The 71,109-nt window shown below is 50.2% G+C and overlaps 2 protein-coding genes across 18 annotated transcripts in view; both read left to right on the top strand.

Annotated features, from left to right (window-relative positions):
- Window positions 1–14,411: 14,411 nt before the first annotated feature.
- ITPRIPL2 (ITPRIP like 2) lies at window positions 14,412–23,602 on the top strand. Its single transcript, XM_046666755.1, has one exon. It carries the CDS (start codon window positions 17,173–17,175, stop codon window positions 18,769–18,771), a length of 1,599 nt encoding a protein of 532 aa, XP_046522711.1. The 5' UTR covers window positions 14,412–17,172; the 3' UTR covers window positions 18,772–23,602.
- A 42,472-nt stretch (window positions 23,603–66,074) lies between these two features.
- SYT17 (synaptotagmin 17) overlaps window positions 66,075–71,109 on the top strand; it is a 105,658-nt gene continuing 100,623 nt past the window's right edge. For 2 of the 17 annotated variants that reach the window (XM_046668467.1, XM_046668464.1), the window contains exons 1-2: window positions 66,077–66,583; window positions 70,627–70,644. Coding sequence is in view for 9 of the 17 variants with exons in the window: in XM_046668452.1 (XP_046524408.1) it covers window positions 66,400–66,583; window positions 70,622–70,644 (207 nt within the window). In the remaining 8 variants the exon portion in view is untranslated. Of the gene's footprint in view, window positions 67,099–69,029; window positions 70,474–70,621; window positions 70,645–71,109 lie in introns of those variants that run through there. The other 15 variants (XM_046668465.1, XM_046668457.1, XM_046668454.1 and 12 more) reach the window with 14 other exon arrangements.

Here is a 71,109-nt window from a genome sequence, read left to right as displayed (position 1 = left end):
GAAGTTCTTGGGTGGGACTTCCAGGAAACCTCCTTAGGGATGGGGCAGACAGTTGGAGCTGGCCCTTTTTGCCTTCCTCCAACTCTTGCTTCCAGCCTGGGATGTGGATATGATGGCTGGAACTCCAGCAGCTATATGAAACCATGAGGCATCTTTGAGGAGGAAAGCCCTATGCCAAGGATGGCAATGCAGAAAGACAGGAAGATTCCAGGTCCCTGGTGACCATGACACTGCCACACCATCCCTGGACTGCCCACTTTCTGACCTGAAACTCTTACTGTGTTTAAGCCACTGTTAGTTTTGGCGTTTGTTAATAGCACCCGAAAGGTATCAACCCTAATTGATACTTTTAGTGCATGATTTCAAGTCTTAGGGGAGACTCCATTTCCCTAGGAAGCCTTCTTTCATCTCCCACTCTCCTATACGAATTCTCTTCTAGCGGCCCCCATACGCCTCCTGTGTCCCGTGCCATAGCCCTTATCACATTGCACGTTAATTACCTGTTTGCTTGTCTCCGTGACCCACCAGCCTGTAGCCTCCCCAAACAATGGCCCTTGTCCCTCCTGTTTATCACTGTGGTCCCAGTGCCAGCACAGCATATGACCCATTGTGGGTGCTTCATCAATACATGTTAAATGAATGAATGAACGAATAAACGAATGAGTCAGGCGGTGTTGACTAAGACAGTCTCTGCCCCCAGGAAGCTCACAGCTTAGATTTCTGCTTTCGATGGGGTAGCTGTGAAGAAATTATTCCAAGATCAAGAAGGCAGAGTGGATAGCAGTGCCACTGTCCCAGTGTGCCATTTTCTTCATTCATTAACTCCAAGAGTGACCTTTATCTGGAGGTCAACCACGGCATTCGGGGCTTATCTGCACAGATGGCCAGAGCTGAGCATGGGACCAAGGAAGGGTCTAGAGGCCTTGCCCGTTTGTCTCCACACGGCCTCTTCAGAGGAGTCTGGTTTCCTGCAGCATGCCGTAGGTGCTGGGTGCCCCAAGTCCCCGCCTAGAGGTCTCTTCTGCACGTACAGTTCGACGTGAGCCAAATGACACGTGCACAAGGGTATTTGCTGGGGGATTGCTTGTGATAGAAAAGATTGTAACCGACCTCAACACCTGCCAGGAGGGGACCAGCCACACCACCTACGATTCAGCCCTTCCAGTCATCGCTCTGCAGCCGTTAAGAATGAGGTGGCTCTGTTTCCTGTAATATGGAAAAATCTCCAAGAGATGCTGTAGTGGGGGAAGCGAGGCGCAGAACTGTGCGAATAAGTGCAGCTCAAATGCCAGCTGCCCCACTTCCCCATGGTGACCTGGGGCCAGCTCTTACATCCCCAGGTCAGGGGTCAGCAAACTCTGGCCCCGGAGCCAAATCCAGCTGCTGTTGTGAAGAAAGATTTACTGGGGCACAGCCACACCCTTCGTCGACACGTCTGTGGCTGCTTTCCCGCTACAACGGCAGCTTGAGTAGTTGCAACAGAATCCGTAGGACCTCAAAACCTAAAGTCTTCACTCTCTGACCCTTTACAGAAAACATTTGCCGACCTCTGATGCAGGCCGTCCTCTCCTCACCCTTAAGATGGGTCAACGAAAACGCAACTTGCTGCATAGAGACTGTAAGGATTATGGAACAGAATGAACATAAAAACGGCTTCGCATTTACAGTAAACTCTCGATAAATGTAGTAGTTATTATGATTTTCCCCTGATTATATTCTCCTTTTCTTCCAGTAGAAATTGTCCTGGAGCTATTTAACCAAAATCAGTTTTCTGCAAATCCAAGTAGGTTGCTTTAGCTATTAAAGAGTAGCTTCCAAATCTAGCAAATGTGTGTGTGAGTGAGTGTGTGAGTGTGTGTGTAGGTGTGTGTGTTGGGGGTGGGGTCGGCATTGAGTTGAGGGACGGAAGACCCACATTTGTTAAGCCCCTATGTGCCAGGCGTGGGACAGTTGCTTTCCGTGCGTTACTTAATCCTGATCACCCAGGAACTAGAAGATCAGAAGGAAGCTGATGTCACCGTTCGTAAGTCTCAGACCCAGCACTGTGTACCTCCAAACCACACGCTCTTTCTGCTAGAGAAGCACCTAACTCCTGAGCTGGGCCCACCACAAGGAAGCCCCTGGACCACCTCACACCTCCCCTGTGGTTTGTCCAGGGCAGCCCTGGTCAATGCCTGTTGTCCGACTTAATTATCCACGGTCACCATTTTCCCTCTCAAGGGTGTCTGAGTTTGAACGATAAATTCTGTGGTCCCCACTGTAACGCATGAGGCTTTAGACATCAGCTCAGTGAGGGGTGAGATCTTTGTTCTGTTCACTGAGTGTATCCCAAGCACCTAGAACAGAGTGTGGCACATAGTAGGTGGTCGAGAAGTATGTGTTGAATCAGTGAACATTGAGCGAATTATCGGTAATCCACACAGCTGCCTGTCAGGTGAACAGAAGCCGCAGAGTGAGATAAGGACGGTTCTGTGAACATAACTCTGAACATGTGTGGGTGCCTGGCTGCTGGCCCCTCCCTGTGGTTGCAGCGAGCACAGCTTGTTTGGGTCTGGGGATTTTACTCATGCAAATGGAACACCTGCTGCATCCCGGGTCTGGTCTGGGTTGGGCATCCCCCATGAATGAGGTGGGTATTGCTCAAGGCCTCCTAAAGGATGGGGGTGCTGGCAGGTCCCTCACGCAGGGTCAGAAACTAAATACATCAAATCAACACCAAAGAAAAGTGAGGTAGATTATGTGCCCAGCGCAGCCCCGACAGGCAGAGCTGACAGTGCATCCCTTTTATGCACAAAGTGTCATGGGCCACTTTCAGCCGCAGAAGAAAGCCCGAGCTCTGAGGAGGGCTATAAAAAGACAGCCGAATCCACTCTTTCTCTCCTCACAGTGTGCCTTAAACAAAGGAGGAAAAGCGAAGGGCCTCTCTGTCCAAGGGAAAGGTACGCAATGGCAGCTGGGCATCTTGTCAAGCTGATGGGCAGAGCATCGAGCAACAAGTAAGTTGCCGCTAGGCTGGGGCAGCCCGATGTGGTCAGGCGAGAGCCCGCCAGTGTGGCTGTCAGCAGAGGGGGCGTCCCATCCTGCCAGCCCTCGGGCCCAGCAGGCGGGGGCCGGGGAGGGGCTGTGGGGAGGCTGCTCAAGAGCTGCAGAGCGAGGAGTCTGAGATCATTGGCGATACCAGCTCTCAAGGACTCAAAAATCACTTCTCCATTTGTGACGGGTTCAAATGGGTCAGAGGAAGGGCGTCATATCCTCCAGCGAGAGTGTTCGAAACTGCAATCGATGAGAGTTGTGGCAGGTTTCAGAGACAATAAGCATCCTTTTCAGCGCAGGGATGCGAAGGGGAAGGTTCCAGAGTCAACAAGCATGGTGAAAATCACGTATTGTCAAAGATACCCTGGAAAGAATTTCTTAAATTCCCAGCAAACACAGCATGTCCTACCTCCCAGCATCTCCGTACACCTAGTTAATTTTTCCAGGGTGGGAACCCGTCGCTGTGTTTCTCTGGTTGAGCTCTATAAGAAATTGTTTCTTAGGATCATGTTGAAGAGAAATTGCAATCTAAATATTAGTTGCCCCCAACAGATGGGAACTGGATGGAGAGAGGGGACAACAGCCGATTTCCAGCTCCCTTCTCACACTCATCGCCAAGTGTGTGCTCACCAGACTCGTGGTAGATGGGTGGTTCCCCGGCAACGTTTATGCTGTGACTATAATATTCTCTCTCTCCATCTCTCTCTCCAGTCCCTGCTCCCTCCTTTCTGCCCTATTTTTATGGTTGAATTCACATAAATTAAAAGTGTTCCTACTATACTCCAGACCTCCACAATTTCCATCCATTTCCATATGTTTAAACTTCATTTCCAAGAGTGTTCTTCTGAGCCGTCTTAGAGGCACAAATGAATTGGACACATTGTGGGGCTCAGTGTAGGGAGGGGCTTCTCTGTGCATAGACATTTGGGTGCCCGTGGAGAGATTAGGGTACCACCCAAAAAAGTGACCAATATTAAAAAACAGGCACTTTTTCCAGGTCATGGGGTTTCAACAGACCCGCTCATCATTCAGTTAGCTTGTTACAACATTCCTGGCATCTTTACTGAAAATCCTGGCAGCCGTATCCTGTCTCTGTTGAGGTCAAAGCAAACACTGGTGTGAAACCCACCAGGGCTGTCCTCTTTACCAACTGTCCCTCACGCCCGTCTCCGTGGAAATCAGTTATTCAGTAGAAGGAAAGCAAAAGGCCAGGAGCTCAAATAGGATCCAAGGGACAGTGCTATAGGCTGTGGGTGTCCCCTCTAAATTCATGTGTCAAACTCTGACGCCCAAGGTGATGGAACTAGGAAGTGGGGCTTTGGTGAGGTGGTTAAGTCACGAGGGTGGGGACCTCCCAAATGGGATTAGCGTCCTCATAAAAGAAACCCCAGAGAAACCCCTCGCCCCTTCTGCCATATGGGGACACAGCAAGAAGATGACCATCTACTGATCTAACTGAGGACCATTAGTCCTCACGAGACTGGCTGGCACTTGATCTCGGCGTCCTAGCCTCCAGAACTGTGAGAATTAGATTTCTATTGTTTATAAGACACCTAGTCCTTGGTGTTGTGTCATGGTAGCCTGGACGGACTAAGACAGACAGCATCCAATGACGGAGAGCAGCTGTTGCCACCACTCCAGAGATGAGCTGTGGGAATCTGAAGAAGGGATTTGGAAAGAAGGAAACCTACCTTGCTCTCGCTTCCAATCCCTTAGAAGAGAGACTCAAAGCGACCTAACTATAAAAAGTCTAACATCAAGCATGGCTGGATCCGGGAGCTCAAATTAAGCCATCAGGAATTTCCCTCTCTGTGCTCTGTGGTCCTTTCCTCTCCAGCCAGCCTTTCCCCTTGGTGGTAAGATGCCGGCCAGCATCCTCAGGCTACATGATCCGGCCTCATAGATCAGCAACTCTGATGGAAAAAGCGCTTCTCTTTGAATCTCTTTGAATGATGCTGCCACGAACAAGGCCGGAGTAGCCTCCTGGAGAATGAGCAATGACGTGCAGCACACAGGCAGTTCCAGCCCACCAACCACTGCCCATGCGAGTCAGGCCATCCCAGACCATTCAGTTCCAGCCAAGCCACCAAGAGCCCACAGAGATCAGCTGAGCTGGCCCAGACCAAAGAACCACTCTGCCAACCAACAGAACTGTGAAAAATAACAAATGTTTCTTATCGAAGCCTTTAAGGTCTGGGATATTTGTTATGTACCAAAAGCTAACTGATACTTACAGATCAACTTGGAGCACCTTCTCGCCCTGAGTCACGGAGGGAGCAGGGGAATACTGGATTCTCAACGGACAGGCCTGGGTCACGTGTCTGCTCCTGGAGTTGGGGGGTGTGGCCAGTGCCACCCAAATCAAGAGAACTGAGATCTAGGGGAAGAGGTGAGGTCCCCCACAAAAATCAGAGTCTTGTCACCAGAAGGGAGAATGGATGCCAAGGAGGCCGAAACAAGAGACACCCACTGGAGCATTCTACCCCAGACTAGAATCTCTGGCAGCCAGCGTTTGTGGCCTCAGTTCTGGTTCTCATTTGCAGCAGAGTCCCAAGGATACCACTGCCTCTGACATTCAGTTCACAGAGTTGTCGTGGTGGACTGGCAAGGGCACTGGTGTGGGAGTCGGGTGGAACTGAGTCAAATGTTGGTCCTCTCTGCTCTTGGCTGGATGGCCTTGTACAGGTTTGTAATCCCTCTGAATTTCACTTTCCTCATCTGGAAAATGGGTGATGATATGAATACCCACCTTAAATGTTGGCCTTGAGCGTGCGTGAAAATACACATGGAAAGCACGGTGTTGACACATAGCAAGGGCTCAGGAACGTGGACAATCGTGGGTTTGTGGATGCACCCAGGTGCCAAAAATCCAGGTCCCCTGAGCACATGGCAGAATTTCCCACCGTGCCCACCCAGAGTGCAGGGAAATATGCTCCCATGGGGGTCCTGGGGGTCCTCTCTGCTGTGTTTCCCTGAGAAGTCTCTTTTCTTCCTCCTCCACCAGAGAGATGCAAATCCCAAGGGATCCTTTAGTGGTGTCAATACACACAGGGTCCTCTTGGTTTTTGAGGTACATAAAAGAGCGATACTTTCCCTCCTTGGGGGAAAAATGTCCCAAGTGGAATGGATGGAGTGTAAGTTACGTGGAGGGGATCTGGCCAGGCCGTGGCTCTCTTCACGACACCTGTGTCTTCAGATGATCACAGGATGGCTGTGTGGGGCTGGGCCCCAGCGCAGGCACATCTAACAATCCATGGGGTCAGTAACGACTGCTCGAATCTTGGTGCAGGCTTTTTTCTCCCCAACCCTTTAGATTTCAGAGGCCGGCAAACTGAACTCAACAAATATTTATTGAGTGACTCCAGTGCCAGGCCCTGGGGAGAAAATGGGGCACAAAGCAGATAAAAGCCCCACCCACATTCGAGGGGCAGAGCTAAGTGATTTGGGAGACAGGCTTAGGATCGCCAACTTTTCGTTTTGCAAAGTTAGCACTTAAGGAAAGAAACCAGCCTCCCATGAGTATCATTACCATCAGTTTCTCCTTAGAAGGAAATGTCTATTTTAACATCCAATAGAGTGAAGGGCATTCTCTTAAAGGACAGATTTTTTTAAATGACTATATTAGAACTTATCATATGCAAATTGAAGTTGTTGGGAGTCAGCTACATAAACAAAAATGCTTTGGAGTATGGAAGAGAACACTTTAAATACTGTGGACAATCTGCCTCATCGCTTTACTTAGAGAGCCGGTCTCACGTTGTCACCCATTGTCGGGGTCTTACAATGGCTCGCTTGCCACGCTGAGGGCTTAAAGAGAAGTACGATTCATACAACTTGGCCCATAAACTCAAACCAGCTCCTTCGTCAGGTGTTGGACCAATGAAACTTTGGTATCAATGCTGGAGAAAAAGCTGACCGCCATAGCCAATGAGAGACAGAATATGTTTCTAAAATAGCAACTTGCTAACAGATTTTTATTTTTTTCTCTCAACGTTATATTAAAAAAATTTTTTCAAGCATACAGAGAAATCGAAAGAATTGTACAGCGAACACCCAGATAGCCACCACTTAGATTCTCCAGTTAGCGCTGAGCCTGACTTGCTTTCTCGCGCGTCTATCCGTTTATCCATCCTTCGCTGCACCCATCAACCCATCTTATTTTCTGATCCATTTCAAAGCAATTGCTGAGGGCAGTACCTGTCACCCCTGAACACTTCAGCGTGCAGATCACTCACTAGAATCCAATATGTGTTTATGATTTTTTGAGGTGAAATTTAGATGCAGTGAAATGCACAAGTCTGAAGCGGACCGTTTGAAGAGTTTTGACAAATGTGTGATCCAAACCCGTATGCTGATCTTTCAAGGATAATTTGGACAAAATACAGTTTTCTTTTGCTATGTGCTGACTTTGAAATGTCCCTACTCTGTAAGAAGAGACTCCACTGTAAATTGAGCTTTATGAAAAATTCCCTTCATCTGCCTTATTTTTTCTCTTTGGCCCCAGATCCTGGAAAACATCATCAGATGCCCATTTGGAAAGGACTCACTCAAGGCAGTTTGCCCGGTGGTTAAAGGCATCAGCGTGGGAGGCATGGGTTCGAATCCCAGCTCTGCCACTTTCTGGCTGGATGACCTGGGGCAAAGCATGTTCCCTGGCCATGCCTCAGTTTCCCCATCTACAAAATGGAGATAAAGATAGAAGCTACCTCATAAGGTGGCTCTGTGCGGTGAGGGCTGCATGAGTTACATCATGTATGGTGCTTAACTAGAACATTCGTCCCGGTGGTAAACATGCAGGACCTGCTGACCCTTATCTCCTCCCTGACAGCAGAAGATGGAAGAGGGGCCCCGCATCTGGCTCGTCGACTTTGTAGACAGTGGCTTTCTGCACTCACGGACTTTGATGTTCCACTCAGTTCTGAGTCTCTTTGGCCCCATTGGCCCTCCAGCCAGAAATTTAATGACTGTCAAAATTCTCGCCATGACATCACCAGACAGTGTCGGTGGGAAGTCTGCGGCCATAAAATGACTCAAATTAGAAGCACTGGATCAGGCGGGAAATTGGGCTCTTGCTCTCTAATTGCATTGGGTTTAGAGTGTAAATCTGGTGGCCTTGAACTTCATATCGCACCATTTTATTGGCACCAAATTGCATTACGGACTGCTTAGCTCTGTCTTGGTCCTTCATCTCTGCTGGGCCAAAGCTGCCCTTTCACCGATGTTGGTTTCATTATTCATGACTCTTATATGAACAGTGGCTTTGAAAACAGAGAGCAGGGAACAATATTTGCTCGTGAAAATCTCCTTATCGATCTAGGACTCCTTTGTGGGACTTCTGAAATAAGATTCCTTCTTTCTTTCATTCATTCAGTCATTCAACAATTAGCAATTGAGCGTAGACAAGACAGATATGGTCCCTGCTTGCAAAAACATTTACAATATATGTCGAAATACAAACATTGAATTACTCATCACACCAATAATGAATCACAGTTAGGACAAAACTCATCCAACAGCAGCCCGTGGAGCAGATACGTTGGTCGCCTGCTACGGCAAAGGCTGAGGATTGGCCCCTAACATTTATTGTCTTTCTTTTCCATAGTAATAAAACACTTATTTTTAGCAGGATACATGCTCTCTAGGATAATGAGTACATTTCCCAGCCTCCTTTGCTGTGACATGTGGCCATTTATAATTCTGGGACCAATTCCAGCATGTGTAGGGGCTTTCCCACACTGCCAAGCCGTTCTCCAAGGCCAGCTGGGTATCCTACAATTCAACTCAATTCTAACACCATCTACCTGCAGATGGCATCAGATCCCACTGGTTAGGGGCTCAGTCCCACCAGGCTGTCCCCTGTCTCGCCCCTCACTTGGGATTCACTTCATTACGTAGGCATGCTTGGTTAACTCATTGGCCATTGGCCATTGGATTCACTCTCCAGCCCCTCTCCCCTCCCCAGAGGTGAGGGGGTGGCACTGAAAGTTCCAGACCTCTAATCACATGGTTGGTTTGCCTGGCACCCAGCCCCAACCCTTAATTGTAGTCCAAGCATCACCTCATTCCAATAACAAAAGACACCTTTTGCACTCTCATCTCTTAGGAAATTCCAAGGGTTTTAGGAGCTCTGTGCCAGAAACGGGTCAAAGACCAAAAATATATTTCTTATTATAAATCACAGTATCACACCATGTGACTAAGTTCAGGCCAATGTAAGATATACAAATGGAATGTGTGATTCCATGTCATGCCCTTAAAAGGAAAGAGCGTGCCCTTCCTTTGTCTTTTTATTCCATCCTGCAGGCTGGAATGCAGGGGCAATGGTGCACCATCTTTGCAGCATAGCATCAGGGCAGCAGAAAGTGATGGCGGAGCAACAAGATGGAAGGAGCCCGGGTTCCTGACACCGTAACTGTTTCATGAGCGGCAAATTGTTATTTTGTTTCAGCTGCTGTAATTTCAGGTTTCTGTAAGAGCAGAACCTACATCTTAATTAATACATCCACCCATCACCTAGTCCCCTTCTTCCTTATTACAGGAACCCCAAAATTATTCAGGTCTCAACTCTTAACAAAGGTGATGTACCCCTAGCCCAGAGGTAAATCCTGATTATTATAAGCCAAATAGGGCAACTCCATTCCTCTTGCCAGTGATTGGCTTGGGCCTGGACATGACGCAATTCTAGGCCATGAAACTTGCAGAAAGTTCTGCTGGGAGATTTCTGTGAAATATTTCCTTGCTCTAAAATAGAGATCCAAAGGAGACAGCCTCTTCTATAAAGTACTAGGCATAGTGCTAGTTCCATCTTCTGGTAGATGTTGCTGTATCTGGATGCGATGCCTGGAACGATGGCAGCCATTTTGAAACCAGGAGGAGAGCTAGTCTATAGATGGTAGGAACCTGATGGCAGGGTTGAGCCATTGAATTAAGCGAGCCTGGAGCCACTCCACCTCCAGACTTCCAGTTTGTGAGGCTGTGACATGTCCTTGTTGTTTACATCAGCTGAATTGGAATCTTCTGCTACTAGTAACCAAGAGCATTCTAAACAAACAGCAAGATATACAGGGTTGTGACCAGCCCTCCAGTCTCATCTCTCAACATTTCTCCCCTTAGCCCCAAACTTCGGACCTACTGAAATCTGACTCGTGCTCTTTCAGGTCTCCAGGATTCCATACACGAAGGGACTTCTGCACGGTTTGCCCTTTTTCACTGCCTGCATCTGGCGATGATCAATTCATCCTCCAGAATCAGCTTAGCTCAAACCCCTGCTGGAGAGCCTTCTGCACCAGACCCAGTTCCTGGGCCACCCCAGATCCACTGAGCCCTGTCTGCACAGTGGCCTGCTCTCTTGCCTTGTTTCTTGCCCAGAGCGGCCCTAGCGATTACTCACTCCGTTTTCACAGTTGGAAGGCGCCAGCCACTGCCACTGACCGAGGACTTCCTCAGCCCGGAGCCAGCACAGAGGGAGAAGGAGAGACTGCCCGCATGTGCACAAACCAGCCTGCAGGGACGCTGGCTTCTCCATCAGCCTGATGGCACGGCCGGGGAACTGCGGGCAGTGAGTGCCCTGTGGGCATACTCTGACAGTGGGGAAGGAGGTGGGGAGGCGCCATCCATTGACTTGGTTGCCCTGTTTCTCCCTGGCTGTTTAGAGATGAAGCGGCTCTGTGCGGTGTCACTGGAGACTCTGGTGACAGGAGCCAGCTATGTTTGCCGCAAAGCTGTGGCCAGCTCAGGAACGTGCCACCTTGTATGTGCCCTCCTTCCTTCCCTGCTTCACTTCCCCTCTGCCTCACTTTTTTTTCGTTTCTTGAGGAAGATTAGCCCTGAGCTAACATCCGTGCCCATCTCCCTCTATTTTATATGTGGGATGCCTGCCACAGCACAGCTTGATGAACCGTGCGTAGGTCCACCCCCGGGATCCGAACCAGCGAACCCAGGGCCACGGATACTGAACATGCAAACTTAACCGCTATGCCACTGGGCCGGCCCCTCTGCCTCACTCTTGTTCCCCTGGGCTTGCACTTCCAATAACACATTCATATGCAAGCTGCACCCTCAGGTTCTGTTCTCTAGGGAACCAGGCTAATTGCCACCCCCACTGGCCCCCTCCCCTGAGTCCGAGTTGCAAGGAAGTGACCTCAGACCCCAGTGAGGATTGTGAGAAGGATCCACAGGGACCCGAGGCAGCAGCTGCTCAGACAGGGTGGGATCTGGAATGTCATCCAGCACACGGCAGCTTTAGTGCTCAGCATCACCTCTGCCACCACCACTCCTGGATCAGCTGCTGGCTCTCCCCGCTTCCTCCTCCCCTCCCCTCCCCCATCCTGCCAAGGTTTCCGTTTCCTCAAAGCCTTTGCCTAGTCCATGGCTTCTGTTTCATTCTGAATTCTGCTTCCTCATGGCTTCTGTGTCCCATCGAGACTCCACAAGAGAGAAAGAAGATAGCTTTGGGTCAATTGGTCACCATCTAGTATTGGGTGGCACCGTTGGCAAAGCTGTGTGTCAGGCCCCCTTGTTTACGGGCTGCCCTGGTCCAGTCCCTTGAGAGTACAGTGTTTAGAAATATCTGCATCAACTTGACATTGCTGGGGCCGCCCCAGTGGAGCAGCGGTTCAGTTCACACGTTCCACTTCAGTGGCCCAGGGTCGGATCCTGGGTGCAGACCTACACACCGCTCATCAAGCCATGCTGTGGCAGGCCTCTCACATATAAAGTAGAGGAAGATGGGCATGGATGTTAGCTCAGGGCCAGTCTTCCTCAGCAAAATGAGGAGGATTGGCAACAGATGTTAGCTCAGGGCTAATCCTCCTCAAAAAACAAACAAACAAAACAGAGGAAGACTAGCACAGATGTTAGCTCAGGGTCAATCTTCCTCACAAAAAGAAAACCAAAAAAGAAAAAACCTTGACATTGCTATGACATCCTCAAAAGTGTGATTGAGCTTCTGTCTCTGAACGGAGGCTGGACCAGCGTGAATGTTCTGAGTTGCCCAGGTCGTAAGCTGGGCAACAGTCACACATAGTACAACCAAGAGGAAGATTTTAAAGAAACGGCAACAGATCATTTATCACAGAGTGTGAGAAGCACTGGGAAGCGGCAGGAAAGGACTCTGAGCGCAATTTCCAGAAAAGACCACTCGGCCACACAGCAGAACTAGGCTGTCCAGGGAGCTGCTGCCTCAGCCCCAACGAGGGAGCTGCCCAAGGAATCAGGGCCCAGTTGTGGGTTTCAGAAGTGCTCCACCTCTGCCACCCGCAGCCCTGGCAAAGCAGGTGTCTTGGGCAGCACCTGTCCCTGTGCCAGGGAGTGGGGGAGTGTCTTTAGCTTTCCAGCCCCAGTTGCAGAGAAGGCTGCATGGGTCGGCCAGGGAACGCCAGTGTCCATTCACAGACTCCAGGCTTCTGCAACGACAGGACCAACATCCTCTGCCCCCCACACTGTCACATGCTCCTGACCTCTGTGCACTGGCACATTTTGTTTCCTTTACCTGGACTGGCCTCCCTGAATTTCTGCTGGTCAAAATCCTATTGATGCATGCATGCATGCATTCATTCAACAAACCTCTGTGACGTTCCCAGCATGATACTGGGTGTTGGGGTTACAAAGGTGACTATGGCAAAGTCCTGGCTTCCCAGAACCTCGTCACCTGGCAGGGAGACAGATACAAACAGAAATTCACCTGCCTTCCCAGAATGCGCTCTTTCTGTGCCATAAAACCATTTACCGTGTGAAAGGGAAGGAAGCACAGAGGTTAAGAGCCCAGCACTGGAGTCAGCCCTGCCAGCTGTGTGACTTTGAGTAAGTTGCTGACCCTCTCTCAGCCTCACTTTTCCCATATGTGAAATGGCATTAACTATAGCACCTACCTCACTGGGCTTGTCCTGAGCATTTAAGAAGACACCGAGGGGAAGGGCCGTGCCAGCTATCAAATGTACCGTCCTTTCCCATCCCTCAAAGCCTGGTCACAGGTCCCCTCCCCGAGAGCCCGCCTTGAGGCCTCCTGTGGGCAAGGCGTCTCCTCCTGCTTCTCTTCCCCTCTCATCAAAGTTGTCATTCTTCCACTACGGGACACACCTCTGGGATAACAAATATCTAGAGGGCTGCGCGTATATGAGCCATAAAAAAAACAACAAAAAAAAGCCAGGAGTGGCCTTTGTCAAATATTAAACATTAAAGGAGATTTTTAATGAAATAATTATCAGTGGCAGTTTTCTGAACCCGCCCATCCCCTGTGGCGTTTTCATTCGTAAGCTCAGAGCGCCTGAGTGTTTTCCTTCACGTTGCCCGCTGCCTGGCACAGTAGGAACCCACAAAGGTGGGTAATAAATTGATGCATACATGAATTTGTATTTGCTCTGACACATACAGTAGATTGTTTGAGTGCAAAGTTCCCAGGTTGTCCTTTAAAGTCTTTGGAGGAAATGTGCTATGGAAACACATTAGAGGCAGGAAAGACAGCAACAGTGACACATCATCTACTCGGCATAGTGGGGTACTCACGTGGTCCCCGGGATATAATAGAAAAAATACATGGATAGGTCTCTGCCCCCCATTCCCAGCATAGGGCTCCTAAAACTCATAATGTCCTAGGTGATAAGAGCACCAGGAGTATCTTCTGTTCTAGGGAGGTGACGCTGGTGGGTGGCTCCTGCATGGGGCTGGTCGCCAGAAAGACCAAGCCGTGATTAGAGGCTTGGAATTTTCAGCCCCATGCCCCCATTCTCCGAAGAGGGGAGAGTGGCTGGAAATGGAGTTAACAATTGATCATGATACATGAGGAAGCCTCCAGAAGGTCCCCAGTGTATGGGGTTCGGGGAGCTTCCAGGTTGGTGAACGCATCCATGTACCAGGAGGGTGACGTGCCCCAACTCTGTGGGGACAGAAGCATCTTTACCATCTCTTTTGATTAACTGGTAAATGTGTTTCCCTGAGTTCTGGGAGGCGCTCTAGTAAATTATTGAACCCAAGGATGGGGTCATGGGAACCTCTGATTCGTTGCCAAACTGGACAAAAGTTGTGGGTAAGCTGGGGCCCTACTACTTGTGACTGGCAACTGAAGTGGGGTGAGGGGCGGTCTGGGGTGAGGGGTGGTCTTGCGGGTGGATAGCGTCAGAATTAAGTTAAAATGTAGGACTCCCAGCTGGTGCACAGAGAATTGCTTGTTGTGGGCACAGACCTCCACATTTGGTGACCAGAAGCGTCAGAAGTGAAGTTTCTGTGTGAGGAGTGAAAGAGACACATAGGAAAGAAAACTGAGGTTTTCCCAACACACCCCCAAAAGATATGTCTGTGCCCTACCCCTTGGAACCTGTAAATGTGACCTTATTTGGAAAAATGTTTGCACACGTAATTAAATTAAGGATCTCCAGATGAGACCATTCTGGATTACCCAGGTGGGCCCTAAATCCAATGACAGGTGTCCTTATAGCAGACAGAAGAGGAGAAGACGCACACAGAGCAGAAGGTCACGTGAAGACGCAGGCCGAGGTCAGAGCGATGCAGCCACAAGCCACGGAAGGCCCAGAGCCACGGGAAGCTGAAAGAGACGACCGAGTACTCTCCCCTGGAGCCTTCGGAGGGAGCACAGCCCTGCTGCCTTCGAGAACTGCGAGAGAATAAACTCCTTTTATTAGCCACCCAGTTTGTGGCACTTTGTGATGGCAGCCCCAGAAACGAGTCCGGGCGACAGCAGCAGACCGAGGAGCCATAGCAGAGACGGTGAGGCCCTGCAAACCTCAAACATTTACTCTCTGGCCCTGGACAAAAACGTTTGCTGACCTCTGACCTAGAGCACTGCCCTTCTTTGCATGGTTGAAGGTAGCACCCATGCACCATATCTACCAGGAAAAAAGAACAAGTCACCCTGGGAGCGGCACCCCCACTGTCTAGGCGGGGAGTTTGAAGCAAAGTGAGACCAAGAGATTTATCCAAACCTGGGGGCCGCCTGTTGTTTATGAATGCCAAAACACCCCGCCCCTCCTTCCAGCACAGCACCCCAACTTTCCTTGGGGGACACCCTCTCATGGTTTGGGCAGGACTCACCCCACCTCCCGGTTCAGCGCTGGGTATCCAACGTATTAGTCCGCTTGGGCCGCGTATTCCAAATACTGTAGGCTCGTAGGCTTAAACAACTGACATTTATTTCTCCCAGTCTGGAGGCCAGAAGTCCAAGATCAAGGTCTGGCAGGGTCCAGCTTCCGGGGAGGGCTCTCTTCCCGGCCTGCAGATGGTCACCTTCAGGCTGTGTCCTCATAAAGACTTCCCTCGGTGCATGCGCATGGAGATCTCTCTCTCCCTTCCTCTTCTTCTAAGGACACTTAGCGCCTGGGTTGCTGCTCCTGGATCCTGCTGTAGGATCCCCTGGCCGGCTCCGCTAACATGAGACACCTTCTTTCTGTGCTGTGTTTCTGGTCTCTGAGCTGATGGTGACAGAGACGGGATCTGAGAGCAGGTCTGCTGAGCTCTGAGAGGCCCAACCCGGGACTTCCTGGGTGTAATCTCAGTGCTTAACCCAGGAGCATCCTCTGAGTCCTGATTCCCAGATGCCAGCTGGGTTCGACACATTTAATGCCTTCACCCTTGCTCTCCTTAACCGGCTGTGGGGGAAGGGAAGGTGCACTGGGAGTAAATAAATAATTACTTAAATCAATCCAGATAATTAAATACGCCCAGATTATTTCAGGGAGTGCTCCCTGTTATGAAATAAAGCAAGCTTCCCCTGACTGAGGTCCCAGTGTAGGTCCCCACAAAGGACACAGGCGAATTCCCAGCAGTTGAGGAAGGGACTTCCTGGTCCCCATCCCCCAGTCCTGCCCTCTGGCTTCTCTGGAGCTGGATGCCTGCGGTCAAGTCGCAGCTCTGTTAAAGCTGTGTCACCTCGGGCAAGTGGCTGAACTTGCCTGGGCCCAGTTTCCACATCGGAAAAACGGGGAAAATAACAGCATCCATTTCAGAGGACTGACATGAGGAGTGAGCGAATCTGTGTAACGTGGGGAGCACAGTCCTGGCACACTGTGAGTCCTGTATCACTATTCTTCTTCCCAAGGCTGGGTCCTCCTCATTCAGATCTCAGACCACGGTCCCCCAAAGGCAGCCTCCAGCTCCCACGGCAGCCCCACCTGCTCACTTCCTCAGACCACCTTTGTGTCTTCCTGAGCATTCTCTGCTATGGGATCCTTTCTGTTTGGTTTCCTCTTTTTAAAAAAGGCTGCAAGCTTTCCGAAGGGCAGAAACCTTGTCTGTTTTCTCGGCTGCTATTCCCCAGCACCGAGCTTCCTGCTCGGCACACAGTAGGTGCCCAGGAAGCAGTGGTTTGAGTGAAGGACGGCGGTACCCCGGCAGGGGCCTGCTTCGTCCCAAGGCCTGCCACGCCACCACCACCAGCCACCACGACTTGCTGGGGGGGCGGGGGAGCAGGCTCGGGGCGAGCTGTCTTCCCCTTCTTTCACCTTCCCAGCGTCACTTTATGGGCGCACAACTCCAGAACCTTCCCGGCCCAGGCCACCGCCCCACAATCAGGGCCTTCCCGGTTCTGCCTTCGGGGAGAGAGGATGGGGGTGGCCCGCGGAGGCCAGTTTCAAGCGCGTCCTGAAGTCCCTCCCGCCGCCCCGCGTCGCTTTAAGGCGGAGGCCCGGGAGGGGGCCGGCCCGCGCGCCGCTCCAGCCTTCGGCATTTCCTCCTCGCCAGCTGGCGCGGCCTCGCCTCCCCTCGGAAGAGGAAACTCCCGGCGCCCGAGTAACGGGAACCGGCGCGCAGGGGAGCGGCGGGCGACCCCGCGGGCCAGGAGAGCCGGCCAGGGTAGGAGGCGAGCCGGATCGGGCCAGCAGCTGGGCGCGGGCCGCGCGCCGGGGCGCCGGGCGGGGAGGGCCGCCGGGCAGGACACAGCGCGCGGCGGGCTAGGGCGCGGCCCCGGGCCCGGGAGGGCAAGGCGCGCCGCCGCTGCAAGGAACCCTTGAGCCGGGAGAAGAGGCCGAGCTGGAGGGCGGCTTCCCCCAGCCCTGCGAGGGGGGAGCCGCCGCGGAGGCGCAGGCGAGCGGGCCAGCGGGGCTGCCCGGGCGCTGCGCGCATGCCGGTCCGGGGGCGCCGCCGGGGCTCGCGCCCTGGGCTTCTCGGCCGCCGCGGCCCCAGGCACCCGGCATGTCGGTGCACTACACCCTCAATCTGCGCGTCTTCTGGCCCCTGGTGACCGGCCTGTGCACCGCCCTCGTGTGCCTCTACCATGTCCTGCGGGGAAGCGGGGGCGCCCGGGCCGAGCCCCTCGACGGCGCCGACGGCGGCTTCCCGCTGCTCAAGGTGGCGATCCTACTCCTCCTCGGCTACATCCTCCTGCGCTGTCGCCACGCTGTCCGGCAGCGCTTCCTGCCCGGGTCTCCGCGCCTGGGGAGGCACACCGCCTTCTCTCCGAGACACTTCCGAGAGCCGAGCCTCGCCATCTTGCTGGAGAGTTACTACGAGCACGAAGTGCGCCTGTCTCCGCACGTGCTGGGCCACAGCAAGGCGCACGTAAGCCGGATCGTGGGCGAGCTGGTGCGGGCTGGTCGCGCCCGAGGGTCCCCAGGTCCCATCCCCGGAGGAGCGCTGGCCCTGGCTTTCCGCGGAGACTTCATCCAGGTGGGCAGCGCCTACGAGCAGCATAAAATCCGCCGGCCCGACGGCTTCGACGTGCTGGTGCCGCTGCGCCTCCCGCCGCTGGTGGCGCTGGAGCCGCGGGGCCTGGGCGCCGAGCCCGGGCTGTCCCCAGGCTTCCACGGCTGCTTCGTGTGCGCACTCAAGGCGCCGCCGGGGGCGTCGGGGGCCCACTGGCTCCGGGACTGCAAACCCTTCGCCGACGGCTTCTGCGTGGACGTGCGTGGGCGGCGCCACCTCTCGGCCGCGCTGGTGCTGCGCTGGTTCCAGTCGCACTTGCAGCGCTCCCTGGCCACCGTGCGCTACAGCCTGGAGGAGCGTTGTCGCGTCAGCCTGACCCCGGGTGGCCTGGAACAGCCTCCCACCCTGCATATCCTACCCTGCCGCACCGATTACGGCTGCTGCCGCCTTTCCATGGCCGTGCGTCTCATCCCCGCTGTCCATTTGGGCGACAGTGTCTTCCTCGTGGCACCACCACCACCACCCTCGCCCTTCGGGCCCCTTTCGGAGCTCCCAGGAGGCCTGCGTGCCGAGGCACTGTGGGGCGTGAACACAGCGCGCCAGGAGCAGAAGCTGCTGAGCTGGCTGCAGGAACGGGCCCCTCCAGGTGCCTGCTACCTCAAGTGCCTGCAGTTACTTAAAGCTCTGCGCGACCTAGGCGCCCGTGGCCTGGACCCCATGGCTGCCACCCAGTGGGGACGCATCCTCTCCTCTTACGTGCTCAAGACAGCGCTGCTGGCGGTGCTGCTGCGCAAGGGGGCTGCGGCGCAAGGCTGGGACGAGGCGCACCTGGTTGAGCGCCTGGAAGAGTTGGTGCAGTTCCTTAGGGACTGCCTGCTGCGACGCCATACACTCTTCCACTGCGTCCTGGGCCCTGGCGGGGCGGCCGTGGAGGTGGGCCCACTGCCCAAGGTCCTGCGTGAAGCAGCCCCAGTTGACCTCCTGGCTGTTTTCGACAGGCACGCCCGGGAGCTCGCAGCGGCACGCTTGCTGTCCACGTGGCGAAGGCTGCCCCAGCTTCTCCGGGCCTATGGGGGTCCCCGCTACCTTGCCAGGTGCCCCCCACCAGGGAGTCAGCGTACCCAGGGGTTCCCTGAAGACGAACCATAAACCGTGACAGCGCCCCCACCTGGCCTAATGTCCTAAAGCTTCTCCCACCGGGTGGGGGTGGGGATGGCAATGAAGCCAGTTGAATGCAAGGAAGATAAACTGCAGGTGTTGGAAAATTCAGAAGATGGTATTTGGTGCTTAAATGGCACCCTGGCTCCACAATTCAATATAGTTATGGCGTCTTCTTCACGCCCACCAGGGGGTCCTGGGCAGGCTACAGAAAAACAGCCAAGGGCAGCAGCTAAGAGTTGGTCCAAATGTTGGTTTGTGTAGAATGATTCTGGATTCTGCTTTTAGGGAAGTCCAGTAAAGGAAGCAAGAACTAGCTGCAGAGAAAGTGCCCCATGTCGGTTTTTAAGACACAGATCTCGCTGGCCCCAAATCTGAAGAAGGGAATGTGTTTTCAGGTAACTTCTTGCTAGGTCCTGGGTTCCTGATGGTCTTTACAAAAATCTGAATCTTAATCTACAACTGGAATTGAAGTTCTATTCTGGGGGCGAATGATCTGAGAAACACAGTTTCCATTATTCAAATTAACATTAATTCACTGGAGTCGTTGGAATTTTTAAATGGTGCAATCACGGGGGTTTGACAGGTCCCCGAAGAATTAAATCACATGTGTGGAGAGGCAGTCAAGAGTCAGTTAGAGAAACTTCCAGAGCAGATAGCACCTTGTTTTGACCAATTCTTTTGTATTGTGATAATTGCTAGTGCCAAATGTTGCATCTGAAAGGGAGGCTGGGTACATTTCCTATTAGGAAATGTGCAGTGAAAAATAGGCTGGCTTAACATCCCCGCAGGCGCACGCCGGGCCGTGTACCAGTCAACGCCCGTTCATTGAGCACCTCCTGTGAGCCAGGCGCAGCGCAGAGCAGCAATAGATACCTAAGACAACACTGGTGAGGGCCTAAAACATGTCGGGTCTGGAGAAAGATGTGTTTCAGTCTTTGCCGATCAAGGGGTCTCGCCAGGGCTGGCTGTGGCTGGAGACAGAAACCCTTTTTGTTTTAAGGCTTTTTAGCAAACTCCTTCGCATGGAGATTTCTTTCTGAGTTGAAGGAGATAATGGAAAGGAGCTACTGCTGCTGTGCCTAGCATGTCGTTGGCTCTCTCAGTCAATGCTCAGTGATGGTTAGTTTTTCTCCCATTGCCCAAGCGGCCTGCAAGTGGTCCTCAGGCCAGCTTTGAGGAGCGGTTGATTTGGCACAGGACTTGCAAAGCATTTCACTTAGAGTTCAGCGGCTTGGGCTCTGTGCCTGAATATCAGTTACTCCCCAATCGAGGGAGATGGCCCTTGGCAGCGGTCTGCTCTTTTTTCTCTTTGGGCATAAATATGACCAGGTTGGGTGTATTTAGCACCTGGAAGGAGCCCATCCTGAAATCCACTCCTTGTCCTCCCAAATTTCTAACAGCCCTCCTTTGCATCAGTTGACTTAAAACTCAGTTTAGGTTTATAAAGGTCCACCATCTGCTGGCCTAATAGAAAATGCAGCCATCCCAGTGTTATCCTTCGGAATTTTTTTTTTTTTTTTTTTTTGGTGAGGAAGATGGGCCCTGAGCTAGTATCTGTGCCAATCCTCCTCTATTTTGTATGTGGGATGTCACCACAGCAGGGCTTGATGAGTGGTATGTAGATCTGCTCCTGGGATCTGAACTCCCAAACCCTGGGCTGCAGAAGTGGGGCGTCCGAACTTAACCACTCCGCCACCAGGCCAGCCCCTGGGATTTTTGTCTTTCTTAATAAAGACATGCACTTCCTTAGGCTCTTAAAGGTAAAACTTGGAAGACAGAAGTAGCCACCTGAATAGGGCCATTGTTTCATTTCTGAGCTCTTTAGAGGGAACTCTTCCAACCCTTTTTAGGGGACCAACTTGGCCACTGCAGGAAATCACTGTAAATAAACGATTTCTAGAGAATCCTTCTCATTGGGGCTGCAAAGACTTTTTCTACCCCTCGCAACCTTGGACTGTAAGAAACAGTTGCAAATGTCATACTGTCTCTTTGAGGTTGTTTTGGGGCCAGTTCCCCTGGATACCACAAAGGTCGCTCTAAGCTTTGCAGGTCAGTGAGGTCATAGGTACTGCTTTTAGCAAAGGATTAGTCTAGCAGCTTCCTGCAAAGACAGAAACTGCACAGTGTTTTTAAAAATTACCTTTTAAAATAAATGCCACAACTAAGTAGTCTTTATATATATATATATATACATATTTATAATGTTTTCATGCTCAGCCACAATTTCTCCTGTAGTCCTTAATTCTCCTGGATCAGGGGAGTTAAAAGCTAAGTGTTCCAGATATTTCTAGCCGAGTTGATAGGTTCCTTCTCTTTTGTATCTTACTAGCATTTTGAAGTTTAAATCTGGTAACATACTGTTCTTGTAGTTTTTTTTGTTGTGTATTTCTTTCAGGTTAATTACCCAAAGCCTCATCCATCCTCAAGATTTTTAAATTTTATTATTATTTTTTAAAGTAACGGGGCATTGTGTTTGTGAGTTTTTAAAATATTCATGTTTTATTTAAATGCCATGCTGAGCAATTGTTCTCTGTCCATGGTAACCAAATCAGAGCTTTCGATCAATTTTGATCAATGTTTAATAATCCCAGACATGTACTGTGTACAAATGCAATAATAGGCCTTATTAGCCAGGTGTGATGGTTGCCCGAGGCACTTAATTACACTCACTTCTGTGTTTTATTAGGGCTCCGTCATGTCCTTGATCTGAAACGTACACGTTTTTGGTGTGTATTTGGTACTGGAGATTCATATATGCAAATATTCTCATACAAGAAGGTTCAAAATTGATCATGTTAAAAAAAAAAAGATTAATTGTCCAGCCAGTGTCCAAAGGATATGTGTTGGCGGACAGGACTCAGCCATTTTGCCACGAGACACCGTTCGGGGTCTGACCAGTCCTAGGAGCCATCCTGGAATGCTGGAGGGGCTGGGAGAAGGGGTTATTTCTTTGCAAAATGAAACTGAAGCTGAGAGAAGGGAGAATTCAAGCGAACCAAGAGAAAGCAGAAGAATTCAGGAAGAAGGACTTAAGTGAAAGGAAGAGATGGGGAGAAGGGGAGACGGGTTGGAAATCATGTGAGGGTGTGAGAGAGGTTTGGGTGAGGAAACACACTTTTAGGTATGTGCTATTCTAAACCAGGGGTCGCAAACTCAGCAGCCTGCAGAAGCAAGTTAGGAAGATAAATAAGGGAAGGGGGGTGGGGGGGGGGTAGTGGAGACTACGCCTTTTATAAGGGGCGGCCGTCACGGCTCAGCTCCATGCAGGGAAAAATGGGTAGAGAGGGGCTGGAAATCATGATTTTTTTTTAAAAAAGTGAAACTTCCTTATTTTTAAACAGAATAACTTAAAACTGTCCAAAACACCATGTGGGCCAAAGAAAACATTTGGTTGAGCCTGGGGGCCACCAGTTTGCGACCCCTGCCTTACACAGTTAAGCCCCCAAGTATGGATAAGGTTCTGTTTATCATTATGGGTATGATGTTATACTTCGTTGGGGGTGTGATATTTCAAGTCTATCTCTCAGAGCTAAGCTTTATTATAGAAACAAACCAAAAAAAAATTAACATGGCCACAGATAACACTTAACTTGCAATTCCCAGAAGGACCCAGGATCCTGGAGCCTCTTTTCGAGTCAGATCCTCTGTCGAACCGCTGGGGGCCGGTTCTTGGCATTTCCTGAGTGAGTCAAGGCCAAACCCCTTTGTTCCGTCGGAGCTTTCAGATGAGTAATCAGGAAGGATTGCAGAATAACTTGTTTCTTTTTTATTTGCATTTTATTCTTATTTTTAAATTAATTATTAGGTTTTTGATGGTATCCTAGCCTGTGGCTTGGCAATGATGGTTGGTGGCCGTAAACACCAGAAAAACAGTGCTGGGTCTTCCGGCCAAGCTCTTTAGGCTTGTCACCCTTCCCACTGCCGAGAAGACTGTTCTGATCAGAGGTCTCTATCGCTTTCTGACTCGGTGGCTCCCACTGAAATTGACATCCCCGAATTCTGAAGGCATTAACTGAAAATACTCCCAAAGCATCTCTTCGAACCTCATGGAGTAAGTCCCTTTTTCTGTAAAATGTGGCTTTCAACCTTGAGGATGAAGACTTATGCTTATCCACGTGGAGGAAGGCTGTTACCTCCCTCCCAGGGGTGGGGGGAAATGAGCCTCCTTAACATTTCCAGTGTCCCCTCCAGAGGGAAAAAGAAGTTCAGTGTTATCATCTTGGCATTTGTTAATTTTTTTAAAAAATCACATGTGTTACTTAGACACTACTGTTTATGTTTTTATACCTACATAGCACATGATTTGGTGGGGATAAAGCAAGTATAAATTGGGGAGGGAGAAAGATATATGCCATCTTCTATACGGAGAGAACAGACCAAAACGTGCAGCTAAATGATAGCTAGTCTGGTTTTTGAAATATCAGATATGCAGGAATATTTTTAGCACCTTTTGCTTTAAAAAAAAAAAAAAGTGCCTTGATTCAGTCACTTGACTTTAAAACATTCCTCTTATTTTATTGTTATTTTTCATGTGTATTCTGACCCCAAACGGCGTGTTAGGGCGCAGTCTGTCGGCTGCAGCCACAGCATATTTTGTTCCAATAACAGAGACCAAAGAGTTGATCAGATATAATTCAGCTGCTACAGTTGTGTGATTAAAAAGCGTTTTAATCGCCAAATTTCCGTGGCCCAAACAGTCGAGGCCTGAGATTTGTTTTCTATTTCAGGTTGGAGTAAATTTGCACTTTTAATCATATGGGTCATTGGGGGGCCTTGTTCTTTTTATACTTTGCTTTGTCAATAAAGGAACTTATAGAAACCTCTGGACTGAACGTCAGATTCGGGGAGGGCTCTCACACTAGCTTCTGATTCCTTACAGCAGCCTCACCTGCTTTCAGCGGCTGGGTGTATGGGGGTGTTTGCCCGGGCAGCAAAGCTGGGATCTTGTTTGTACAGAAATGGCCCTTTGCAAGGGTGGGAAAGGATGCCAGGTCATAGTTCTCTAGGCTTGCAGCTTGGGGTCCTGCCTTCGAATCTTCTTTTTTCTTGCCTGGAAGCTTCTGCCCCTGGCCCTCCTCTCTGCTCCCCCACTCCACCCCACTCCCGGCGCCCACACCCCCCTCAACACAATTCAAGTCCTGGCCTGTGGCTAATTTATAGCTCAAAAATTGTGCCCAGAAATCTCTTAGGCCCTCGGGCCCTCTGCAAATGGTAAACATTTGCTAATATAAGAAACCATCAGGCTTAGCGGGAGATGAAGCTCCGAGACTCTGCAGGACTCTGTGAAGAAGCGGTGGGGCTGGGTGGAAGTTTAGGTAAAGCTGGGGCCACAGGCTGATTCCACAGTAGTTGTGCAGGATGCCTGCGTGCGGGAAGGTGGGGCGTGTGCTTCCTTTAGTTTTCAACAAGTAGTTATAGAGTGGCTACTGTCCCTGGGCATTGAGGACACATGCAGTGATGACCAAGACAGATGTGGTCTCTGTGTCTCATGAGCTCACAAACTGCTATGAGAGGCAGTTAGAGAAGCCGTTTGCATATAGTGCGGTGGGTGCTAAGTGGGGGAAGGGTTACAGAAGCACAGAAGAGGGGCGCCTCATGCAGTCCAGGGGTTTCAAGGAGGGCTGCTTGGAAGAAGTGACTTCTAAGTGGAGATCCAAATATAGGTAGGAATTCACCAGCTGAAGGGAGTTGGGCGGGAGAAGAATGCATCAGGCACAGAGGTGAGAGGAGCATTTCAATTTAGTGGAAAGGTTGGGGTGAGGGGAAGAGGCTTCAGGGGCAAAGGATGAGCCGGGATGGGTAGGAAGGCAGCAGGACACCAGGAGTCTTGAATCCAAAGCTCTTGAAACTGGAGTGTGCGGATCACCTGGGCGGCTTGTTAGAATGCAAGTTCTGATTCAGCAGGTCCGGCTGGCCCCTGAGATGCTGCCTTTTCTAACCGGCTCCCAGGGAGTGGTGATGTCGCTGCTCCAGGGGCCACCCTTGGATCGCAAGGTTGTAAACCATGCTGAAAGTCTGGACTGATCTGCAAGACACTGACGAACCACTTTAGGCAAGACATGGCAGGGTCGCGCGTGAGTCTGGCTCACTCTGCCTGCAAGGTGGGGAACGGGTTAGACAGAGGTTGGCAATTTACTTATTTTTGTAAATCAAGTTTTATGGCAGCACAGCCACGCCCGTTCATTTACATACTGTCTCGGGCTGCTTTCACCATATTTTGGCAGAGTTGAGTAATTGCCACCCAAAACTGAAATTATTTACTCTCTAGCCCTTTACAGAAAAAGTTAGCCGGAAGTCATCAGGTGCTGCAGTGGTCCTGGCCTGGGCAGGGGGCCTGAGGTGGGGACAGAGACACAAGTTGCTCTGGAGACAGAACAATGTCATGGTCACTTATGGCCAGTGCTTTAATGCCAAGAGACCCGTCTTCCAGTCTTGCATCCCGCACTCCTCATCTGTGTGTCTCTCTGAACCTCAATTCCCTCATCTGTAAAATGGGATTACTAATAGAACCTCCCTCACAGGGGCCATTGAGGATTAAGTGAGATTGTGTCTGCAAAAGTGCTGGACCCACTTTGAGCGCCCGGTGAGCATCAGAGTAGAAGTAACGATTGGATTGGAATTGTCGTGGAGTCTGAGTCTCCAGCCTCTTCCTCTGCTCCTTTGGCTGCTCATTCTTCCTTCACTGCACAGTGTGTCCCTTTGGTCCACCGAACATCTCTCTGCTACCCAGACTTTGTTCATCTCTTTCCTCGATGCCCATGGCGTTGCCCTCTATGAAAGCTCTTCCTCTGGGGACTATGGTAGACTGGATTACAAAAATCGCCCCTGTTCTCCAAACCTTCCTATACCTATGCCCATTGCAAAGTCACTTTGCAGTCTCTCCCATCAAGAAGGGAGCCTTTTCACCTACCCCTGGAAACTGGAATGGCTTTGTGACTTTCTTTAGTCAATAGAATGTGGCAGAAGGGACTTCATGCTAATTCCTGGCCTAAGCCTCAAGGGGTCTTGTCTGCTTCTGATTGTTCTCTTGGAAGCCTGCTGCCACCATGTGAACAACTAGCCTGCTGAGGACGAGAGCTCACGTGGCCCTGTCACCAGAGCTGATAGCTAGCCACGTGTGAGATATATAAACAAGGCCATCCCAGACCAGCCCCAATGACCCCTTCTCCCCCTCAACCAACCCAACAACAGACTAATTGAAATGCTCGAGTGAGCCCAGCCAAGACCAGCCAAGTCGGGTCCAGATCAGCAGAACCCCCCCCACTGGCCCATAGTCTCTGAGCAACAATAGACACTTTTTAGGCCACTAGTTAGGGGTAGTTTCTTGCTCAGCATCAGCTAACTGATTTGGAAGCTTGAAGTCTGGCATACAAGGACACCACTGGCGTAAATAAACACAGGCAACCCTCGACTTCTGTCCATTTGACTTTCGAACAGCCAGACTCTGAATCAAGGGCTTGGCTGACACCCCGAACCACCCTCCCCACGGTGAATCCAGGTTTCCTCGTCGGCTGAGGCACCGTGGGATCTGGCCTCCCATTCAATGGTTGAGTTGTGGCAGTGTCGCCATCTGTGTGGGGTATGTTGACACAGCTGTGTGACTGTGTTCCTGCATTTGCCCTTATCTCATAAAAACAAACGGAAGCTGGGAAAACGAAAGTGCTGATTCAGGTGACGAAGTGCCATGGGTCTCCAAGGTAATACAAAGAAGATACTGATTCGGGGTGCCCAAGGTGGCTAAGGTTCGGCTTCCGTCAGGTGCCGGCTGGTAGCAAGCTGGTGGGCGGTGTGTTCAGTTGTAAAGGAAAAGAACCACAACAGTGATGAAGGGCGTGGAGGAAACCGTATCACTTAGGAACACACTTAGCCACAACTTATGAAAACCTAACCTGGAGTGGCTTAAACAAATAGGGGCTTATTTTTCCTCATCAGCCACAAGCCTGGAGGGAGGCAGCCAGCAGTTCAGGGATGAATCAGGGACCCAGGCATCTTTTTGCTCTCATTCTGGCATTTTCACTTTTATCCTCATGCTTGTCATGCCAAGATCCCACAATGGCTACCCCAGGCATGGAGAAAAGAGAATGGATTAAGGAATGCGGTAGACGTCCTCTGATCTCTCATTGGTCTCAACGGTGTCACATGACCACTCCAGGGAAGCTGGGAAAGAGAGCCTGGCACATGGCGTACAGCAGCCCTGAGCCAAATAGGAAGGAAAAATGGATATTCACGGGTCCATAAGATTCTGCCACAGAAATGCTAGAAACAAATAGTAGAAGATTGTGTCAAAGAAGTGAGAAGTAATTAGGGAATTTATACTTCCTTAATTACAAAATTTATACTTCCCTGAGTTCTAGCATATAGTAAATGCTCCGTAAATGTTTACATTCAAGTCCCGGCTCCACCATTCACTGGCTGTAATCTTTTGGGCAAGTTTGTTAACTCATTTGAGCATCAGTTTCCTCATTTGCAAAATGGGGGTGATAACACCTCCTTTTATAGGCTTGTTGGGAGAATCCAAGTGTAATGCATGTGAAATTGAGAAGTGCCATCCACATGTTAGCTGTGGTCTCTTAGGATTGTGCCCCAGCATCTTTGGAACAACAGGAAAGTGACTCCATATCTTAAGACAGCATCACCCTCGGGCACTCTGCCCAGCCCCTCCCCATCTCCACGCTTCCTTTGCCACAGGACTGTGGGTGAGTCAGCAGTCATGAATATTCATTGTAGGTGTTTCCAGAAGGGAGGCCATCCAAGGAGAGGATAAACCACCCCATCTCTCTCTCTTTCTTCCGAATTGTGTCATCTTCTTATAAGCTTCCTCCCCATTTCGTTTCTCTAATGCAATTTGATTTTCATGCTTGAGTCCTGGGCAGGAGGCTCAGGCCAGTGGTTCTTCCTCCTGGCCCTACCACCACGTGTGAGGGGCTTTGTAGAAGCACCCATGCTCAGGAACCCCACCCCCAGCCCAATGAGGTCAGAAGCTCATGGGGTGCAGCCCAGGCATGAGGACTTTCTACAGCTTCGTGGACGTGGGCGATTCTAGAATGCAGCCAGGGTTGCGAACCATCGATTTAGGTCAGGTGGCCCTCCTGGACCTCCCCACCAGGTGCTGTGGGACCACCAGCTGGTGTGCGTGACATTTGCTCAGTGGCAGAGATGGGGGTAGGGGGAGGCGGGGGGGGGGATTGGAATAAAATCCTAGGACAGAGCCCTTCAGCTGAGAGATCCAAGACAAAATATTGCTAAGCAGGCATAGGAGTTAATCCCACCACCAGTTCCCCTTTTCTCCAACCTTAGGGAGATGGAAACAATTAAAAAATTTTTTTTGCTCAAAAAAAAAAAGGCATCAGAGTCATCCTGAAACTTCTCAGCAAAGAGAAGCCTCTATTTGTGGCAGGACAGCGCCTTCATTCTTTCAGTCTTCGTAGCCTGGAGAGAACATCCATCATATGCAGCCTGTCTTTACAAAATGCTGGCTCTTTTCGTGAATATTTGGTTTTGCCCACACTTTGTCTCGATCGCTCCCCTCCTCCCACGGCCATTTAGATGCAGTGACTTTGAGCTGACACTTAAAAAAATTGAAGTCCATCAAGGCACCTTTCAACGACCTCAGGAAAAAAAAACATTAGGAGTCCTACTGCGTGCCAGGCTCAGACTAAAAGCTTTTAAGGACCTTAGCTCATGGCAAGATTTTTATCTTCATGGGTTATTTAATCATTGGTCTCCTCAAATTAAGAGCTAAGCCTGTGATGGGCGACTGTCGTTCCTTATCAAAATGAAACCATTAAAACATATTTTAACGAGAGCGAAAAAAACGGTGTGGCACTTGGAGATGGGGGTGCCCTCAGGGTCTTGCATGGCAAGCAACTGCCCTGAAAACACTGCTCCATATTTTAAGCAAAGGATTTGTGGTGATTCATTATTTTTCCTCTGATAAATACATGGTTTTCAAAAGCAGCCTAATTAGTAGCAATCTCCATTTTCCAAAACTTCAAAATGCATTTGGGCGTCCTCTCACTAAACCCAGACCCCTGAGCCCAGCCAAGACATCTGAGCCCTTCCCTCGTGTAGCAGACACTTCTGCTAGTAGATATCCTTTAGGGACCCGGTATCTCCCAGCTGCCCTGCAGAAGGGACTTCTGCATAAGCCCGCAGGCTCGATAAAGGCCACGTGTGAAGACGGCAGCATCACAAGATGGAACTGAGTCACTACAAAGGGAACAGCTGTCCTTGACAGTCACCGGATTCCGACTGGCCTTTGCATGAGTGACAAATAAACCTTTGGGACGTTAGGCCTCTGAAAGGAAGCCCTGGGGTCCCTTGTCACTGTAGCACAGGCCAGCCTAGCCTAACTAATGCAGCAGGATGCGGCACAGGGCTCCTGTCCTAACTTTATTTTGGAAGACCCCATTGAAACCCCTCAAAATTGATGTTGTTTAAAAATGGGGAGAAGATGCTCTTTCCTAGGGCCCCAGGGAATTCCAAACTATGAAGTGCTCCATCCCCATTCACTCATTCAATAAATAATCATTGAGTGCCAGCGATGTGCCAGGCCCCCTTCTGGCACTGGGGACAGAGTGGTTGGCAAAACAGGTACCATCTCATTTGCCTGCAGCTTTCAATCTGCTGGAGGGAGACAGCTTGTCAATAAGCATGCCCGTGAGTGCTGAATAACTAACAGAGGTGAACGCTTTGAAGGACAGAAACAGGTTTCTATGACACTGTAAATCAGAAGGGACCTTACGGCAGCCCAGGGGGATTAGGGACGGCTTCCCCAAAGTCTTGAAGCCCAGCACACTGACCCATGGGGGTCTGTCTCAGCACGTCACCTTGCAGGGCACTTACTGTGTGCAAAGCTCCGTGCCAAATGCTTGACACACCATCCTCGTTTGGTCATTGCACCAGTCCCAGGAAGTGGTACTAGTGTCACCCCCATTTTACAGATGAGGAAACTGAGGCTCAGCAAAAGGAAGCCACCTACCCCAAGGCCACGTAGTAAGTGAACGCAGACAGGGATTTGAACCCACATCTGCTGCTTCTAAAACGAACACTCGCTGCATTTCTGGCCCTTGCAAACTGAGCCAAGGAGGTTAGTCATGCAGGAAGTAGCCCCCCAACGGGTCCCCCAGTGGGAGATCAAAATGAAACCAGCAGGCAGATGTTTACAAGTTGCCTGGAAAAGCCACCAACTGCAGGACGAGGACGGGGCAGAGATTTTCCAAACCCCCCAACCCCCTCCTTAAAGTCCCCTCCAGGGTTCCTTTTTCATTTTTACAGCAGCCCCTCCCCCTCCCCCCAGAGGGCTGACTTCATCCTCCTACCAGCAGACGGAAGACGTGGGCCGCCGCCCCACAGTAGCCCAGCCACCCACCATGGCTTCCCTCCAAACTTAACCCAGCTGAAAACGGCGGCAACACACCAGCTCTTTCCTCTCTTGGCTTTCTCTGGCGCTTCCTTTTCCCCCCAGAACAAGCTGCATCAAAAGGTTGGCTGGTAGGAGCTTGTTGCTTTGTTTTTACAGAAGGACGAAATAAATTCTGCACACAGACACACTTACATTCATTCAGGCCCATGCTTCACGTGCAGACATGTGTGTGCACATCTGCATGCACAGACACTCTTGAACTCACACACACACACTCAGCTCACACTTCCAGGCAGTTTTCTAGGTCTGGGTGACTGACTGCCACCTGTTTGTGTAAATGAAGTTTTACTGGGTCACAGCCGTGCTCATTCATGAACGCATTACCTGTGGCTGCTTTCGAGCTACAAAGCCGAGTTGAATAGTTGCAACAGTGACCACATGGCCCAAAAAACCTGACATATTTCCTGCCTGGCCCTTCACAGGAAAAGTTTGCCAACTCCTGTTCTAAGTGCTTTAAAACTCTACCAAGTATCTGTTATCAATTTGCTGCATAACTAACCATCCTAAAACACAAGGGCTCAAAAACAACCACGACCGTTATTCTCTCTCATGATTCTGTGTGTTATCTGAGCCCTGCTGGCAGTTCTGCTTCTCATGATGTCAGCTGGGACCACAGTCTGGGCCAGGAGGGCTCACTCCCGTGGCCGGTGGTTGGTGCTGCTGCGGGCTGCGGGCTCAGGGGGCCCTGACTAAGGGCATGCCTCAGTTTCCCTCCCTGTGGCCTCACCATTTGGCTTGGCTACTGGGTTCCAAGAGGCAGGGTTGCATGTGTGCGAATGCAGAACTACAGGTCTCTTAAGCCCAGATTTTACTGGTCAGAACAAGTCACAGGTCCAGCCCAGGTTCAAGGGTTTGCGACATGGACTCCACCTGGTAATGGCAGGAGCGGTGAAGAATTTGTGGCCACCTTTAACCAACCACATTAAGTACTTATCTTCATTTTAGACACAGGGAAACTGAGGCACAGAAAGGTTAAATAACTTGCCCTACAACACCCGGCTAGTAACACACACACCGTCATACACAGTCACTCACACAAATATGCACGTGCATACGTCATCACACATTATACATACATCCATCACACTCATCCACAGTTCACATACATACATACGCTTACATAGTCACATGTTTACATCCTCGTGTTTACACGGAATCCTCATGCATGTTTGATACACATGCATTCGTATTTGCACACAAGCATTCACACATACACACTCCATCGCATACACACACATACTATGGGCATAGACACCCTCGCATACATCATCACATGTACCCGTGTGCAGGAACACACACATGCACGGTTCCCTCCCTGCCCGCTGACCATAGTAATTTCCTCCAGTGACTCAGAAGGCCTTTTCCTTCCTTCTTTTGGTCAAGGTGTCCTTCTGATGCCCCAAAATCCCTGCTACCTTCCCACCATTGTGCAGTCTCTCTCTCCACGAGAGGCCCAGAGGCCCAGGGCCCTGGAGCCCCCGCCCCACTGGGAATGGCCGGAGGACCTGAGACCCAGGCGCCTCCGTTGATGTTAGAGGTGGAGGAAATCCCGGAGGCGCAGGAAAGTTCCGGACGTTGCCCAGCGCCACGCAGCGGAATCCACTGAGCAGGCAGCGTGTACTGGCCTCCCAGCACCAACCTGGGCCAGGCGCTGGGGGCTCAGCGGTGCCCAGTGAAGGAATCTGTCGGAAGGGCTTGTTCACTATTGATTACTTTTTTAAAGACTTTATTCTTTGAGAAGCTGTTTTAGGTTCACAGCAAAATTGAGCGGAAGGTACCAAGACTCCCCATGTCGCCCCTGCCCCCATATGTGCGCAGCCTCCCCATGATGAACATCACTCACCAGCATGGGACATTTGTTACAATTGTGAGCCTGCACTGACTCATCTTTATCCCCCCGAGTCCACAGGTTACATGAGGCTTCACTCTTGGCAGATGACCCTCTGTGGGTTTGGACAAGCGTACCATGCCGTGTATCTACCATGATAGTATCGTGCAGAGTATTTTCACGGCCCTGAAAGTCCTTCATACTCCGCCTATTCATCCCCCGACCCTCGGCAACTGAGCATCTCTTTACTGTCTCCATAGTGTGCCTTTTCCAGAATGTCGCATAGTTGGAATCATACCTTATGTAGCTTTTTCAGACCGGCTTCTGTCACTCAGTAATATGCATTTAAGTTTCCTGCACATCTTTTCACGGCTTGAAACCTCATTTCTTTTCAGCGCTGAATGATATTGCGTCATCTGGAGGTTCCACAGCTGATTTCTCCCTTCCTCTACTGAAGGGCATCTTGGTTGCTTCAGCGTTGGTTTGCATTTGCGGCTGGAGAGACGAGGCAGAACAGAAATGGTCTCCAGAGCTTACGAGGCACACCCCAAGGACGTCAGAGAGACGCACAGGATGGAGACAAGAAGTGCCTGCCTCTCCTCCTTCATCTGGTCATCGATCGCAGCATCCTCAGCCCTGGCCGGACATCACAGTGACCTGGAGAGATTGTTTAAAATGCCAATGCCTGGGTCCCACCTCAGAGACTGTGATTCGATGGATCTGGGCTGGGGCCCGAGCATCGGGACTTTTTCAAGTTCCCCAGGAGATTCCAGTGTAGGCTTGAGACCCTCTGGTCCCCTGAGCCCGTAGGTGGATGATGGTTCTGGAGGCTCTAGAGCAGAAGTTGAAGGGTGTCTATCAGGAGTTTGAAACAAGTGGGTCTGGTTTGACAGGGCAGAGCTGGTCCATGCTTATTTCAATGGGTGGGAAGGCCCCTGGCAGGACACCCTCTCCTCTTTGTCTGCTCTCAAACGCCATCTCCGATCACCTTCCACGGGTGACTTCGAGCATTGAGATCCAGGCCTGGCACCTGGAGATGTGCGGTTTTGCCGCCTGTGGGACCTAGCTTTGGCCAAGCTGACCAAAACATCTGTTTGCCCAGGGCTTTCCAAGTTTTAGTGCTGACAGCCTCATGTTCCCAGACCCCCTCAGTCCTGGGCAAACTGGACAGCTAGTCACCCTACTTTGACCCTTCTTATAAGAAAGTGCAGACTCACAAATCACTCACTTTAAAACACCTGTTCTCAATCCTGGTTGCTCACTGGAATCACCGGGGCGGTGTTAACAACTGCTAGCTACTACTAGCCCTCAATATTACACCCCACAACACCCCCGAGTTACACACACCCCGAGATTCTGATGTAATTGATCGAGGCGCAGCCAGGTCACAGGATTTTTAAAAGCTTCCCAGATGATTCAGATGTGAGGGCAGGGGCAAAGAGCCCTCAGCCAGGTAAGAGAACCAGCCAATGGAGGGACTGCTCAGCCGAGCGACATCCGACTGAATTCAGCCTTGGGGAAAGGATGTGCCAGGCAGAAGAGGCCATGTGCTTTGACCTCAGAACTTTGGGGAAGCCGCTTTACCTGTCTGAGCCTCCGTTTCCTCATCTGTAAAATGGGAGCCTCTCTCCACCAAGCGTGCGAGGTATTTGCAGAGAACGTAATTAACACTCAGGAATGATAATAGAAGCGACCTTTACTCAGTGCTCGTTTTGTGCTGGTGCTAAAGACTTTTTTCAGTCTATGACTCATTTGAGCCTAGGAGGTAGCTAGTGTTTTTATTTTTGCTTTAGAGTCAGAGTAATCTGAAGTTGAAGGAACCAGAGAGAGGCTCCCAGTTCTTAGATTATTTTTACAGTGAGCTTGGCCAAGAAGCAAGTGACCCGGATGGGTTAGAAATGGACCCTGGGAATCTGGAAGGGGGCAAGCCTGTCCTGGATTGGTTTTTCAAAATGAAAATAGCTTTCTTGTTTGTTTGTGATCATAGAGTAATAGACGCTCACTGTAAAACATTCAAATACTGCAGAAGCATATGAGAAAGCAGTAGAGATCTTTGGACGGCCCTAAAACCTCAGGTCCAAGCTTCCCCCGTGAGCGACCAGGAGTGGGAGAGAAGGGCTGCCCTCCGAAGGCCCCTCCCCACCAGCCCTGGCCTGTCCCTTCAGGACAAAAACATCAGTTCCCATGACATCAGTTCCCTGCCTGGAGGCCGTGGTGTTGGGGACAATGGCAGGATGTGGACTTCCAACTTAGAATTCTGACCTCAACCAAGTTGGAGAGGGCTGGGCCTGGAACTGAGACTTGCCTCTGATCAAGGCCTGCGGAGCAACCGCTTTGGCTGGTGTCCAGAGCTGTCCCCAGAGTGATGAATAATAATGATATTGACTGAACACTCACACGCACCAGACATCACTCCAAAGTGAGTTAACTCATTAAATCCTCGAGGCCATCCAAGCAGTTAGGTAGCATTACACCCTTCTTAGAGAAGAGGACCAGGCTCAGAGAGGTAAAGTAACTTGCCCAAGGTCACAAAGCTGGTAAGCAGCAGAGCCAGGACTGGCGCCTGGTGCCAGAGCTGCGTGCTCTTCATCATGAGGCCAATGTGATGCTCAGAATGATCATGTGGGGTGGGTGTGTTTAGAATCCTCATTATGCAGAGGAGGAAATCAGGGCTCTGAAAGGCTGAGTGACTTGCCCGGGGTCACACAGCCAGTGCGCAGGAGGGCCAGGACAGAAGTTCAGCTTCATCTGCCCTCAGAGCTGGCTCTTAGTGCCAGGCTTCCTGAACTCCAGCCCTGGAGGAACCACCTTCACAGGCTTTGCGACATCCGCAAACCTTATTCATTTAATCTTTTTTCTAAATGTTGCTTTTTTTCCTCCGGTCTCATTCCGAACAATATCTGTAAAATTATTGATTTAACGTGCTAGTTATGCGTATTTTCCTAATACATTAAACACCTTTCGAAAGTTAACCATGTGCATAACGTTCCATGAGGGTACATGTCCTTGGCTTTGAAACACACATGCTTCTCTGAGCAGCTGTGAATTCCACCTTGAAGGAGCTCGCAGGTGAGTGGGGAGATGGATGGATTCAGCCCCATTATGGGCTGAATTGTGTCCCCCTCAAAATTCATATGTGGGAGCCCTAACCCCCAGTACTTAGAATACAATGGGACTTGGAGATGTGGTCTTTAAAGAGGTGACTAAGTTAAAATGAGGCCATTAGGGTGGGTCCCTAATTCAACAGGACTGGTGTCCTTATAAAAAGAAAGAGACACCAGGAGTGTTTTTGCACAGGGAAAAGACCGTGTGAGGACACAGTGAGCAGGCGGCCGTCTGCCAGCCAAGGAGAGACCAACCCTGCCGGCACCTGGATCTTGGACTTCCAGCCTCCAGAACTGCGAGAAAATCAATGTCTGTTGTTTAAGCCCCAACCCCGTCTGTGATGCTTTGTTGTGGCAGCCTGAGCCGCCTCGTACAGACAGGCTCTCAAATGACACGGAATTTGAGATGGTCAGAGTAGGGGGCCATCGTGGGGGGTGGGAGGTGGGGAGGGGCCCCAGTGGGAAGTACCCAGATTCATCTCCTAACTGGTACCATGAGGGACCTCGGAGGATGTAACGTCTCAGCCCAGGGTCACAGTGAAAGTGAGAGACCCCTGCAAGGATCTGGGACAGGAAGGCAGACAGAGATGAAGAGTATATCAGCTAGCTATTGCTGCTTAATAAATCACCCCAAAATGCAGTGGCTTAAAACAGGACCACTCATTATTTTTCACAATCCTGTGGATTGACCAGACAGCTCTTTTGCTGGTCTTATCTGGACTCATTCACACAGCTGCCTTCAGTTGGCAGGTCCAGTGGGCCTGTCTGGGAGTGCTGGGGCGGCCGGGCCTCTCTTCAAGTTTTAGTCCATCCTGGTTTCTTCGCAGTATGGCAAGTCCTAGGAGGGTGAAGGTGGAAGCTGCAAGGCCTCTTGGGGCCTAAGCTCCAGAACTCACACATCACCTCTGCCACATTCTATTGGTCAAAGAAAATATTGTGGCCAAGGCCGGGGCAGGAGATGGGGAAATAGACTCTGCCTCTCTATTGGAGGCACTGCAAAATACCATGGGAAAGTCTTTGAATCTGTCATAAAGAGGTGGCTCTTAAATTCAATCCCAGACTGCTAGCCAATGGGAGATTGATCCCAGGTCCATGGATAGAAGGATCAAGTTAGTCCCTGTCAACAATCTGCGGGTGACACAGAGCCCCATACAGAGAGGCTCATCTGGAGTTTGGGCTTCTCTCCCACCCTAGATTTAGACCAAGTCTTGCAGATTCAAGTGCCTATGGAAGTTGGTAGACAATATCAGTAGGTTAAGAGGGCCAGGTATAGGGAGGAAAAAAACCAAGTGATCTGCTCAACTAGTATTCATTTTCCCACTTTCGAGAGATGACCGGAGCACCAGCAGCCATTTTGATCCATGAGGTTACCTTGGTGATGGAAGTCATAAGCTGAGGATGGCTGAGCAGGAAGATAGATAGAGCCTGGATTCTTGCTGACACCATGGAGACACCATCCTAGCCCTGAGATGTTGGTTCTCCAACTCCTTTTTTATGTATAAGAGAAATAAACTTTTATCTAAGCCTTGTTATTTTGAGGGGTTTTTTTGTTGTTGTTATAAGGAGGAGAACTGAATCCTAACTGATTTAGCTGCTTACAAAAATGGGAAGATGTCACATTCAAATCCAAATTTCTGTCTTCGCTTGAAATCAAGATCTGGCCCCAATGGGCCCACATTCCCATGTGGCCACATTGGGGATGGGGCTGAGGAGGGGCTGTCTCTTTTATTCTGGGCAATGGGGACCCCATCTCCAGTTCACACAGTCCTCACTAATCACAACTGACATCTTAAACCCACCCAACTCCATTTACATTGCCTGCCCGCTGCTGTAGGCACTTGAGTTTGTGACCTCTGACCCACCCTCTCTGAGCCTCAGTTTCCCCACTGGCAAAACTAAGCTAACAAGAGAACCTCCTTCTTAGGCTGTTTTGGAAGTGGAAAGGTTAGATGAGTTACTAGATAAGGTACTTACTGTAGTGACATTCACAGGGCTCAGTAGGGAGAGCCACTCTTATTATTGTTACTATTGTCATCGTCATCATCATCATCAACATGGGAAGGAATTTGACTTTTTTTGGTGGGTGATCCAAAATCAGAAGAAGAGAAAGCAAGAGAAGAGCTCAGATTCCAGCAAGACTTCCTAGGATGTGATCGCTTTTCTTCCCAGCCCGGGGACAGTCTCCCATGTTTTTTTAATCTCTCTCTTTAAAAGCCTCCGCAACTCGTTGCATCTGTCAAGGATGGAGCTGCCTTTGATCTCTCCAATCAGCTTGCAGCTTCTCCCTTCCCAGAGACAAGAGCCACCCTCGGCTTCCTCCCCAGGGCCTCAGGATCTGCCAACCCCGGGCGGGTCTGCCAACCCTCCCAGTTGGGCTGGGGCTGAGGGCACGGCTGCCAGGCCCACCGAGGAAGGGGGATTTCCAGGTTAACCCACAGCAGAGGGGGAGTGGGTTTTTTCGTTTGTGCCCTTGCTTCCCGGAGGCAGGTACCTCCTAAGAAGGAGACGACAAAAGAGGGGCGTTTTGTGGCATAACTCAAGGCTGGGAAGGACAGACTGAGGTCTGGGGGATATGCTGACAGAGGTCGCCCTCAGCACGTGTAGCGATGCTACGATCTCCTGCTTACTCTGGAGCCTGCCGCCTCTGAATATTGCAGCTCAGGCTTGAAAACTCCTAGCCAGCTGCAGCAGACACGTCACCCACAGGCAGGACCAGCCTCAAGTGCAGGAGAGTTCGAACCCTTGAGCAGCCCTCAGGCACCTGGGATCAGAGCCTGTCTTTGTGATTCACAAGCTGTGTGACCTTCAGCAAGTTACCTAACCCCTCTGAGCCTCAGTCAGCTACCCCTGCATCACTGCGGTGAGCATCCCCCGCTGCGTCTCCTTGGGCAATGAGCAGGAGTTTCTCTAGGGCGCATCCCTGAGGTCGAGAGGTGCTGAGTCGCAGGGTGTGGGCAACTTCAGTGTTATTAACGAGGCCAGAGGTGCCCTGCAGTGATCAACACTTTACTCTCCCACCTGCAGTGTGTGCTTCCCCCACGCTCCTGGACATCCTTCATGAACAAACGGAATCGCCATACGCCTATTCTTCAACTTGCTTTTTTCCGCTTACCGTGCGTGTTGGAGCTCTTTCCACATCAACCCGTCTCCATATGCTTCATTTAAAAAAAACACTTTATTGAATTATAACTATAGAAAAGGGCCCAGCACGATGAATTTTCAGAGTAAAAAAACACCTAAGGAATCACTACTTAAATCTGGAAACAGAAAGTCACCCTTATCCCAGAAGCCCCTCGCCCGCCCCCCACCCCTCGCTCCCAATCAAAGTGGGTTTATCAATCATCGCAGTCTGCTGTGTGCGTGTCGGGCTTCTCTGGCTAAACGCTACATTTGTGGGATTTGTCCATCTTGTTGCACGTAGCAACATGCTGGCAATGTCTCGAGACACTTTTAGTTGTCATTACTTGCAGAGGGGGCGCTCCTGGCATCTAGCTGGCGGGGCCCAGAGATGCCCTACATATGGACAATGTACAGGACAGTCCTCACGATGGAGAATATCCGGCCCCAAGCGTCAGTAGCGCCACCGTTGAGAAAACCTGTTGTGGACCAGGCTGAGGACCTGGCTTTTAGTCTGAGAGTGACAGAGGGTGAGAAACCCTGGTTTAGGCGTGCGTTCAGAGTCACCAGACTCTGCCGAACTACTTTCCAAAGTGGCAGCGGCTTCATTCTTTTTTAATGCTCGCATCCTTTTCCATCACGTGGGCATATCATTCAGCCAAGTCCCACGGATTAACTTTTATATTGTTTCCAATCTTGGGGCCATTACGCCAGCGCCAGCAGGAGAACCCTCGGAGAGGTCTATTTAGGGAGAATATCCTATTCGGATATAAACACATACACACTCTTTCCCACATGCACACTCTTTCTGGAGACTCCAGACAGTGGGAACATGAAGGAAATTGAATTTAAATGTAAATTTCCTTCACCCCTGCGCGTTTGACATCAAACTGGCTTACAGAAACAGCCCCTGTCATCTTGGTTTCTGCCACGCCGTCACATCTTGTGCGAGTGGACGCCCGATCTGGAAAGATAAACAGGAAACCCCTCTTGGCATGGGAAAATGGGGCAGGCCACTCTTCCCTCGAGAGCCGGGACTGGAAAAAGCGGAGCGTCAGCCCAGCTGGGGCCCAGAGGACCCACAGCTGACCCTTCTCTGCCTTTGGACAGGACTGACGAGCTCCGAGGATGATTTACAATGTTTTTCCCCCAAATGCTTCATATGAACCAGTTCCACTTTGAAATTAATCTCTGGCATCTCGGTGCATTTTATCTTTGTCTAAAATTCAAGTAATGCTGTGACTTCAGACACACTGCTTTCAACTCTAACTACATAATATGTCTCGGTCATTTTTACCTCCCCTATTTTTCAACTGGCTGGAATAACAACTTTTAAAAATTAACTCTAAATAAATGTTACAGGAACTATAAAGTGAACAGAACAAAATTTTAAAATATACACCACATAAAGGAAGACTAAGCTCAGATTCATCCTGTTACTATTAATAAGAGTTAAATTTAGCTCTGAGCCTTCTGGTGGCCAAAGCAAAAAGGGAAACACAACACCTCACACAATTTCTCATTTTCCAGTCAAAGGAGAATGGCACATATTTAGCTGAGATTATTATTTTCTTGATCCTAAGTTCTGAAAGGAACAGGATGTGAAAAAATGTAAATTTCTTCTTCCAGTCTGTTTCTATCTCTGCTCTTCTGCCTCGCCCTGGATGTGGTGCAGGCACAATGTTGTTGCTATTTCATAAAATGAAGGCAGCCAGGTACCGCGCTCAGTGCTTTACACTGAGAAGATGGGCTGTTCTTATCCCCCTTCTACAGCTAAGGGAACTGAGGCTCAGAGAGGTTAAGTAACTACCCCCAACTCGCACTTGCAACCAGTGGAGCTGACAGGCAGGTAGGGTGGTCCTCTGAGAAGGTTAATAACTTGTCCAAGGTCATACAGCTGGGGAGTGCCAGAGCTGGGACTCACACAGGAGAATCTAGACAGCTTAAGAGGCTTCAGCACCTACTAAGTGCCAGCACACCTTAGTTACACACATTTTGTGTGATTGTGGGTGGGGGTGAGGGTGTAGGCGGAAGTTGACTTGGGCTCAGTTCTGCCTCTCAACAGCCACCCAACTCTGGGCAATTATTTAACTCCTTGGAGCCTCAGTTTCTTCATCTGAAAAATGGATAGATAACAGGCCCAGCTTCAGGGAGTGTTGTGGGCGTTCAGCGGATTGACACCCGAGGAAATCTTAGCACAGAATCTGGTCATGTGGGGGCCCATCACTGTCAGCTCCCGATATCAAGAATCCTTGATGATAAAGAAAATGCAGTATATGCATATGATGGGATATTATTCGGTCTTAAAAAGAGAAGGAAATCCCACCATTTGTGACCACATGGATGGACCCAGAGAATAGACGCTACGTGAAATAAGCCAGACACAGAAAGACAAATACCGCATGGTCTCACTCATATGTGGAATCAGACACAGTCCAACCCACGGAAGCAGAGAGGAGAATGGTGGTCGCCCGGGGCTGGCAGAAGGGGAAATGACCAGATATTGGTCAAAGGGTACAGAGTCTCGGCTATGCAGCGTAAGTAAGTTCTGGAGATCCACCATACATCATATGGCCTATGAATAAAATACTGAACTTATCTTAGAACTTATGTATAGAACTTATAAGCGCTCTCATCCAAAAGGGAAAAAATACCAAAAAATAAAGGGGGTGGAGAGGAAACTTTCAGAGGTGATGGATAAGTTGAAGGCATTGATAGAGATGACAGTTTCATGGGGTATCCTTATCTGCAAACACATCAAGTTATACGCAGTCAATATCTACAGCTTTTTGTGTATACACGTCTGTGTTGTAAAGAATCCCTGATGAGGCAAGTGCAGGGGAGGAAGACACTTCCTCTACCCACTCTGGGTCCTTCTGGCTGGGCTATGAATTCAACTCACATGAGACAGAGTAACAAGAGAAAATTAAACAGAGCTTTATAACATGTATACATGGGAGAGGCTCAGGCAAGCTGAGCAACTTGCCAAAATGGCAGAAGCCACCACCTTAAATAGCACCCTCAGCTAAAGACAAAGGAGGATGTTGTGGGTGGGGGGAGTCAGTTATGGGAGATCACCAGAAAAGCACAGTAAACAAGAGTGAGGTCATTATGCAGCTTGAAGTCCTCCCCTTCCGCATTGATAAGAGTTTTTAGAAATAAGGTCATCCCCCTTCTTCCTGGTACAGAGAGGGAGACACCTTTACAGATGGAGATTTCCTTTACAAACGTAAATGTCTCTTGCAAAGGGTAACTTCGGCTTTTCAGAGTTTCTCTCATGTCTGCAGTTTTTAAAAGTAACCAGCCCCAAACAGTCCTCATGCCAAAGAGATGTATCTTGAGGTGGCCAATTTTGATGCCCCACACAGGAATGGCCAGCTCTGCGCCTTAGGTTGAATCAACCTGCCTGTGCCCTTTTATAAGCCTTTCTTCTCGCCAGCCTACACACCCAGCTCTCTGAGTGCCCTGAGGCGTTAAGGAGAAACACCAGGACAGGGGCTGGCACCTAATAAATAAGCTCCCTTTGCCACGGCAGGAGGGCCCCCTGCTCTGAGCCGTCTGCAGTGGTTTTCATTGCAAGCTTCTCGGTAATACCTTCTGTTTTCATTTATGTTACATTTTCCTGTTTACAAAGCCCTGTGGCTACACGCCCTCATCTGCCTGTGGATGACCTCACTTTACTTCTCTGGCAGTTCTGTGACAGGGCAGGATTCTCATCTCTGACAAGGATCAAGGCTGACCCCGCCCTGTGGAGAAGCCCAAGGCGTCCTGCCCTACATACCGATCTATATCATCCTCCAGGAAGCATAGGACTATAGGACCACCCAATCACCAGACCCCACCTGCACTGATACCATTTTAATGATTTTTTTCATGATCTTTCCTTTGTCTTGTAAAGAAATCACTCACATACCTATGCCTTATAAATTTAGCTCTAACCCTCAACACATTTCAGCTCTTACTGCCCATGGGTCCTGTCCCCACACCTGCAGCTCTTACTGCCCATGGGTCCTGTCCCCACGCCTGCAGCTCTTACTGCCCATGGGTCCTGTCCCCACGCCTGCAGCTCTTCACTGCCCATGGGTCCTGCCCCCATGCTATTCTCTGAATAAAAGAGCACTACTGCCAGACCTTGAGAGTCCAAGAAATCTTTCTTTCGACTCCTCGACTCACCGAGCCCACATCAATCTCCATTTATAGAGATGAGGCAAAGGAGGATCAGAGAGGGTAAGGAACATCCTCGACATCCTCCAACAGAGCAGATCAAAACCTAGCTCTTCTGGCTCCGAGTTCAGGGCTTTCCTCTCCCACATCCCCCTGCAGGTCAGCAGTTAATCAAACTGTTTCCGGAAATAGTTAAGAGCCAGAGCTGGAAAAAAACACATTTTGAATTAGCCAAGAGGGATTTGAAAAACAACGTCCGTCAAATCCCTGGCTTTTCTCCTGATGTGGCTGCTGGTCCCTTGTCCCCTGTTCCTCCAGTCTTTGTGTTTCTCTTACTACCTTCCCTCTCCTGCCCAGAAGCCAAGCAGCAGTTCATTTGTTCGTTCATTCATTCATTCATTCATTCATTTACTGTTATGGACTGAATCGTGTCCCCAGAATTCACCCTTTGAAGCCCTAACCCCCAGGACATCGCAATGTGACTGTGTTTGGAGAGAGGGCCTTTAAAGAGATAATTAAGGTACAACGAGGTCCTCTGGGTGGACCCAATCCAATATGGCTGGTGTCTTTGGGATACAAGGGGATTAGGACACAGACAACACACAGACTGAGAGGCAACCACGTGAGGCCCCGCTGAGAAGACGGCCATCTGCGAGCAAACGATGAGGCCCCAGGAGAAAGCAAACCTGCTGACACCTTGATGGTGGACTTCCAGAACTTCGAGAAAGGACTTTGCGCTGTTTAAGCCCCCCTAGTCTGTGGGATTTCGTTATGGCAGCCCTAGCAGACTGGCACCCTCACTTCTTCCTCATTCACACTTTCATATGCATCTCCGCTCTTGCAGTCCTTGCTCAGCTGTCACCCAGCGAGCCTCTTTAAAACTGCAACCCCACTTCCTCTTGCCTCACACCCCCTGGTTCCCTTCTCAGCTTCCTTTTTCTCTGTAGCGCTTATCACTATCTGGAAACCCACTTGCTTGTGTATGTGTTAATTGCCGCCCATCCCCACACTGGTGTATAAACACAAGGAGGGCAGAGACTTTTTGTCTGTTTTGTTCACTGCTGCATCCACAGTGCCTGGGTCACAGTAGCTGCTCAGAAAGTGTGTCCTGAACGAATGAAGTCACGTACTCAGTGAACCAATCAACACTGTCTGAGCTATGACTTAGCACCAGGCCCTGGGCCAGGGCCCAGGATATACCTGGGGACACAAGTGTCTGTTTCCCATACTGGACTAAGAGATACTGGATGTCGGGGACCACATCACGTTCACTCCTGCAACCTCCGCATCCATCCCAGGCTTGGCCTGTAGGCAATGCTGGACCAATGCTTGTTGAACGACTGTATGTTGGGAGAAAGGACCTGACAGATCCTGACCCCTTGGACACAGGTGGAATGATCTCACTGTGGGGTCATGAGGTGGCAGGTAACTTATTACTTGTTTATAACAAAGTACCAAAGTCTGCAAACATAGGGACCGAGGAAGTAGCCTCTCTCTCCATTACTTGATTCATCTGTACCCTGCTGAGTATGAGGAAAAGGATGGATGACCGGTGCTTTTCAAGCAGAGAACTGCCCAGAACCCCCAGAACTTCTTTGACCTACAGCGACCACACCCCTCACTCTCCTGGCTTACCGTCCATGGCTTGGGGGACTTTGAGTTGTTACTTTAGAATTATATGCATTTGCCTTTAATTTTTCCCAGGGAGATATTTTTTCTAAGGTGGAAGACCAGCATGGATGAGAAGAGGGTGAACGCGACGGCACTTTCTTGGGTGATGGTGATGTTCTCTATCTTGATAGGGACTGGAGCGCACAGCTGTGAGCCTTTGTCAAAACCAACGGAATGGTGTACTTAACATTTGTGCAAACAATTGACTAATCTTACCTATGTCAACTGGAAAAGCCTCAAAACGAGTTTGTTCGGGAAGAGCCAAAAGGACTGCGAGTCCCATGTGCACGCTGTGGCAAACCACAGGCAAATCCAGCAAACAAAGGAGGGGAGTTGCCTTCATAGGGAAAAAGGGGGAGTGGGGAGGGGCTCTTCTAAAGGAAAGGCCATTGGAAGAAAGTAATGGTTCAGGGCAGCGATGGCTTCTCATTGGCTGGGCTGTGACATTTCTCATTGGCTGGGCTGTGGCGTTTCTCATTGGCTGGGCTGTGGCATTTCTGATTGGCTGAGCTGTGACGTTTCTCATTGGCTGAGCTGTGGTGTTTTTCATTGGCTGGGCTGTGGCGTTTCTGATTGGCTGAGCTGTGGTGTTTCTCATTGGCTGAGTTGTGGCATTTCTCATTGGCTGAGTTGTGGCATTTCTCATTGGCTGAGTTGTGGCATTTCTCATTGGTTGAGCTGTGGCATTTCTCATTGGCTGAGCTGTGGTGTTTTTCATTGGCTGGGCTGTGGCGTTTCTGATTGGTTGAGCTGTGGCATTTCCCCTTGGCTGAGCTGCTGTTTCTCATTGGCCGGGCTGTTGCTAAGCAGGGACCCAAATCTTCCTTCAGCCGCAAAGTAGTTTTACTTCCTGTCCGAGATGCAACCTCTCTCTCTTCCTGTTCGCTGTTATTGACACTGTGTGACAGGGCATGAGAGCTCCTCCTACTGACCTTCCTGAGTCTAATTTAGTTAAGGTTTCTTTTATTAGTTTCTGCACCTGTAAACAAATAGTGACCTCTAGAGAACGATATTCTTGCTGAAACATTTAGGAGGCCATGAACCACTGTCTGTGACTTCCTTTGAAATGCATCAAATCTCAAGGTGGCTCAACAGATGGAAAGTGGGATGGATAGATTCGTGACAAAGCATGTGGGGTAAATATTAACGGTAGCGTCTACATGATCACTGTAAAATTCTGTACTTCTTTGTATGTTTGGAAATTGTACATTAAATTTTGGAGGTGAAAAACATGAGCAAAGCACTTATTATCCTTTTTTGGGGAGAGGGGCGTACACAGGTTTCTGGAACAAGGTAGTGGGAGGGCTGGCCCAGGGAGAGAGACAGGAGACTGTTTGCAGAGGGGTTCTCCTGGGTTCCTAGTTCTCTTTTCCTTCTTGGTTAAAAAGTTGCAACATTGATGCCATCGTAAACAGACAGAGTTGTGACTCCCAATTTATCACAGTCTGTGTCAATTTATAAAGTGGGTTACAGATGTTTTAGAGAACCCTATAGTATTTCTAATATTTATACACTTTTCTCTCTTGGAATTTCTGGACACATATCGCTCATTCCTTCACTTACTCATTCCCTTATTTATTTATTCACCCAATCATTCCTTCTTTCCTTCCATCTTTCCTTTTACTAACTCATTTAATCACCCGTTCATATGGATGCCTCCCCATTATAATTAATTAACATCAGACCAGTGAAAGTGTAATAATACTTTTTCTTTATTTCAAAGATTGGCCCAGCTAACATCTGTTGCCAATCATTTTTTTTCTTTTCCTCCCCAAAGCCCCCCAGAACATAGTTGCATATTCCAGTTGTAGGTCCCTTTAGTTCTGCTATGTGGGACACCGCCTCAGCATGGCCTGATGAGCAATGCTAGGTCTATGCCCAGGATCTGAACCAGTGAAACCCCCAGCCAGCAAAGTGGAGCACGGAGTATGTGAACTTAACCACTCTGCCATGGGGCTGGCCCCTGCTATTTTTTTTTTTTTTTATTTTTTTGAGGAAGATCAGCCCTGAGCTAACATCTGCTGCCAATCCTCCTCTTTTTGCTGAGGAAGACTGGCCCTGAGCTAACATCCGTGCCCATCTTCCTCTACTTTACATGTGGGACGCCTGCCACAGCATGGCTTGCCAAGCGGTGCCATGTCTGCATCCAGGATCCGAACTGGCAAACCCCCGGCCGCTGAAGCAGAACATTCGAACTTAACCGCTGTGCCACGGGGCCAGCCCCTGGTCCCTGCTTTCTCATATCAATAATAACATGTTGAAATCTACACAGTCTATGTGGCATCATTTTAAATAATAAAATAAGGTTTATTTTTGCTTCTCTATCAATAGTACATCTGGATAAGGTTGCCAGAGCTAGCAAATAAAAATACAGAACACTCAGATAAATTTGAATTTCAGGTGGACAATGAATATTTGTTGTTAGCATAAATATATCCCATGCAATATTGGGGACATAATTATACCAAAAAAATTGTTGTTTTTCTGAAGTTCAAGTTTAACTGGGCTTCCTATGTTTTTTCTGGCAACCGTACACACAGACTCTCCTCACTTCTGTTACCTGTAGAGTAGAAACCTGGAAAACGTTAACACTGATCTTTAAAAATCTTCTTATTTTGGAATATTTTATATTTACAGAAAAGTTGCAAAGATAGTCCAGAGAGCTCCAGTATACCCTCGGCCTAGTTCCCCAGTGTTAACATTTCACAAAACCACGGCGCATTTGTCAAAACTAAGAAATTCACATCGGTACAGCAGTGGTCACTAAACTCCAGACTTTATTCGGCTTTTACCAAGTTTTCCATTGATGTCCTTTTTCTGTTCCAGGATCCAATGCAGCATCCCACATCGCATTTAATAACTGATTTTCTTGTCAAGTGCGATATTTTTGGAGTGAGGTTGGGTGTGTTTATTTGCCTTTTCTTAGAAAAGGGCAGCTGTCTGAGATTTTTTTCAATGACTATTTTAAGTTTTCATAGGCTAGCAAACCGTTTGTAAGAGAACCACGGCAAAAGCAAGAATGCATTCTGAGGCTCTGACTACCTCCTGGCAAGCGTGGGTTTTGTACAATCTGGGGACGCCGACGCAAGGGCATGGCATGCGTGAATGTTTTTTGCATCTGAGCTGCAATTATAGTAATATTATTTATCGAGCAATTACTATATGCCAGACATTGTGATGTTATTATTATCTCATCATGAGCCCCGTGAGGGCAGAGACAATTCTTTACTCATTTTTGTCACCCCAGCACGGTATCTGGTGTACAGACTGTGCTCTGCAAAATTTACCAAATAAAGGAAGCGTATACTTCTTCTGCCCAACTCTACCACCTCTAGTTTCACTGGTTTAAAAGTTTCAGTTCTTAATCAGTCAGATGAGGCTAGGTTGCGCTGTGTAATAAACGAATCCCTGAATCTCAGCGGCTTACAAAAATGATGTTTATTTCTCATTTCGCTACATGTCTAAATGGGCGGCGGTGGAGGTCAGGGGAGGGGCTCCGCTCCACTCAGCCACTCAGAGACCCAGGCTCACACCCAGCCTCTGCATTCCTGGTCCCCAAAGGATAAGAGACAGCTGAAGGTCGCATGCCGCTTCTTAAAGACATTGGTCACTTCCGCCACAGCCCTTTGGTTAAAACTAGTTGCGTGGCCTCACCTGGCTGCAAGGGGGCTGTGAAATGTAATCTTGTTTGTCTCCAAAAAAGAGAGAAAGGAAACCCTGTGGACACACGGGCTTGTGTGCCATGGCTTTAATGACTTTGCTGTTTTTTTTTTTTTTTGAGGAAGATTAGCCCTGAGATAACTACTGCCAATCCTCCTCTTTTTGCTGAGGAAGACTGGCCCTGAGCTAACATCCATGCCCATCTTCCTCTACTTTATACGTGGGACACCCACCACAGCATGGTGTGCCAAGCGGTGCCATGTCTGCACCTGGGATCCGAACCGGTGAACCCCGGGCTGCCGAAGCAGAACGTGCACACTTAACCTCTGCACCACCAGGCCGGCCCCTAATTACTTTCCTTTAAGTGGAGATACGTGTGGCATGTGGCTGAGCAGCTCCAAGGTGGAGAAAGATCATTTCTATCCATTGCCTAAACTCCTAGCACTTGCTGGCACAAAAAAGGGTGCATTGTCAGGGCTTGTGGACCGCATGAATACACGAATAAATCAAATCAATGATCATCTCCCTCTTCGCCTGGCTTTGGGAAGCATACTCTGAGTCATATTTAATTCCCTCGCTCCCAGGCTGAACCCTTTAAAAGGTCCTAATTAGATTCTTAGAAGAAATAATATCCATCAGACAATCAAATGACAGGAGGTTGCCTGTGGAGCTAAGCTCCAGGCTGAGAAAATGTAATAAGAGGGCCTGTCCCTCTGGGGACTAGTCAGATGAGGAAAGAAGGTCATGCCAACTCATAGCAGGAACAATGGCCGCAAAGAGCGTCCTTCAAGCATCAGCGCCCTGCTCGCTGTGAGTCTGACGAGGAAGAGAGGACGCTTTTATGTGACTATAAGGACATACTTTGTTTCTGATAAATTAAGCTCCAGAGAGTTCTGGATGGTTGACAAGGATGTTTTACAACCCAAAAAGGCTGTATCATGGGCAATATGGGGGAACTTCGGAGCCCCCTCTATTCTGCACTTCGGCAAAGCAAGATTTCCTGGGAAAACGAAAGACACCTTTGGGTTCTTGCTTATTTCTTAGTCTCCTGTGTGAATACACATGGTTTGTCAAGGGATCATAGGGTCTCATGAAGGACCTCAGAATCATTCTAGAACAACCAGCTCAATTTGCAGATGAAGAAATTGAAGCCCAGACAGGTTAGACTTAGCACAGTTTAATATCTGTGGCTGGGCAGGTTGTGCACTGCACAACCTAGCGGGTGCTGTTAACGTGGGCTCCATGTGAATGCCGCCTCCTGGACTCGTGCCATTCGATAGTCCTGTACGCTTCCACTGTGGAGAAAAAAAATAATCTCTTGTAGCTTTGAATGAAAAATGTGTCAAAATTTCAAGTATCATTCAACTGAGATGATTTGAAGATTAGCATAGCTTTGCAAAGTGTGACTCTCAAATTTTTGAAGAGTCTCATATTTTGTTTTCTCTCTGAAAGTCAGTATTCCATTGCAGTTAAGAGCTCAGACTCGGGAATCAAGGGAGAAATGCGATTTGATCATTATTAGCTGTGACCTTAGGCAAATCACTTTAGCTCTCTAATATCAGGCTTTTCATTTGTAATATGAACATAATATTATCACTGGGTTGGACAACATAATCTACAGGTTACCCAGTTCCCCTTACTTCTGAATCGTAATTTTTTTTTTCAGGTATGCTTTTTTTTTTTTGGTGAGGAAGATTGGCTCTGAGCTAACATCTGTTGCCAATCTTTCTCTTTTTTTCTCCCCAAAGCCCCAGTACATGGTTGTACATCCTAGTTGTGAGTCCTTCTAGTTCTTCTATGTGGGATGCCGCCACAGCATGGCTTGATGAGTGGTGTGTAGGTCTGTGCCCAGGATCTGAACCAGTGAACCCCTCCAAAGTGGAGCATGTGAAATTAACCACTTGGCCACAGGGCCGGCTCCTCCCCCTACTTCTTTGCCTACTCTGGATTTGTTCCAGGTAGGAGTGGGTTCACCTAAAACTATGGATGGTGATTGGTCACTGAACCAATCAATTGAGAAATCCCACTCCCTGATTTCCCAGACTCCTTTGCGCTAGGGGTAGCCATGTGATCCTGTTCTGGCCAATGGGAGTGTTGCTTTCATTTCTAGAGGATTCAATTACACGTGAGTCCCTTCCACTCTTTTATGGAGTTGGTAGGTCTTGAACGCTGTGTCCAGCTGGAAAGAGAATCCATCGCCAAGCTCCGAGTCAGATCTCAGAAACCCACGTTCTCCCTCCAGCTGTGCCAGTGGTCCTGTTGTGTGACCTGGGATGGTCCTTTTCTTTGGGGATCTCAGCTTTCCCGTGTAAAGTGAGGGGAGTGGCATGGTGCCTGAGAGGTTATTTATTTACTCATTTATATAGGCAGAGAGGACTCTTCAGACCTCATGCCTGGCCACCCGCTGCCCAGCACCCATCTAGCTCCTCTCCAAGGAGAGGCTGAGCTCCTGCACATGTCTACACACGGTCTCCACAGCATCAAAAAGATGAGCAGAATCCCAACCCAAGCTAATGCCTACTAAACTGTAAGAAAAATTTCTGAAACACTCTTTCTGTGCCATGTCACAGGCAGCACTGATGTTCTAAGATCCTACAATTCTACTACACTGGTGGGATCGACACTGAACCCCAAATTCCCATCCTCCCAGTGGCTTGTGGTTTGCCCTCCTGAGACCCGAGTACCAGTGGTGGCTCCAAGGCACCAGCATTGGGGGGCTTTAGCCTTCCCTAGCTCTCAATTTCCATCATGCCACCCATTTTTTAATATGGGCAACTGGCATTTTCTTCATCTGATGTGGTATCTAACATCCTCATCTTCAAGTCCTCCTTTCTCCCAGAGACCTAACACCAAGCCCCTCCTTGTATAAAAATTCTGGGGCTCCCTCCGCTGAGTAGTCCCCAAAGATTTACGCTTCCTAAAATAGCAGAATGGGTTCCATTCTGAAGAAATACTTTGCTGAAAAGCAAACATCAGAAAGGCACAACAGAGCCGAGTCTTGGCACTGGTTTCCAACAGCTTTTGGAGGTCAGCTCCTCGATTGGTTTATCTTAGGCCCCAGGAACCCCAGGGCATTGTCACACCCTGCACTTTTAAAGTGGAACAGGCTATTGTTGAAGACACGGGCAGATGTGTGCAAATTGGCTGTGCGTGGTATATTCTTGTTCTTTTCCCCAGGCAGGATTTAAAGCCGAAAAAGAAGAAAGTGGGCTAGTTTACACAAACTCCGATGGGTGGGATAAAAAGAATCCTATTCAATAACCATTCTTGGCAGTTTACTCTGCCAAGCCCTGTCGTGGGTGTTCAGGAGACAGAGATGTGGAAAAGGTGCCGTCCTTGCTCTTCAAGGGCTGGTGGCCTAGAGGTGAAACAGACACATAGACAAGTAACCAAAATACGGGCTAGTCTCAGCCAGCGCCTCTCATAATTAATATTCACATGAACCCCCTGGAACTTCTTCAAATGCGGATTCTGACCAGGAGACTTGGGATATAGCCTGAGATTCTGCATTTCTCACAAGCTCCCAGGTGTTGCTGATGCTGCTGGCCTAAGGACCACACGTTGATTGGTGTGGGGCAGGCATTGAAAGTGTGGGCTCTGGGGCGTGACACCTCTGGGTTCAAGTCACGGCTCCCCCACCTACTAGCTGAGTGAGCTTGGGGAAGCCCCTTTACCTCTCTGAGCCTCAGTTTCCTCGTCTGTATATGAGGATAATAATTCCTACCTCAGGGTCATATAATTCAAGTTACATACTCAGCCCAGCACCTGGCACATAGTTAGTGCTCAATAAATGGCAGCTGTTAGTGGGATAGGCTATTAAGAATTCTATTTTAGAATTCTGAAGTTAGTGCTCCGGGCATTCAAGGAAGGCTTCATGGAGGTGGTGACATTTGAGCAGGATCAGGCAGAATGGGAAGACGTATTGAGCAGGGGGACAGCATGAGCAGAAGTCCTACAGCTGGCAGCATGCCGGGCATAACTGTCCTTGGGTCAAGATTCAGTGTAACACGAGGTTGACAGAGGCTCAGCTCTTCCTGCTCCTTCTGGTTCTTATTCTCTCCTATGTCATCATTGTTCTGGAAGGGACACACGTAGGGATCTGCGTGGAGCTGTTCTGTGCAATCTGGTCACCTCTAGTTGTATGTGGTTAGTCACCACTTGCAATGTACCTAGTGCCACATGTTGAAATGCTGATATTTTGGATATACTGAGTTAAAGAAAATATATAATAAAATACGTAATAAGATATACGATTCAAGTTAACTTTTCTGTTCCTTTTTACCTTTTAAGAATATGTGGCTAGGGGCCGGCCCGGTGGTGCAGCGGTTAAGTGCACACATTCCGCTTCTCAGCGGCCCGGGGTTCGCGGTTCGGATCCCAGGTGTGGACATGGCACCACTTGGCAAGCCATGCTGTGGCAGGCGTCCCATGTATAAAGTAGAGGAAGATGGGCACGGATGTTAGCTCAGGGCCAGTCTTCCTCAGCAAAAAGAGGAGGATTGGCAGTAGTTAGCTCAGACCTAATCTTCCTCAAAAAAAAAAAAAAAAAGAATATGTGGCTAGTAGAAAACTTAAAATTAAATATGTGGGTCACTTTATATTTCTACTGGCCAACACTGGTTTGGAGCTTCCATCTGCTCCTGACGGGTTCCCTTGCTAGAGGCCGGGGTGGGGTCAGTGGGAAGGGCCAACCTGGGGCCTATGCCAGGGTGTGCTGCCATTGGCTGGAGCAGCCAGGAGAGCATGCATGGAGCAGAACTGAGGGCTGGGCTGGAGGAAGGAAGGAGAGCAGCCCCTGACCCACTTGAAGTTCCTACTTGTGCTGTGTATCAGTCAGCTACTGCTGCATAACAAAACACCCCATAACTTAGCCGCCCAAAGCAACAACCATGCTTTCGTGTGTGGGGTCACTTGGCAGTTCTGCTGACCTAGACTCGGCTGGGCCGACTTCCACGGGGTCACCTCATGGGCCTTGGGTTTAGTTGGTCTGTGATGAGGCTTAGCAAGCAATCATTTTTAAAAGCTCCCCAGGAGATCCTAACACAGCCAGGATGGATAACCTTTGGTTCAGACCCGAGAGCAGGGGTTCTCAAACTGGCATCAGAATCCCCTGAAGACTTCTTTTAAATATTGAGGTAACAATGGTTTATAACCTTATATACATTTCAGGTACATTATTATATTTCAGTTTCTGTGAAGACTGCATCCTGTTCACCACGCAAAGGCCAATTACCATCCGTCACCATATTCATGTGCCTTATTGCCCCTTTCATCCTCCTCTCTCCCCCCTTCCCCTCTGGTAACCAGCAAGCTGTTCTCTTATCTCTGTGTTTGTTGTTGTTGTTGCTTTTATCTTCCACCTATGAGTGAAATCATCCAGTATTTCCCCGAGGGCTTATTAAGACAGAGATTGCTGGCCCCTGCCCCAGAGCTTCTGATTCAGAAGGTTTGGGTTAGGCCCTACGATTTTGCATTTTTTCACAAGTGTCTGGGTGATGCCGATGCTCCTGGTGTGGGGACTTCGCCTCGGGAACCACTGAGCAGGATGAAAACAGCAACGAGGTCATGATGAAAGGGGGGTTCCTGCCAGACCTAATGGGGAAGGAGAGTGTCGGCAGGGCTGGGAGGAGGGGAGAGAGAGAGGAAGCGAGGTAAGAGATCAGACTTAAGAGTCTTCACGCCGTACTTCCTGGAAGAGTGAAGGAAAGGCCAGTGAGTTGTAGAAATCTCCAGAAAGGTTTTGGGGGATCTGAGAGAATTGGAGGTGATATCCAGCCTTCTGGGACACAGCTTACAGAGACTGCAGGTCCCTTAGAGAAACTGCTTTCGCATGGCGCCGCATCGAGGTGGCACGGGAATGGTAGACCAACAAAGACTGAGGAAGACGTGGGGCGAGTGTGGACTTGAGGGCGGCCTCCCCGAGTCCTGACCGCTGTGGAATGTCCCCCCCACCAACAGGGGTTTACAACACCCCCTCCCAGGAGCACAAAGGTTACCATGGGCCTTCAGAAGCTTGGTGTTGGGAAGACACAATCACAGGGACACAAGGATGGAAGTAGGAGCAGGACCCACCATCACCAGTGATGGATTCCGGCATGAACTCCAGGATCCAATGTGGTCCAGATCAGCAGAGACCTGCTGCTCCTCAGCGGACCAGCAAAGCAGGTCTAGTGCCAGGACTAGTCAGGCACGTGAGGCACCTCGGATCCTAAATTTAAGGATAGTTCAAGTGCCCAGCCAATGCTCACCCTAGCCTCGGTCCCCACTGATGGGGTCCAGGGCAGGCTGCCCCAGGATGCACCACTCTGGTATGTGGATTATTTCAAGCTGAAGACAATAAAAGCTCAGACTCAGCAAGAACCTTCGACCTTTCCCCCATGACTGCCTAAAACAAATTGAAAATAAAGGCCTGTCTCCAGGGCAGGCCATCACCATAGATAACTTTGGGTTCGGGTAGACTGGGAGGATCCTTGCTAAGCCCACTCTTTTCAAAGTTCTATTTACCAAACATTTGCTTGTCCATTTCCACGTGGGTTGCCTTCCTCCCCTTTGAAGCCCCAAATCACTACCCCAAACGTCCTCCTTGTCTGTAGCTGAAGATACTTAAACAGGCAGCCTCGGCCAGTTGGCTGAGTTGCTCAGGTTGCCTGAGCCTCTCCCATGTATACATGTTATAAAGCTTTGTTTAATTTTCTCCTGTTATTCCGTGTCATGTGAATTTAATTCGTTCTCCGGCCAGAAGGACCCAGAGCGGGTAGAGGAAATGTCTTCCTCCCCTACACTGCACAAAGACAAGTGGGATGAGAACTCCCTAAACTGAGGTCCCACAGACCCAACAGTCTTCCCAGAATGCCCTGGGGCTTCTTACAAGTTCCCTGCATCCCTGTGGGAAGGGGTCAGAGGAGGCCACACCGCTTGGGCTGAGAAAAAGAGTTCTATTCACTCTGTTTCCTAGAAAAAGACTGTTTTAAATCAGAAGAGGCTGTGTTATCTTTAATGGGCAAGTTTCCTGAACCGGGAAAGGAGTTTCAGACCCAGATGAGAAGAAGTGATGAGAAACAAAGAAACTCGCTCATTTTCTGCAACTGAATCATAGTCCATAAGTGCCAAGTCTGCGATGGGGTATTTCACAGTTGACACAAGTTCCATCAAAGCTTTTGACCAATGAAGATTTGTCTGAGACAGGAAAGGGTTTGAGCCTTATAAGACTTGGGCGAGGGACGTGGTAAGAGGATAATGATCAGGAGGGGCGATAGGTGGGTCAACACGCCTCTCTCTGAGAAACTGGCTAACCCGACAGTGTGAGAGCAGGTCTGGAATCCAGCAGACCAGCGCCGCTCGGTCATTACCTGGTTACTCGCGCAGCAGCATTTTCTTTGGAGGGGAGGGGGTCCAAGGGGCAGGGACCGTCTCTGGTTCATGCCAGATCCAGGGAGAAGCCTAGAGTTATTGGCTGAACTTACCCTGATACAAGGGGTCCACGCTTGGGTGTCAGACACCATCCACTCTGAGACTACGGGGGCCACCTGATCCTGATTAGGGAGGCCTGCAGCTCTGGTGGTCAGGGAGGCAAACTGTGGTCCCCCAGCCAACGAAGTCAGCCTAGGCACAAACACGCGAAGGGTGTGACTGGCAGAAGACACTTACCCTTCGCAACGTCTGACCTCACTCTTTTGATTCGGCTCTCCCCTGTACGACCCCTCTCTTCTCCAGCTTTCCACATACTGTATGCATTTCCTCTGCAAGACGAGATAAAGTCAAGTCAGGGAAGGCCTTGAATGCCAAGCCAAGGGGCTGGCATTTGTCCTGCAGGAATGGGAGTTGTGGGAGGCCTTTGGGCCGAGTATTGGCACACTTTACATTCCCCATACCCCATACCCCGGACACTGCCTGGCTCATAGAAATTCGTGCTCAATACGCTTGGTGGAATAAATGATCCACACAGGGTTTTAGGAGGCCCAGGACGTTTCTGCTGTTTCAGCCCAGCCTCTTCTCCAGCGCTCTGAAGCCATCTCCCGCCCATCCTTTCTCTGCAGGAAGGTTGGCGCGTATTCATTTCTACTGACTGCCCATTGGTGTATTCAGGAAGATTAGTGGCTCGAGCTTCACAGATCTTAACTCTGGACCCACAAATATCTAGGACAATGGGTGGTCTGATAGAGTTCGACACTGGTCCTCACAAAATGCACTTTGCTTGACATCTCTTTGATCTTCTTTTCCGTGACAGCTTTCAAAGTTGATCAATCCTAATAGAATTGGAGCCCTGCAAAAGGCATCAAAATGCATCTTGAGATAATCATGCCTTCATTCGCCTTGTGTCCAGTCTCCAGGACGCTGTGGGGTTAGGAACGGAAGGATCAAATGCGGTTTGGAGTTGCAGAGAGTGGGAACTCTGCTGGCTGTCATACCTGGATTCAGATCCCAGCTCACGACTTATGAGCTGTCTGACCTTGGACGATTTGTCAAATATCTCTTAGCCTCAGCTGTTTGCTTGAAAAGTGGGTACTACTTCTGCCTGGCTTACAGGGTTATTGTGAGGGTGGAATGGATCCATGCATACAAACATACATGCTTGTTTAGGGCAGGGCTTGGCCACACAGTAAGGGTTCAGTAGAGGGAAATGGTTGGGGCTGGCTCTGAGGCCCAGTGGTTAAGTTCAGTGTGCTCCACTTCAGCAGCCCAGGTTCAGTTCCCTGGCACCGACCTACACCACTCATCGGCGGCCATGCTTTGATAGCAACCCACATACAAAATAGAGGAAGATTGGCATAGACGTTAGCTCAGGGCGAATCTTCCTCAGCTAAAAAAAAAAAAAAGAAGAACAAAAAAGGAGTGGTTATTATTAAACACCATCCAGTGACAACAGCCCTGGTGATTGGGGCTCCATTCAGAAAGCCACTCACCCTCTTCAACCCAAAGTCCGTGAACTATTGGAGCTGCTTCTGGGCAGAGATGAGGGTAAACACCACGAGATGTACTTTAAGAATAAAAGTCTTAAAATATGACTCTCCTTCTCTTTGTAGAGCTCTCTAGTCTCAGATGCATTTGCATTTAAGCTCACAGTGGGAGGTGGCTTCTGTTTGTTTGTTTTTTGTTATGTTTTTTAGTTTTCAATACTGGATAAGAGTGGGGCTGAGAGTGAAGGATAAGGGGGTGCAAGGGCAACTCGGAGAAGGGGAGGAGGCACTGGAATCCTCCAGATGGGACAAGGAGGAGACTGTATGTCCTGAAGACAGGCCGGCTTTAGGGGCAGGGGATCAGATCCTGTGCTCAGAAAGATCCCGTGCTTGATTTGATGCTCTGCTGTCATTGTCATCTTGAAATTATTAATAATTTCAAACAAGGGGCCCCACGTTGTCCTTTTACGCTGAGCCCTGAACGTTATGTGTAGCCGGTCCTGCGCTGAGCACAAGGGTGATGGGTACAGAGGGTTCCGTGGATGCTGAGCTGCCCGCCCGTGTGGCTCATCCAGGGACCATCACCTTTGGACCCCGCATTATCCCAGAATCCTCAACACTTGTAAGTCGCCTTGAATGGAGAGAGAGGACTTGGGTGCATATGGAGTGGCTTAAGAAGGGAAAATCTTGCTGCCCCTGATCAAGGTGGATCTGAATATAACCAGGAAGGCGTTTCCCTGTGAGCAGCTGTTAGCCTGTCACCTAGGAAGGGTTTGCGCCCTCTGCAGTCCACGCTGGCTACCCTCGCCCACAGGACATCTTCCCTTTTATGATTTTACTGCACACGGATAATATAATGGCTGACTAGTGTCTCTGCCTTCTCAGCATCCTTACTTCCTTCTGGAGAGCTACCCTTCTCTTTTCCACGTGTTTGCAGTGGGGTTGCCAATCGTGGTGTGCCATCCCCAGCCATAGGCGTGGGCACGAGACCAGGCTAGGCCAATCATAGTGCCATACCCGCCTTGGCATCGGTAGTTGATACAGGGTGGCAGTTTAGGGGCTACCAAGTGGAAGCTACCTCTGTCCTCTGATTGCATTAAGATGGAAATTGCAGGGCACCGAGAGACAGACTAATCAGCGTACTTTGCTCTTCTTCAATCCCCTGTAATCACAAAGCAAGATTTTACTGGATTGCTCCTGTTCGCTACACGACTGTGGGGTCATCACTTCCTCTGATGGGCACAGATCCCTGGAGCTGGTGCAGTTCACTCAGTGATGGGTCAGACAACAAAGGGTCTGCAAACAGGACGAGAAAACCACTCTACAAGGTCGGAATCTTGTCATCCCTTTTATTGCCTTGCTCAGGGCAGAAACGAGGCCTTTTATTTATTTATGACCCTCATGTATATTACTTGGGACACCGATGGGTGCTTTTCCTCCATCTTTCACAGAAACAGATATCTAAAAGGTGAGGAAGCATAATTCTCAAAGAGAATTTGATCCTTTAGACATAAAACTAGAAAAAAAAAACTTTAGCAAGGGATTTTCATTTTATTTTCTTTCAAAAATCAGCTTTATTGATGTATAATTTCCAACCACAGAATTCACCCATTTTGAGTGTGCAATTCAATGATTTCTAGTCATTTACAGAGTTGTGCCACTCTCACCACCATACAATTTTAGAACCTTTCCATCCTCTCCCCCCAAATCTTGTGCCTCTCTGCCTTCATTCCGAATTCCCGCCCCCAGCCCCAGGCAACCACTAATCTACTTTCTGTCTCTGTGGATTTGCCCTGTCGCATGTAAATAGAGTCATGTACCATGTGGTCTTTTTTGTGTGGCTTCTTTCACTTAATAAAATGTCTTTGAGGCGACCCATGTGGTAGCACGTATTGGCAGTTTGTCCCTTTGATTGCTGGGAACTGTTCCATGGTGTGGCCACGCCACGTTTTGTTTACCCATTGACCCATCACTGGACAGTCGGATTGCTTCCACTTCGGGGCAGTTATGAATAATGCTGCTCCCAATGTTCCCATACAGGTCCTCATGTGGAGCGATGGCCCTTTGGACAAGGCCGAATTCTTCTTCCTCACCACGGAGAGGCAGGCACTCTCAGAAGACCACATAGGCCTTAGCGAACCTTGCTTGAGAATAATAAAGTGTTAAAACTCATCAGCTACCCCTGAGATGGCAAAATTGTTACAGGGGGTGCCTGTCCCAACATAGAGGATTTCCCCGTGTTTCCTCAACAGGGAGGCACAGACCCAGGTGGGGCCAATGACTCCTTCCCTGGATTGCTATATATGGATGTCTGGAAAAATCTCTTTTCTCATGGGGGTTGCCATGCTGAGAAAGTGTAAAGTTGGCGCCCACTGGTGCCACTTGTTCGCGCTGTGGAAGGCAACTGTCAGCAGAATTCACTCATTCACTATGACTGAGTGCCTTCTACGTGCTAGGCGCTGTTCCGGGTATTAGGGACGCAGGTGTGGAAGAAACAGACAAAAACAAAAAGAAAACCCAACCCTGAGCTCATAGGGCTCACTCCTGGTTGGAGAGACAGACCACAAAAAAATAGGAAAAATATAAGCTATGTCACACGGTGATTTGCATTATGGAGAAAAATTAAGTACGGACAGGAATTTCAGTTCCTCTGGGGCTCTTGGACCGAGGGGCTCAATTCCTAGCTAGGCACCCTCATTTCCTCGCCATGTGGGTCTCGCCAACATGGTAACTTGTGCCATCAAGGCCAGCAAGGGAAAGAGGCTGCTACCAAGGCAGGAATTACTGCTGGATGTAACCTAATTGCAGAAGTGACATCTCCTCGCCTGTGTTAGATCCTGTCCATACTCAACGGGGGGAGACTGTGAAAGGGTGTCAAGACCAGGAGGCAGAGTCATTACGGGCCAGCGTAGAAGCTGCCCGTCATAGAGGTGAACGAGTGAGCCGCAGGGGAGCTCAGCCGGAGGAGTGTAACAGGCAGAAGGAATAAGTGCAGAGGTCCTGGGGTGGGAGCTTGCCTGGGGTGTGCAAGGTACGGCCAGGAGGCCGGCATGGCTGGAGTGGAGTGAGCAAAGGGCAGGAGAATAGAGAGAGGACAGAGGGGCAGGTCAGGGGGTCAGGTTATGTGGGACCTTTTTGACTTTTCCCTTCAATGACATGGGAGTCACTGGAGGGTTTGGAGCAGAGGAATGACATGAGCTGGCATTGTTCTGGGTCCCCGACACTCAAACTGCGGTCTGTGGAGCAGCAGCTTCCACATCACTTAAAGCTTGGAAGAAAGGCAGAAGCTCAGGCCCCACTCCAGCCCTGCTGAATCAGAAACTGCATTCAACAAGATCCCCGGGTGGGTGGGATGCACAGTCAAGTCGGAACCTTAGTGGCATCAGAGTCACCTGGAGGGTTTGCTGAAACACAGCTTGCTGGTGCCCCCATCCCAGAGCTTCTGATTTGGTAGATGCAGGGTGTGGCCTGAGATTCTGCTTTTCTAGCAAGATCCCAGATGATGCTGCTGCTGGTCCAGGGACTGTGTTTTGAGATCCACTGGTCTACAGGGTGCCTGGTGCCAGGGCTCAGGGCTGAGGAAGAAAAACTCCTGAGTTGCTGACAGCATCAGGCCATTCTCCTGGCCTCTGAGGGTGGACGACACATCTGACCCAAAGCTCTTCCTTGTCATGAATCCTAGGAAGGTAGATTTTGTATGCTGCCCCTTGAAACCACATCGGTGCCATCACGCCCATGCCGACTCTGGCCCTCTGTTCTATTTCTGCAGTTAAATCTCATCTCTGTTTCTCCTAGCCATGGCAGAGAAAGGGAACAGGTGGTCACCAGCTCCCTGCTAATCACCCTTCATATGTTTGCAGCCCATTATTAAATCGCCCTCAGATTTTTCCTTCTTGAAGACTAAATAATTAGCTACCCTTTTCTGAATCATGGGGCGGAGAGGGGTTGGCTGACTGTAGCTCCCAGCCTCAGACAGGAGCATATGCGATGGAAATTCTTGAACCAGCCTGAGGACTGGGGGTAAGACGGGGCGGGGGCTTCAAAGGCTAGACCATCAGACTCCTCCATGTAAGCAAGATCCTTAGAAGTGATGCCAGCAGACAGCATGCAAGATGAGGACATGTCCGGCGGGATGCAGAGGTCAGCTGGAGGTCAAGCGTCACCGGTGAGTCAAACATCTTTGGGGTTTCTGGGTACCATTAAGGCCCACGCCTGTGTCAGTGCAGTCTCCCACTTGGAACCCATTCTAGGCAATGGAAGGGCACTCGTGCGGCAGCCTGGCTGGCGCTGCTCATCCGCTTAGGTAGGAAGTGTGTGAACATCACAAAGATGGTGTCCTACCATGCCGGGGTCAAGGTCAAACTTTGGACCACCTGCATCAGCATCTCCTGGGAGGCTTATTAGGAAAGGCACATCTCCAGAGCCCACTCCTACACCTACTGCATCCGAATCTCTGGGCGAGGAGTCTGAGAACAGGGAATTTAACAAGACAGAGCCCCCGCTTCACCGCTTCTCTGCAAAGAAATGTTGGAGAATGACCATCCTAGTATGAGATATGGCTCTCTCTCTTCTCAATCTTGGCCACACAGAAAAAAGAAAAACCATTCTGGGTAAAAAAGCACCTAGTACAGTTACTAGTAATAATAGCCACTTGTCGGTGGGGGGGGGGGGAGTGGTTATATTTTGAAAATAAAAACTGGGCAATAGCATTTCTCGAGTACCTCCTTGGTGGCAGGCTCGGTGCTAAGGGACGATGATAGAGGGGCCCGTGGAATCCTCATCTCCGTGAAACAGGGGCTGCTAGGATCCCGTTCACTGAGGAGGGACCTGAGATGCACAGAGAGACATGTCTGAAGTCACACAGCGGCTATGTGGCAGGCGGCACGACTGAGCCCCAGGCCTGGCTGACCCCGGAGGCCAGGATTTTAACCTCCACATCATCCCTCCCACCTCCCTGACACGCATTTCCCTTCCAACCATAAGATAGGATAAGAGGCACCGTGGCCACAGATCACATGGATGCTATGGGGGAAAGAAACCACTAATTTTGAACAATGCACTAGTGTTCCAAATGCACTTTTCTCTTCTGCCTTACCTCACACCAGCCTGGGAGGGAAGTATTATACCCATTCAGCAGGTGAGGAAAACTGAGGCTCCCAGGGATTAAGTGGCTCGCCCAAGGCCACACACCTATTATGTAGGCAAGGCTGGATTAGGGGCCAGATCTCTTGCGATCAAACCACACTCCCCCTGGTGAGGATGGAGATGAAAGCGGTCTGACTTCTACGCGGGGTTACTTGGTTATGTCAACCCTGTGGACCATACTTAACAGGTGGCCGCCCTTGCCATCTCCAGACCGGCTATTTAATTAGCCAGGAGCCTTCTTGCTGCCCGGCTGAACGAAACACCGCCCAGGGTTACCGGCACAGCTAAAACAGGATCTGAATGGCATGTTCTGGAAGCCGTATAATTAAAACTGATTTAGCAGACAAGCGTCATCAGCCTGTATGGCAGAAATAGAAAGTCACCTAACCAGAATGTCTGGTGCCCATATGGATGCCAGCGACTCTTTCTGCCATTTGGGTGCTTTTTAATGATAATAGGTACCCTGAGGTCTGCGATTGGCATTGTCACCTCTGAATACCTTCTTAAGGATCCTGAAGAGAAAACCATTATTATGTGCCCGCATCTGCCATGCAGGGCTGGGTCTTTGAGCGGAGAAGATGAGAGGCTGAGAGGAGCCCAGGAGTGCCACCAGGAGGTGACTGAAGCCTCACGTCCTGATCCCCAGCTCTGAGTGTCTTCCTTTGGGAGGAGGGGCTGAACTCTGGAACCATCTAATCTGCCCGTTGGACATCTCGCCTGGAGGGAGGTTCCACAGCCACATTAGTGTGGGCGTGTTGTTTTCGGCTCCCGGCATCTCTTTCTTAGAGAACATGCTCCTCCTCCCTCTACCTGGTCCTTCTGGGATCATGGCGCGTGATGCCCACACAGCTCTGGTAGCCTGGCCCAGGCGGACTCCGGCAGAGACACAGCACTCTGGTCCTGAGGTAGGCACGTGACCCCAGCAGGACCAATTAGGGTTCTTCCTTAAGAATTCATTAAAAATTTCTCTTCCTTTTGGAGCATAAACTGTTAAAATATAAGCTCAAGGCACTAGCGGCCATTTTTCTGCCATGCGAAGCAAACCTACTCAAGGAAAAGAAAATCCTCATGTTCAGAGAGAAATTGTGAAGAGATGAGATGTGGAGAGAGAGTGCAAGTCCTTGTGACCTCTGCTGCAACCCTACATCCAGCCACGACTGTAGGATTGGCCCTCGGACTTCCCAGCTAACGAGACCACAAGTTCTTTTTGGCTCAAGCTGGATTGAACTGAGTTTCTTTCAGGAACCCTAGATAATACATATCTGAGATTCAACATATGCAAACCCCAAGCCCCGACTCCTCCCCCAGCAGACCTGCCTCCCGCAGCCTCCTCTGCCTTCCACGACCTCATCCCTGCTCATTCAGTTACAGCCAGTGACTTACTGCCAGCACCTTAGTCCAGACTCGCATCACTTCTTTCCTGGATTGCTGGAACATCCTCCCTGCCTCCAGGCTTTGTCTATTCATGCCCACAGACAGACACACACACCCCTGCCAAAATCTTTGAGGCTCGCCCTTCTTGATCATCAAGGGGCTAACTTACGAGGCTGCCCGACATCTGGCCCCTTCTACCTGCTGAACCTCACCTGGCACCACCGTCCCCTCACTCCAGCCGGGGAACCACTTGCGGTTCCCATGCTTACCTCTAAGCTAATACGAATGCTGCTTTCAGGGGGTCTCAATCCTTTCTGTGCCATGGAGCCCCTGCCAGACCGCTGAAGCTTAAGGACCCCATCTCAGAATAGCGTCTTTTAAATCACAGAGTAGAATACAGAGGCTTATAATGAAATTATAATTATATTGATATACACTTATCAAAATATTAAAACCAATTTAAATATAATAATGTATGTGTCTCTTCATCAATGCATTAAATAGAAAGATCTAGTGGTGGGCCTAGTAACTGTTGCAATTTTTAAGCAGTGAAGAGTGTAAACAAAATTTCAAGTTATTTGCAACAACTGTCATGTGATATGAACATGCATGATTTCCATTGGTAACACCTTGGTAAGTGCTAACATTGTTGAGGCTTATCGCCTGTATTCATAACGAAAGGAGAGACTGAATTTCAAGTCGAGATTAGGGGAAATGTAATTTTTTTTCCTTTCTAAATTCATGGATCCCCCAGAATTCTATCCATGGACTTCCCACCACCCCCAATTAAGCACCCCTGGGCTCTAGGATAATCTCCCCATCTTCGGCTCTATGGGATTCAGCTTAATGTCACCCCCTCCAGGAAGTCTTCTCTGACCCTCACCACAGGAGGTCGGGGCCCCTTCTCTGTACCCCCACAGCCCCCCGGGCCTCCCTTTATCATATCACAGGTCACATGCAATTCCACCCATTCATCAGTGCCCTGGACTGGGGGCTTCTCCTCCGAGACCTGTGAGGGGGCCAGCTGCCTTGTCCAGACAGGCACAGCCTTGGTCTGAGTCCAGGTCACACCTCACAGCCGGACCGCAGGTCCCTGGGAGGGGCAAGGAGAGGCTCGCGGGGCCGGGGACCCTGAAGTTCAGTCTCGGAGTGACATCCGAGGCCTCTGATAAGTGACTGAGGACTGACTTCTCATTCATTCCTTCACTGGAGGCAGCACAGCACAGCCACAAAGAGCTGGGCCTTGAGAACTGAGCAGACCTGCATTTTTATCCTTCTCACCTGTCTACCCTGGATGACTCACCCCTCCTCGAGGAGCTGCAGCCTCCTGCCCTGTGAAATGGGACGAGGATGGGACCCACCTTGTACCGCTCTGGGGAGCCTTCAAGAAGAAGGCATGCGGGGGACTGGCCTTCAATCGTAATAATGACTCATGAGTTGGAGGCATCCACAGTGGCTATTATTACCATCCATTTACTCCTTCAATAAGCGTTTATGAAGCACCTATTGCATGCCAGGTGCTTTATATACATGGAAGCATTTAGTAATCCCAGAGACAGGTTCTGTTATCCCTGCTTTAAATAACCTCCTTCACTGGAGGAGGGGGCTTGGTATTCTCAGACAGCTTTCGGTCTTTAAGGATTAAGGTACCAAACTAACCCTAGGGATTTCTTGCCCCTTCCCCGAAGATCCGGCATTGTGAGGCGGCAAGGGGCAGAGGCTGGAGGAAGGATTCCGGCTCCTGCTGTCTTTGAACCCCAGCTCCCGGATGCCGATACCCCCAGGCCGGTGACTTCACCTCTTTAGGATTCCTTTTTTCTCATCTACAGAGTGAGAACGCAATCGTGCCCACCTCACTGTTATCAGAGAAATAAAAGACTGAATTTGTGGAAAAGGTCTAAAACAGAGCCTGGCACACAGTCTGAAAAAGGTTAGCTATTCTTCATGGGGGCACCTGGGAAAGTCCTCTCCCCTCTCAGGTCCCCCCAAGAAGCACCCATCCCATTAGGCACCCCTCCTGTGTGGAGCCCACTCCCCACCAAACGCCCCTCCCCATCAGGGCTGAAGAACCACCGTGGATAAATCCCCTAAGGTGGTTAGGAGTGCAGACCTCGTGGGTTCAAACACCAGGGCCACCACCTGCCAGCTGGCATGCCTGGGTAGAGCAGCTTTCTCTCTCTGCACCTCAGTTTCCTCATCTGTAAATAGGGGATAAGTGTAGCACCTCCCTCATAAAAATTTGTTTCGTTTTGTTTTGTTTTTTTGCTGAGGAAGATTCGTCCTAACATCTGTCGCCAATCTTCCTCTTATTGTATGTGAGCCTCTGCCACAGCATGGCCACTGACAGATGAGTGGTATAAGCCTGCATCCAGGAACTGAACTTAACCACTAGGGCACCGGGGCTGGCCCTCCTCATAAAGTTAAGAGGAGTCAACTGCAACAATATAAACATTTATTGAGTGCCTACTCCAGTCAGGTACGGGAATGAGCAAGGCAGACGAGGATGAAAGCAAATCATGCTTGTGAGGCGTAGAGCACAGCGCCTGCAGAATTATAAGCGCTCAACCTGCACTACATGCCACGTGCTACCAATGAAATATTCTCTCCTACTCAAAACCGTATACCTAGGCTAGATTTTTACACGGAATATATACAAGTATGTATATTACATCTTTCGCTAATGACTTCCACATTCATGTCCTTATTTATTCCCACAAAACAGCCCTGGAGGATAGGCAGGGCAGAGATTTTATGCCAGTTTCACTGACGAAAGGACAGAGGCGCTGGGAGGTTCAAAGGTCGATAAACTGGAGTCTGGCAACAGGAGATGGCTGGGCATTTTAAGAGGAGAACCAGCGGAGGCCAAGGTTCCACGTCAAACCCGTCCCTGGAGAGCCAGCCCCAGCTCCGCAGCCTTGGGGCGGTGAACTGGCGCGCGGAGGCCTCCAGGCCCAGGGCGCCCCAGCCACGCAGCCACGCAGGCAGGCGGGCGGACCCGCCCGGGGGCGCACGCTCGCTGGCGCGGAGCTCCGAGCTGGCAGTGGCGCGCACGGCGCTGGTGCGACGCTGGGTGGCGCTGCTGGGCCGCCCCACGCCAGACCTGTTGAGCCCAGGGCGCAACTCGGGCAGGTTTAGGGGGACCCGCCGCTCCGCTCTCCCCGCGCGCCCCTGCATCCCGGCTGCAGCGCCTCCCTCGGGGCGCCCCACGCCCCACCGTAACTTAAGGCTCCCATGCCTTTGGCCTCTGCGTTCCCCGCCGCAACAGTTCTAGGCGCGTCGGGTGGGGCGGGAGTAAAGTTTTTCCAAGCTGGTCTGGGAGAGGGCTGGATGGGGAGGACCCTCCCAGCTCCAGACTCCATGGCGGGCTGGACTGTGTCCCCTCGGCGTCAGGGCCGCCCAGGGGGCTCTTCTCTCGGTAGGTGCCAGCCCCGGGGCCGACCGGATGGGCTGACCCGTGCACCGCCCCCTCCCACCCGCTTCCCCATCCCCATCCCCCTCCCCCGCCTCTGGCGCGCACCGGCCCCCGCGTCTCCGGCCCCGCCTGCGTCGGGGTCGCTGCAGTCCCCGCGGCTGCCCCAGGCTCCCTCCCCAGGCGCCCCGGCTTGATTCCAGCCCGGAGAGCGCCTCGGGGGCAGCGCGGGACAGCGAGGGAGGCCGAGGCGGGGGCCCTGGGCGCCCCAGCTCTCCCACCCTGGGAGGCGGCCCCGACTCCGGGAGCCGGAACGCAGGGAAAGGCAAGGACGGGGCGGCCGGCGGAGGGGCGGGCGCCGTTCATCAGCCACGCCAGTCACGTCTGGGGCCACCCGGCTGCCTTCTTCCTTTCCCCCTTTGCTTTCTCCCCCCTCTCCTGTTGGCGAGGGCAAAGTGGCCGTGGCGGCGCCATGCCCGGGCCGGAGTGAGTGCGCGCGGGCGAAAATGGCGTACATCCAGGTAGGGCTGAGGCTGGGGGGCAAGGTCCGCGGGGTGGGTGGGGGTGCGCGGCCCCTCGGACTGGGAGCGCCCCCAAGGGAGGGCATCCGGTTAGGCTCCCACAAACTTGCCTCGAGAAAAAGGATGCCCGAGCGCAGGCAACCTGTGCAGCGGCGAGGCAGCGCCCCAGGAGAAGAGGCTGGGGACCCCCACACCCCGGGATGAAGGACCCCGTGTGGACTCTGCCCGCGCACCCTCGCTTCCTGGGGAGGGAATGGGGGGGTGGGGCGGACTTTTCTCCCCACTCCCCCCTCCCTCTCCCTCTTGCACCCCACCCCAGGGGAGGGGCCGCGGGGAGGGCGGCCCGGGGCGCGCCGGCCGCCCGGCCCGCCAGCTGGCGTTGCCGTGGTGACGGCTCCGGCTAATTGGCCGGCGGAGGGAGCCCGAGGCAGCTGTTCCGGCCAGGAGGGACAAGGACATCCTCTCTCCCGGGCACTGGGTGCTGACGGGTGGGGGACGCACCAGAGGCGTGCTGGTTGGCGGTGGCCGCTGATTACTTTAGGCCATTGAATTGGGGTCTGGGAGTTCTGGACCCCTATTACCTTGGGGAAACTCCCCCAAGAATCCTTGGGCTGACATTAGTAACAAGCATCTTTTTGGGAGCGTGGGGGCTGCTTGACTAAGAGAGCTTTCTCCTCAATACGAGGGGGCAAGTGGCTACAGGTCAGTGTCAAGGTCACGCAGTCACACCCGTTGAGCGGCTTGCCTCTGGGGCTGGCTTCTCTGAGCCCGACAGAGAAGCCTACAGGCTCCTACATTCGGGGTGCATCTGGCCTCACTTCTCCTTGGCCACAGCCCGGGGGCTGCTGGTCCCCTGGTTCCCCTCTGGCTCACACATCCCTCATTTTGTCCTTTTCTGGCTGCCAGGAACTCTGTGCTCCGTCGCCTGGTGTAGATTCACTCCATTGGCTTCCTTTCATGGAGTCCCTAGGTCTTCTTTTCAAGTTCAGTGAACGTCATAGTTACTGTACACCTACTGTGTGCTGGATGTTGTCAGGGGGACTATTCAGTAGTCACTCGACAAACACTTGGGTGACCACCTACTATATGTGGGCACTGGGGATACAGCTGTGAAAACAGTATGGTCCCTGCCCCTCAGAAGACACAATCTAGTGAGAAATGAACAATGTTGGAACAGGCTTCTGTGGTTCTTAATGACCACTTTCAGCACAGAGAAATTAAGTATCTTGCCCAAGGTCACACAGCTGCTTAGGGGTCATGGTGAGATCTAAGAGGGAGGGTGGTGGGGAATTTGTTAAACATCTAGTATGAGGATGGCCCAGTGATGTTTGTTGACTTTCCTTCTAGAACAAGGTGTTAAACTTTTTCTGTAAAGGGTCAGATAGTAAATATTCTCTTCTGACATTTGAATTGCATATATTTTATATGAGTCAAGAAGTATTCTTCTTTTGACGTTTTCCCAACCATTTGACAGTGTACTAACCATTCTTAGCTGGAGGGCTGCACAAAAACAGGCTGCCAGCTGGATTTGGCCTGCGTGTCATGGTTTGCCAACCCCTCTTCTAGAATGTCTGGGTTCTCCTTCTTTCTCTTTCTCTTTGGCTTGAATCAATTCTCCATCGGGCCAAACACACAAAGCCAGTGGACCCGATGTGAGGAAAGACGACGTGCTTGGGAGCATCAGAGCGTCTTCTCTTTCCTCTTCATCTTCCTTGGCTTCTCTTTGCCTCCTGACACTCATCTTATACTGGGCCTTGAGAAAGCTGGATGGTTGGTCCTCAGTGGAGGTCCGCAGGTGGTCTTGTCTCTGCTCATCGTGGTCTTATAAATGGTTCTCCAAATCACCAAGTACTCGGGAAATGCCTCCCCAGATGAAAAGAATGGGCATGGATTGTGAATTAGCGTCCCTTTATCCTTGTCCTTTCTCTTAGCACTTGCTCATGGAAGCCCCACGAGGGCATGGCTGTTTGCTGCTCTCTTCACTCCTGGATCAGCCAGGACAGTCCCTGGTGCCTGGTAGGTTCCAACTGGACTTGACAGACCTCCTTGTTCTCATAAGCCACAGAAAGGGTGCAGATATTTTGCAGCTGGTCAGCACACCAGCATTTTCATAGTCAGTGTCCTAGCTTAGCCCTTCCACTAAAGAAAAGAGGTAACCGAGGCTCAGAGTGGCCCCCTGACTTGCCCAAGTTGCACGATTGGCTGCTGGGGAGGCCGGAACTAGCGCCTGCCCGCTCAGCTCTTTGCATGGCCCCCTGCACTTTCTTGCTCTGTGTATGGTTTGAGTTTCCGTTTGGAAAAGTTTGTAATCGGTGCCTGAGATTTTGCTTCCCAAGCTGCAGTCACTCCCTTACCGCTTCAAGGACTTTGGCTTTTTCACGAGCTTTGTACCACCTGTACTGTTACTTACTTAATATTTTTTCTGTAAATGGAGTCACTTTTTTTTAACTTTAAGAAATCATATGAAAAGGAAAACTTTATGTCACTACCATAGTAGAAAACCAGGATCACTTGATATAAACAGAAGGCAATTGGAAAAATAAACACAATGAGAATAAATGCCACTTTATTAGATTTTAGCTGGATGGAGCTATCTCCATGGCTCCGAGGGGGGGTCTGCTCTCTGTTTAAAAAGGAAGGAGGGGTAGAGAGATTTGCAAGTGGTAGAAAGATGTTAAATGCAATGGTACCAAATGAAGACTTTCTCCTCCTTGCAAGAGAATTGAAAAAGACCCTAACTTTCTCCCTCTAGATTCAAAGTTCTGAGTTTGAACCCCACCTCCTTTCCTCTCTGGGACATGTCCCAGGCTGGGATGCGGGACCCCCTCCTAACCCACCTGGTTTACTGGGCCCACTTGGAAAGCCTTCGAGACCCTGGCCTGGAAGAGAAGGAGGGAGCCCGTGCCTTGGGATCCTGCGAGAAGACGATGGGGTGGGGGATGGGGCCGAAGAAGGGAGGAAGCCCCTCCCTCCTCCCCCAGGACCAGTTATGGCTTCCTTTTCGGCTCCCTCTATTTGTGGGTGATCATATGAAGCTCCCTACCGTCACCATTGGAGCAGAATTGGAAGGTAGGGCCTCCGAGAGGGTGGGGGTGCCGAGTCACATCCCCTCTGTGCCTGCCTGTGTGTTGCTGAGCGCGTCCCTCTGGGTGGGCTTCCTGGCTGTTTCTGTAGAGGAAGGTTTGTCTTCTGAAGTGTGGCTGCGTTGGATAGCTTGACTGTCTATCCACCCGGGCTGATTCATAACAGCATACGGTGCAAAGCAGATCGAAATGCTCAAGTTTCCCATTTATTCGGTGTTGGTTAGCCAGGAGCCTACCAGCAGCCCTGGGAATAGCAACACCTTGCTAGGAAGTCAGCTCCCTTCCCACGATGGTAAGTGGAAAGAGGAGGGCTTTTTTGTCCCTTTTCTTTCTGTTTTCTTTTTTGAGTTGCTGGAATATTGCTAAACTGGTCTTGTCTCTCTCTTTTTTGTGATCCCCCCACCCCCTGCGCCCCTGGCTTCATCGTGGATCTCTAAAAGGGCAGTTGGAACCGTTAAACAAGGTGGGTGAATTCAGTGGTCCGTTTGGTCTGGTTTCAAACCATGAAATGCTTGCCTTTCGTTTTGGAGTCTTCTGTGGGGCTGTGGGGAGATGGAATTTTAAACAATCACCAGATGTTGATAACAGCACCGTTGCGAGGTCTTTCTGTGGAAGGGAGATCCCCGTGAAGAGATGCTGGTCCCGGAGATGGGGTTCCCTCCCCAGCGCTACTTATTCCGCTCGATTATGTCTGTTTACATTCGTATCCCAGAGATGATGGTTTTAAAAGATTTTTGCTTGGCTTTCAAGAAGACAGAGTCATATCCATTGTGTTTTGAGAACATATTGTCTGGCCCTCACGGTGTTGTAGACAACCCACCCACATGTCAAGAAAGACGTTCCCAGAAACTACAGGAGAAAATACCTGTAAATGTTTTGCTCTCTGTTAGTGGCTCCCACGAGTTGGTGTTTGCCATCCTCATGCCAG

The sequence above is a fragment of the Equus quagga genome, chromosome 7, assembly GCF_021613505.1.
Source record: "Equus quagga isolate Etosha38 chromosome 7, UCLA_HA_Equagga_1.0, whole genome shotgun sequence".
Taxonomy (NCBI): Eukaryota; Metazoa; Chordata; class Mammalia; order Perissodactyla; family Equidae; genus Equus; species Equus quagga.
Note: the sequence above shows the minus strand (reverse complement) of the source record. Positions and strands in the feature narration are given on the sequence as shown.

What these genes read in the sequence shown, in the direction of transcription:
- ITPRIPL2 (XM_046666755.1), top strand. Translation starts at nt 17,173, where the DNA reads ATGTCGGTGCACTACACCCTCAATCTGCGCGTCTTCTGGCCCCTGGTG.